Source organism: Triticum aestivum, chromosome 7A (assembly GCF_018294505.1).
Source record: "Triticum aestivum cultivar Chinese Spring chromosome 7A, IWGSC CS RefSeq v2.1, whole genome shotgun sequence".
Taxonomy (NCBI): domain Eukaryota; kingdom Viridiplantae; phylum Streptophyta; class Magnoliopsida; order Poales; family Poaceae; genus Triticum; species Triticum aestivum.
Window position 1 is genome coordinate 138,136,817 of NC_057812.1, and position 72,089 is coordinate 138,208,905.

The 72,089-nt window shown below is 46.1% G+C and overlaps 2 protein-coding genes and 1 pseudogene across 9 annotated transcripts; all 3 read left to right on the top strand.

Moving 5' to 3' along the window:
* The first annotated feature begins 13,765 nt into the window (after positions 1-13,765).
* Positions 13,766-16,722, top strand: LOC123150077 (annexin D1). The gene is made up of 5 exons (XM_044569868.1): positions 13,766-13,992; positions 14,091-14,236; positions 14,336-14,554; positions 15,070-15,282; positions 16,160-16,722. Exons 1-5 carry the CDS (start codon positions 13,917-13,919, stop codon positions 16,448-16,450), a joined length of 945 nt encoding a protein of 314 aa, XP_044425803.1. The 5' UTR covers positions 13,766-13,916; the 3' UTR covers positions 16,451-16,722.
* A 718-nt stretch (positions 16,723-17,440) lies between these two features.
* LOC123153177 (uncharacterized) lies at positions 17,441-18,633 on the top strand (annotated as a pseudogene).
* A 3,634-nt stretch (positions 18,634-22,267) lies between these two features.
* On the top strand, positions 22,268-27,803 carry LOC123154312 (E3 ubiquitin-protein ligase UPL4-like). Of its 8 annotated transcripts, XM_044573074.1 has the most exons (8): positions 22,268-22,746; positions 22,844-22,954; positions 23,035-23,303; positions 23,833-23,970; positions 25,157-25,203; positions 25,618-25,667; positions 25,845-26,025; positions 27,773-27,803. In XM_044573074.1, the coding sequence occupies exons 1-4, from the start codon at positions 22,609-22,611 to the stop codon at positions 23,864-23,866; spliced, it is 552 nt and encodes a 183-aa protein (XP_044429009.1). In that variant the 5' UTR covers positions 22,268-22,608; the 3' UTR covers positions 23,867-23,970; positions 25,157-25,203; positions 25,618-25,667; positions 25,845-26,025; positions 27,773-27,803. The 8 variants fall into 8 exon arrangements, with proteins under 8 accessions (XP_044429009.1, XP_044429005.1, XP_044429004.1 ...); XM_044573070.1 differs by having other exon boundaries at positions 23,833-25,271; positions 25,842-26,025; XM_044573069.1 differs by having other exon boundaries at positions 23,833-25,271.
* The last annotated feature ends 44,286 nt before the right edge of the window (positions 27,804-72,089 follow it).

Consider the following 72,089-nt stretch of genomic DNA (forward strand, 5'->3'; position numbering starts at 1 on the left):
CCGGAGTGGCACAAAGTGCGCGAACTTAGTCAGGCGATCGACGACGACCATGATGGAATCGTACCCTTCAGATTTGGGTAATCCCTCGACAAAGTCCATGGTGAGGTCTTGCCATGGCGCTGTAGGTATTGGAAGTGTTGGAAATATGCCCTAGAGGCAATAATAAAAGTGTTATTATTATATTTCTTTGTTCATGATAATAGTCTTTTATTCATGCTATAACTGTATTATCCGGAAATCGTAATACACCTGTGAATACATAGACCACAATATGTCCCTAGTGAGCCTCTAGTTGACTAGCTCGTTGTGATCAACAGATAGTCATGGTTTCCTGGCTATGGACATTGGATGTCATTGATAACGGGATCACATCATTAGGAGAATGATGTGATGGACAAGACCCAATCCTAAGCATAGCACAAAGGTCGGTTAGTTCGTTTGCTAGAGCTTTTCCAATGTCAAGTATCTCTTCCTTAGACCATGAGATCGTGTAACTCCCGGATACCGTAGGAGTGATTTGGGTGTACCAAACGTCACAACGTAACTGGGTGACTATAAAGGTGCATTACAAGTATCTCCGAAAGTGTCTGTTGGGTTGACACGGATCGAGACTGGGATTTGTCACTCCGTGTTACGGAGAGGTATCACTGGGCCCACTCGGTAGTGCATCATCATAATGAGCTCAAGGTGGCCAAGTGTCTGGTCATGGGATCATGCATTACGGTACGAGTAAAGTGACTTGCCGGTAACGAGACTGAACGAGGTATTGGGATACCGACGATCGAGTCTCGGGCATGTAACGTACCGATTGACAAAGGGAATTGCATACGGGGTTTGATTGAATCTTGACATCGTGGTTCATCCGATGACAACATCGAGGAGCATGTGGGAGCCAACATGGGTATCCAGATCCCGCTGTTGGTTATTGACCTGAGGTCGTCTCGGTCATGTCTGCATGTCTCCCGAACCCGTAGGGTCTACACACTTAAGGTTCGGTGACACTAGGGTTATCAGGAAGACAAGTATGTGATTACCGAATGCTGTTCGGAGTCCCGGATGAGATCCCGGACGTCACGAGGAGTTCCGGAATGGTCCGGAGGTAAAGATTTATATAAGGAAAGTGGTTAAACGGACACCGAAAAGTTTCGGTGGCATACCGGTATTGTACCGGGGCCACCGGAAGGGTTCCGGGGGTCCACCGGGTGGGGCCACCCCTCTCGGGGGCCACATGGGCTGTGTGGGAGAGGGAGCCAGCCCCTAGTGGGCTGGGCGCGCCTCCCCACCTAGGCCCATGCGGCTAGGGCAAGGGGAGGGGAAACCCTAAAGGGGGCGCCCCCTAGCTTGGGGGGCAAGCCACCCTTTTCCCTCTCCCTTTGGCCGCCGCCCCCCTCTAGGGTTTCCCCTAGAGGGCCGGCCCCCTTGCCCCTCTCCTCCTATATATAGAGGGGTGAGGGGAGGGCAGCACAACACACAAGCCAAGGCGCAGCCCCTCCCCTCCCCAACACCTCTCCTCCTCCGTACGTGCTTGGCGAAGCCCTGTCGGAGTACTGCTGCACCAACTACACCATGCCGTCGTGCTGCCGTTGGAGCTGTCCTTCCTCAACCTCTCCTTCCTCCTTGCTGGATCAAGACGGAGGAGACGTCGTCCGTCCCGTACGTGTGTTGAACGCGGAGGTGCTGTCCGTTCAGCACTTGGTCATCGGTGATCCGAATCACGACGAGTACGACTCCATCATCACCATCCCCTTGAACGCTTCCGCACTCGATCTACAAGTGGTATGTAGATGCAAACTCTCTCCCTTGACTCGTTGCTTAGATGAACTCATAGATGGATCTTGGTGAAACCGTAGGAAAATTTTTAATTTTCTGCAACGTTCCCCAACAGTGGCATCATGAGCTAGGTCTATGCGTAGTTCTCTATTGCACGAGTAGAACACAATTTTGTTGTGGGCGTGGATCTTTTCAACTTGCTTGCCGCTACTAGTCTTATCTTGCTTCAGCGGTATTGTGGGATGAAGCGGCCCGGACCAACCTTACACGTACGCTTACGTGAGACCGGTTCCACCGACTGACATGCACTAGTTGCATAAGGTGGCTGGCGGGTGTCTGTCTCTCCCACTTTAGTTGGAGCGGATTCGATGAAAAGGGTCCTTATGAAGGGTAAATAGAAGTTGACAAAATCACGTTGTGGTTATTCGTAGGTAAGAAAACGTTCTTGCTAGAACCCAATTGCAGCCACGTAAAAGATGCAACAACAATTAGAGGACGTCTAACTTGTTTTTGCAGCAATTGTCATGTGATGTGATATGGCCAGAAGTTGTGATGAATGAATGATATTGTGATGTATGAGATCATGTTCTTGTAATAGGAATCACGACTTGCATGTCGATGAGTATGACAACCGGCAGGAGCCATAGGAGTTGTCTTTATTTTTGTATGACCTGCGTGTCATTGAAGAACGCCATGTAAACTACTTTACTTTATTGCTAAACGCGTTAGTCATAGAAGTAGAAGTAGTCGTTGGCGTGACAACTTCATGAAGACACGATGATGGAGATCATGATGATGGAGATCATGGTGTCATGCCGGTGACAAGATGATCATGGAGCCCCGAAGATGAAGATCAAAGGAGCTATATGATATTGGCCATATCATGTCACTACTATATAATTGCATGTGATGTTTATTATGTTTATGCATCTTGTTTACTTAGAACGGCGGTAGTAAATAAGATGATCCCTCATAACAATTTCAAGAAAGTGTTCCCCCTAACTGTGCACCGTTGCTAAAGTTCGTCGTTTCGAAGCACCACGTGATGATCGGGTGTGATAGATCCTTACGTTCACATACAACGGGTGTAAGACAGTTTTACACATGCAAAACACTTAGGGTTAACTTGACGAGCCTAGCATGTACAGACATGGCCTCGGAACACGGAGACCGAAAGGTCGAACACGAGTCGTATGGAAGATACGATCAACATGAGAATGTTCACCGACGATGACTAGTCCGTCTCACGTGATGATCGGACACGGCCTAGTCGACTCGGATCGTGTAACACTTAGATGACCAGAGGGATGTCTAATCTGAGTGGGAGTTTCAATAATTTGATTAGATGAACTTAATTATCATGAACTTAGTCTAAAACCTTTTGCAAATATGTCTTGTAGATCAAATGGCCAACGCTCATGTCAACTTGAACTTCAACGCGTTCCTAGAGAAAACCAAGCTGAAAGATGATGGCAGCAACTATACGGACTGGGTCCGGAACCTGAGGATCATCCTCATAGCTGCCAGGAAACAATATGTCCTAGAAGGACCGCTAGGTGACGCTCCCGTCCCAGAGAACCAAGACATTATGAATGCTTGGCAGTCTCGTGCTGATGATTACTCCCTCGTTCAGTGCGGCATGCTTTACAGCTTAGAACCGGGGCTTCCAAAAGCGTTTTGAGCATCACGGAGCATATGAGATGTTCGAAGAGCTGAAACTAGTTTTCCAAGCTCACGCCCGGGTCGAGAGATATGACATCTCTGACAAGTTCTATAGTTGTAAGATGGAGGAAAATAGTTCTGTCAGTGAGCACATACTCAAGATGTCTGGGTTGCACAACCGTATGACCCAGCTGAATATTAACCTCCCTGATGAGGCAGTCATTGACAGAATCCTTCAGTCGCTCCCACCAAGCTACAAGAGCTTTGTGATGAACTACAATATGCAGGGGATGGTAAAGACCATTCCTGAAGTATTTTCTATGCTGAAGTCAGCAGAGGTTGAAATCAAGAAAGAACATCAAGTGTTGATGGTCAATAAGACCACTAAGTTCAAGAAGGGCAAGGGTAAGAAGAACTTCAAGAAGGACGGCAAGGAGGTTGCCGCGCCCGGTAAGCCAGTTGCCGGGAAGAAGTCAAAGAATGGACCCAAGCCTGAGACTGAGTGCTTTTATTGCAAAGGGAAGGGTCACTGGAAGCGGAACTGCCCCAAATACTTAGCGGATAAGAAGGCCGGCAACACTAAAGGTATATTTGATATACATGTAATTGATGTGTACCTTACCAGTACTCGTAGTAACTCCTGGGTATTTGATACCGGTGCCGTTGCTCATATTTGTAACTCACAGCAGGAGCTGCGGAATAAGCGGAGACTGGCGAAGGACGAGGTGACGATGCGCGTCGGGAATGGTTCCAGAGTCGATGTGATCGCCGTCGGCACGCTACCTCTACATTTACCCACGGGATTAGTTTTGAACCTTAATAATTGTTATTTAGTGCCAAGTTTGAGCATGAACATTGTATCTGGATCTCGTTTAATACGAGATGGCTACTCATTTAAGTCTGAGAATAATGGTTGTTCGATTTATATGAGAGATATGTTTTATGGTCATGCTCCGATGGTCAATGGTTTATTCTTAATGAATCTCGAGCGTAATACTACACATATTCATAGCGTGAATACCAAAAGATGTAAAGTTGATAACGATAGTCCCACATACTTGTGGCACTGCCGCCTTGGTCACATTGGTGTCAAGCGCATGAAGAAGCTCCATGCTGATGGACTTTTAGAGTCTCTCGATTATGAATCATTTGACACATGCGAACCATGCCTCATGGGCAAGATGACCAAGACTCCGTTCTCCGGAACAATGGAGCGAGCAACCAACTTATTGGAAATCATACATACCGATGTGTGCGGTCCAATGAGTGTTGAGGCTCGCGGAGGATATCGTTATGTTCTCACTCTCACTGATGACTTGAGTAGATATGGGTATGTCTACTTAATGAAACACAAGTCTGAGACCTTTGAAAAGTTCAAGGAATTTCAGAATGAGGTAGAGAATCAACGTGACCGAAAGATAAAATTCCTACGATCAGATCGTGGAGGAGAATACTTAAGTCACGAATTTGGTACACACTTAAGGAAATGTGGAATCGTTTCACAACTCACGCCGCCTGGAACACCTCAGCGTAACGGTGTGTCCGAACGTCGTAATCGCACTCTATTAGATATGGTGCGGTCTATGATGTCTCTTACCGATTTACCACTATCATTTTGGGGATACGCTCTAGAGACAGCTACATTCACTTTAAATAGGGCACCGTCTAAATCCGTTGAGACGACACCGTATGAATTATGGTTTGGGAAGAAACCTAAGCTGTCGTTTCTAAAAGTTTGGGGATGCGATGCTTATGTCAAGAAACTTCAACCTGAAAAGCTCGAACCCAAGTCGGAAAAATGCGTCTTCATAGGATACCCTAAGGAAACCATTGGGTATACCTTCTACTTAAGATCCGAGGGCAAGATCTTTGTTGCCAAGAATGGATCCTTTCTGGAAAAAGAGTTTCTCTCGAAAGAAGTAAGTGGGAGGAAAGTAGAACTCGATGAAGTACTACCTCTTGAACTGGAAAGTAGTGCAGCTCAGGAAAATGTTCCTGTGATGCCTACACCAACTGAAGAGGAAAATAATGATGATGATCAAGGTACTTCGGATCAAGTTGCTACTGAACTTCGTAGGTCCACAAGGACACGTTTCGCACCAGAGTGGTACGGCAACCCTGTCCTGGAAATCATGTTGTTAGACAGTGGTGAACCTTCGAACTATGAAGAAGCTATGGCGGGTCCAGATTCCAACAAATGGCTAGAAGCCATGAAATCCGAGATAGAATCCATGTATGAAAACAAAGTATGGACTTTGACTGACTTGCCCGATGATCGGCGAGCGATAGAAAACAAATGGATCTTTAAGAAGAAGACGGACGCGGATGGTAATGTTACCATCTATAAAGCTCGACTTGTCGCTAAGGGTTATCGGCAAGTTCAAGGGATTGACTACGATGAGACTTTCTCTCCTGTAGCGAAGCTTAAGTCCGTCTGAATCATGTTAGCAATTGCCGCATACTATGATTATGAGATATGGCAGATGGACGTCAAAACGGCATTCCTTAACGGGCATCTTAAGGAAGAACTGTATATGATGCAGCCGGAGGGTTTTGTCGATCCTAAGAATGCTAACAAAGTATGCAAGCTCCAGCGATCCATTTATGGGCTGGTGCAAGCATCTCGGAGTTGGAACATTCGCTTTGATGAGATGATCAAAGCGTTTGGGTTTATGCAGACTTATGGAGAAGCCTGCGTTTACAAGAAAGTGAGTGGGAGCTCTGTAGCATTTCTCATATTATATGTAGATGACATACTCCTGATGGGAAATGATATAGAATTCTTGGACAGCATTAAGGCCTACTTGAATAAGTGTTTTTCAATGAAGGACCTTGGAGAAGCTGCTTATATATTAGGCATCAAGATCTATAGAAATAGATCGAGACGCCTCATAGGTCTTTCACAAAGCACATACCTTGATAAAATTTTGAAGAAGTTCAAAATGGATCAGTCCAAGAAGGGGTTCTTGCCTGTATTGCAAGGTGTGAGATTGAGCTCGGCTCAATGCCCGACCACGGCAAAAGATATAGAAGAGATGAGTGTCATCCCCTATGCTTCAGCCATAGGATCTATTATGTATGCCATGCTGTGTACCAGACCTGATGTAAACCTTGCCGTAAGTTTGGTAGGAAGGTACCAAAGTAATCCCGGCAAGGAACACTGGACAGCGGTCAAGAATATCCTGAAGTACCTGAAAAGGACAAAGGACATGTTTCTCGTTTATGGAGGTGACGAAGAGCTCGTCGTAAAGGGTTACGTCGACGCTAGCTTCGACACAGATCTGGATGACTCTAAGTCACAAACCGGATACGTGTATATGTTGAATGGTGGAGCAGTAAGCTGGTGCAGCTGCAAGCAGAGCGTGGTGGCGGGATCTACATGTGAAGCGGAGTACATGGCAGCCTCGGAGGCACGCATGAAGCTATTTGGGTGAAGGAGTTCATCACCGACCTAGGAGTCATACCCAATGCGTCGGGGCCGATCAAACTCTTCTGTGACAATACTGGAGCTATTGCCCTTGCCAAGGAGCCCAGGTTTCACAAGAAGACCAGGCACATCAAGCGTCGTTTCAACTCCATCCGTGAGAATGTTCAAGATGGAGACATAGAAATTTGCAAAGTACATACGGATCTGAATGTCGCAGATCCGTTGACTAAACCTCTCTCGCGAGCGAAACATGATCAACACCAGAACTCTATGGGTGTTCGATTCATCACAATGTAACTAGATTATTGACTCTAGTGCAAGTGGGAGACTGTTGGAAATATGCCCTAGAGGCAATAATAAAAGTGTTATTATTATATTTCTTTGTTCATGATAATAGTCTTTTATTCATGCTATAACTGTATTATCCGGAAATCGTAATACACGTGTGAATACATAGACCACAATATGTCCCTAGTGAGCCTCTAGTTGACTAGCTCGTTGTGATCAACAGATAGTCATGGTTTCCTGGCTATGGACATTGGATGTCGTTGATAACGGGATCACATCATTAGGAGAATGATGTGATGGACAAGACCCAATCCTAAGCATAGCACAAAGGTCGGTTAGTTCGTTTGCTAGAGCTTTTCCAATGTCAAGTATCTCTTCATTAGACCATGAGATCGTGTAACTCCCGGATACCGTAGGAGTGCTTTGGGTGTACCAAATGTCACAACGTAACTGGGTGACTATAAAGGTGCATTACAAGTATCTCCGAAAGTGTCTGTTGGGTTGACACGGATCGAGACTGGGATTTGTCACTCCGTGTTACGGAGAGGTATCACTGGGCCCACTCGGTAGTGCATCATCATAATGAGCTCAAGGTGGCCAAGTGTCTGGTCACGGGATCATGCATTACGGTACGAGTAAAGTGACTTGCCGGTAACGAGACTGAACGAGGTATTGGGATACCGACGATCGAGTCTCGGGCATGTAACGTACCGATTGACAAAGGGAATTGCATACGGGGTTTGATCGAATCTTGACATCGTGGTTCATCCGATGACAACATCGAGGAGCATGTGGGAGCCAACATGGGTATCCAGATCCCGCTGTTGGTTATTGACCTGAGGTCGTCTCGGTCATGTCTGCATGTCTCCCGAACCCGTAGGGTCTACACACTTAAGGTTCGGTGACGCTAGGGTTATCAGGAAGACAAGTATGTGATTACCGAATGTTGTTCGGAGTCCCGGATGAGATCCCGGACGTCACAGGAGTTCCGGAATGGTCCGGAGGTAAAGATTTATATAAGGAAAGTGGTTAAACGGACACCGGAAAGTTTCGGTGGCATACCGGTATTGTACCGGGGCCACCGGAAGGGTTCCGGGGGTCCACCGGGTGGGGCCACCCCTCTCGGGGGCCACATGGGCTGTGTGGGAGAGGGAGCCAGCCCCTAGTGGGCTGGGCGCGCCTCCCCACCTAGGCCCATGCGGCTAGGGCAAGGGGAGGGGAAACCCTAAAGGGGGCGCCCCCCTAGCTTGGGGGCAAGCCACCCTTTTCCCTCTCCCTTTGGCCGCCGCCCCCCTCTAGGGTTTCCCCTAGAGGGCCGGCCCCCTTGCCCCTCTCCTCCTATATATAGAGGGGTGAGGGGAGGGCAGCACAAGCACACAACTCAAGGCGCAGCCCCTCCCCTCCCCAACACCTCTCCTCCTCCGTACGTGCTTGGCGAAGCCCTGTCGGAGTACTTCTGCACCAACTACACCACGCCGTCGTGCTGCCGTTGGAGCTGCCTTCCTCAACCTCTCCTTCCTCCTTGCTGGATCAAGACGGAGGAGACGTCGTCCGTCCCGTACGTGTGTTGAACGCGGGGGTGCTGTCCGTTCAGCACTTGGTCATCGGTGATCCGAATCACGACGAGTACGACTCCATCATCACCATCCCCTTGAACGCTTCCGCACTCGATCTACAAGTGGTATGTAGATGCTAACTCTTCCCCTTGACTCGTTGCTTAGATGAACTCATAGATGGATCTTGGTGAAACCGTAGGAAAAATTTTAATTTTCTGCAACGTTCCCCAACAGGAAGGGGTTGGAGCTTGCCCGCCGGGTGCGTGTTCTCATGCTTGGCATGCTGGCAGACAATGCATTGGCGAACAAAATCCTCAATGGCACGCTTCAGACCTGGCCATGCAAAAAGTTTGCGCACTCCGTGATATGTTGCTGTGGCGCCTGAGTGACCTCCCACGGCGCTATGGTGGAGAGCAGCGATGAGTTTGGTCTGAAGAGCTGAGTTGGCGCCAATCCAGAGTTGACCGCGTTGCCGGATTACGCCTTGCTGCAGGGTACGCCCTTGATCGCCAGTGTTGATGACAGCCAGCTTGGTGAGCAGCTCTTGAGAGTCGGGGTCGGTCTCGTAGGAATTGGCAACTTCTTGTAGCCATTGTGGTTGGCACATGGACAGTGCGTCGAGTTCCAGGAGATGACCGACGCGGGGCAGCGCATCGGCAGCACTGTTGTTGACGCCCTTCTTGTAACGGAAGGAGAACTACAGCCCCACCATCTTAGACATGGCTTTGCGCTGGAGATCGGTTACCAGTTGTTGATCGTCAAGTGCACAAAGACTCTTGTGGTCAGTGACGATCTCAAATGGAGCACGCTGCAGGTACGGCCGCCATTTGTCGATGGCCATCATGACGATGAGAAATTCCTTCTCATATGTGGATAGCTTCTGATTGCGTACTCCCAGAGCCTTGCTGAGGTAGGCCACTGGATGGCCATCTTGCATAAGCACCGCGCCCACGCCGGTATCGCACGCATCTGTTTTGATGGCAAACGGGCGATTGAAATTGGGCAGCGCCAACACTGGCGCGCTCACCATGGTGCGCTTGAGCATGTCAAATGCTTGCTGCGCTTTGTCGTCCCAGAGAAACCCTTTCTTCGTCAACAGTTGCGTCAGGGGCTTGGCGATGATGCCGTAATGGGGGACGAATTTACGGTAGTAGCCTGTCAGCCCCAAGAAGCCGCGCAGCTCCATAGGCGTGGTGGGCACGGGCCAGGACTGCATGGCGCTGGTCTTGCTATTGTCCATAGCAACTCCCTCTTGTGAGATCACATGCCCGAGGTATTCAATGCTTGTTTGTGCGAACGAACACTTGCTGGCCTTGGCGAATAGTTGATGCTCGCGGAGGAGTTGCAGAGTGAGGCGAAGATGTTCCTCGTGTTCCTGCAGGTCAGTGCTGAATACCAAGATCTCGTCCAAAAATATGATGATGAACTTACGCACATAACGGCCGAACACTGTATTCATCAAGCACTGGAAGGTTGCCGGCGCATTGCAAAGGCCGAATGGCATCACCCGGAAGTGGTAGTGGCCGTGGTGTGTCTTGAAGGCAGTCTTTTCCTCGTCCTCTTCCCGCATTCGAATCTGATGGTATCCAGCACGTAAATCAATCTTGGAGGAGTACTTGGCACCGGCCAATTCGTCCAGGAGCTCATCAACTACCGGGAGGGGAAATTTGTTCTTCACTATTGCAGAGTTGAGTCGTCGAAAATCGACACATAAACGCCAACTGTCGTTCTTCTTCTTGACCAGCAGGACCGGGGCAGCGTAAGGGCTCATGTTGTGCGCGATAACACCGGAGTTGAGCATGTCCTGTACTTGCCGCTCGATTTCATCTTTTTGTGCCGACGAGTAACGGTAAGGTTTGGTGTTGATAGGCGTAGTGCCTGGCTCCAAATGAATGCCATGGTCATACTGACGACGGGGTGGCAAAGTAGTGGGTTTATCAAACACGTCTTCAAATTCAGATAACACCTTCTGAATATTTGGGGGAACAGGTTCCGGTTGGGTTTTGTCCGTCCGCTCGATGGTAACCAGGGCTGTTGTCCAAATGTCATTCGCCACTTCCATGCGATGCAATTCACAGGCATCCAATTCCGCTATGCGAGGCAGGTCTGAAGATTTTACTCCCTGCAGGTGGACAGTTTTGCCATTGACGTCGAATTGGATCGTCTTCAGTTGCCAGTGACAGAGCATAGGGCTATGCGCTGAGAGCCAGTCGATGCCAAGCACTCCATCATACGCGCTCAGCGGGAGAACCCGGAGATCGGTATGGAAAGTGTGTCCTGGGACCTACCATGCCAACTGGTGAACAATTTTGTCACAATGCAATCTCTGACCATTGGCCACTCGAACTGTAACCGCGGGTAACTTCTCTGTTCGGGCAGCGATCCGGGCGGTGAACGCTTCACTGATGAAACTGTGTGAGCTTCCCGAATCCACCAGCAGCAGCATAACCTGATCACCCACTTGTGCGCGCAAGCGAATTGTAGCAGGGCCTTCCTCGCCAGATACAACATGTTCATACAGAGAGCAACATTCAGGCTCTTGCGCCCCTGGTGCGTCTAGCAGCTGCAAGGCATGCACCGTGTCATCAGACAAAATATCGCCGAAATCACCCACTTCTATCATCAAAATCTGTCCAGTGCGTTTGCACTGATGCTCGCGGGAGTATTTGTCACCACAGCGGAAACAAAGGCCATTGGCACGCCTGAATTCGTGCAGTTGACGTTCCCGGGCGTACTCGTCCCCACCCTGTCGCGGAGGTGCCGCTGCTCGTGCTGGTGCGGGAACTGGTGCTGCTGGGGGAGGAGGACGACCCACTGGCAGAATGTGATGGCGCGACAGACGTTGTTTCTCCAATTCCTCTTCTTGGATGCGCGCAAACACGGCTGCTCGTGTGATGCTGGAGGGGCTCTGCAGCCGCACCCCAAGCCGTAGCTCATCTTTAAGTCCCAGCAGAAACTGTGATATGAAGAACTGTGTGCTCGGGGTCGGGTCCAGGGACAAGAGATGATACATGCGGGTCTCGAATTGCTGCCGGTAATCCTGCACACTCCCTGTCTGGCATAACTGAACCAACTCACGCATCTGTGTTTCGAATTCTTCTGGCCCGAATTCCTCCTTGATTGCTGCTCTGAAAATCACCCAACTGACCCCGGGATGCTTCTGTCGGTATGCTTGCAGCCACATTGCCGCCAGGCCTTCCATGTACAGCGCGGCGGTGGTCACCCAATTGTGTGGCGGCACACGGTACAGCTCGAAGTAGGACACGCACCGCTCCAGCCAGATGCGCGGTGTGGTGCCGTCGAACCGAGGGAAATCATGCTTGGGCGGCTTCGTGTAGTAGTCCCCCTGGCATTCGCGCTCGGTGGGCGACGGGGCCCCGGCAATCAGCAGCGGGGGGCCATGGTTGACGAGCCGCGCGAATGGGAGCTGCGCCGCGCCGTCCGTGTAGAGGTGGGTCGGTGAGGGGCGGATCGGTGGTGGAGGTGGTGGTGGTGGTGCACGTGCTGAGGAGTCCGCGGTTGCTGACGGAGACGAGGTGCCCGCGCCGTGCGTGGTGACTGGATCGGGCGCTGGCGGGGTCTTGCGGGCCTCATCCACGTCGGCCTGGGTGAGGTCGATCTGCTTGGCGAGGTGCTTGAGTTCGTCGGAGACTTGGTTCTTGTAGGAGAGCTGTGCTTGGTGGCGCTCGTCGGCAGTTTTCTGGTTCGCGTCGAGACGGCGGATGACCGACTCGAGCAGGTTCTGCAGCTTGTCGGTCGTCTCCGACATGGCGTCGAGCACCCGACGAGTCTGGGCCGAGGGTTTGGAGGGCGGCGCCGTGGTCTCGCTCCAAATCAACCGAACCCCGGGTAGGATTTTGTGCGAACTCGCCGGAGCTCGCACCTAACCCGGTGGATGTTACCGGCGATCGAGAGGGTGTGAGACAGCGGCAGCGGCGAGGTAGTGGGCAAAAAAAATTGGCTCTGAATACCAGATTTGTCACGACCCAGAGGAGAGGGGAGATCGGGATGAGAAAGGGGATCGAGATGCAGAGGGTGAGAGGAGAGCTTGGAGAAGGGGAAAGGGGAATTGAGATCTTTTTCCATTCATACCCAGCATCTCGTCCACGGTACAATATGTAGCCGCCCACCTGGGCCCTCTCACACCCACACACGGCCTCAGGCCCAACACACACTGCCTACATTGCCTCTGGCCCAACACACACACACACACACACACACACACACACACACACACACACACACTAGCTCTGTTGCAGTTCAGTTAGTTCAGTTAATTGAACTGCACTTTCAGTCCGCTGCTGATGTATCATCAGCAGGCGTGACAGGCACGGTGCTGACTAGGACGTGAGCGCGTTCACCACGGTCAGCTTCCCAGCGAACGGGCCAGTCCTTCCGACATGGCAACCTGAGATGCTTTAAGATTTGCGGTTTCCATCCAATGGTTAAGAAGGCGTCCACTGGGAAACCCATCGCAGCGAACGTTCGCCAAATAGCACTCCCCTTGTGTCTTGAATCACTGCCACTTGCCACTCGCAGTAGCCTTTAGCCCAGAGCAGTACCGATGGCTACCACTTCACCAGGAGCGACAAAAATGGTCGTGACAATTCACACATGGTGCACGGGCGATCCACCAACCTCCAATCCAAGCGAGTGCAGTCCAAAGTCCAAAAGACGCAAGCACACATGGCTCCCCCTCAGACCATCGACCATCGACGACACATCCGGCCTCCCACTCCCACCATCAAAACGAGCTGTCATCTTTATTCACACCATCATTTTCTTATCCACCATGAGCTGTTGCCCGTGCCAATTCACGCTAAAACTACACATTTCCAATAATTATTGGCTCATCTCTGCAGACTTAGCGCTTAAGACTTTCACGATGAGTACTAAATTAAATCACACATTTCCATTTTCAGCTCATCTCCGCAGACTTGGCGCTTAAGACTCTGGGATGCATCACGCGCCCATACACTAATCATACTGCTGTAATCCAGATCAGATAATCAGTGCTACCCCACTAATTACAGTACATGGCACCCACCCACCATCGCTTTCCTTAAACCCCTCTTCTCCCCACCCATTTTAATAGCCCCCCTCGCCCCTCCGCAGAAACGCGCAATCCATTCGTCCACTCCCCGCCCGGTCTCGAGATCCCACATCGCACGCACCGCTTCCTCCGATCCCCGGCCGGCAGGCGCCCGAGCCCGATGGCGACGCTCAAGGTCCCCTCCAACGTCCCGGCCCTCGCCGACGACTGCGACAACCTCCGCAAGGCCTTCCAAGGTACGCCCGCTCCCCTCGTCGTCTTCGCGATTCCCCCGCGCGGTCCGATCGCCTGATCTGTCGGGTCTTTTTTGGTCTGTGCGTGCGCGCGCGTGCAGGGTGGGGCACGAACGAGGCGCTCATCATCTCCATCCTCGGCCACCGCGACGCGTCGCAGCGCCGCGCCATCCGCAAGCACTACGCCGACACCTACGGCGAGGAGCTGCTCCGGAGCATCACCGACGAGATCTCCGGCGACTTCGAGGTAAAACCACCCGCTGACCAGTACGCCTTTCCCCCTCTCACATACCCTGGAGCGGTCGAGCCTATTCAGATCTCTGACTGATCGGGTTGTTGGGATCAGAGGGCCGTGATCCTGTGGACGCTGGACCCGGCGGAGCGGGACGCGGTGCTCGCCAACGAGACCGCCAGGAAGTGGCACCCCGGGAACCCCGTGCTGGTCGAGATCGCCTGCGCGCGCGGCTCCAAGCAGCTCTTCGCCGTCAGGCAGGCCTACCATGACCGCTTCAAGCGCTCGCTCGAGGAGGACGTCGCTTCCCACGTCACCGGCGACTTCCGCAAGGTACCTTGTCTTGTCCCGTTCCTATCTTCCTGCACATTCAGTCTTGGAGATGCCATACTCTGCCATATACCGGCGCGTCCCTAAATTGACTGACTTATAAGTAATTACGCGGTGATAAACAAATTCGTTCGAAGCCGTGCTGTCATTTACAATGGACTTGATCTGCGTGCACTGTGCTAAAATGCCAGTAAGGTTTATGGATCCAAATATCCACTGGTATGAAAGAAAATTACTGTTGATCCTTTTGTAGAAGACTCTGTTCTTCTCTTCTGGAAAACGATATGAAAGTGCTTCTTCTATTTTGCATGCTGTTGGTGTTAACTCATGAACCATGAATTTGAAATTTCAAAATGCAGTATCTTATCCCTTTGGGCTACATTCAGAACAAATTCAAACTGCGATGGTGACTTTTGTTACCTTGTTCCTGGCCATTTTCTGATTTTAGAGGTGGAAATTTGTGCGGATATAGATGATTTTGGCAAAGTAGGGCCTGAATTTTCTTTGTTCCTTTTCAGCTGTTGGTGCCACTTGTAAGCTCACACCGCTACGAGGGACCAGAGGTCAACACAAGGTTGGCTCATTCAGAAGCCAAATTACTACACGAGAAGATTGAGCATAAGGCTTATGCTGATGATGAGGTCATCAGAATTCTCACCACCAGGAGCAAAGCTCAGCTGCTTGCAACATTCAATAATTACAATGATACATTTGGTCACCCGATCACTAAGGTGCAGAAATATCTTATGCTCTGTTTTTCCCCCTTCTGCTTTTGAAAATCTGACAGGATGTAACCAGCTCATTCTGTTCTATTTGTTGTGCCTTTGCTCTGTTTTGCATTACCAAATGTCCAATAAGTAAGATGCATCTCTGTTTCAGAAAATCTGTAATATGCAGTAACATATTTTATCTCAGTTTCACATGACTAATGATCTTTGGTAGTGCTACTCCACTATTCAAATTCTGAAGGGAAGTAATCACAAGTAGTCTTTACCTGCTCTGCCTGGTGGAGCTATATATTCAATTTCAAGCTCAACTTTATTCTGCCTTTTGTACCCAGCTGGATTTTAGATAAATTTCCATATGCATATTGTCTGGATCTGTTGCCTTGGTGCTTTTTTTCAGAAAGATGCATATTGTTAAATTTGAATGCATTGCTAGTTATTCTAAGAGTTCCTATTATATTACTAAGAGTTATTCTGCTATCCTGTATAGTTGATTTTTTTTTGTCGCTAAGATGTGTGTGTGCATCTGAACGCTCCATTCCTCTTGTAAAACCCTTTTAACTGCTTACTTGCAACTTAGAAGCAAGAACTTAATAGTATCCGCCTACCTGATTTGTTTTTAGGACATACCAGAATTAGTTATTCTTATAAATCTTCACTGCTCTGCAAACTAAAAAATTCCCTTCAATAGTCGGTTTGAATCATTTGTAATACATATATCCTTTGTGTTATTTGCCTTCCTCACTTTTGTTATTACAGTTCATGATATTTAGCAGAATTTTACATCTGAGTTTCGGGACAATCTTGCTTGACCAATTCAATTCGTTCTAGATTTGTTTTATCCATTTAAGACATGCTTACTAACAATCTCTGCTATTTACAGGATCTGAAGGCTGACCCCAAGGATGAGTTCCTCAAGACCCTGCGGGCGGTCATCCGGTGCTTCACCTGCCCTGATAGGTACTTTGAGAAGGTGGCCAGGGTGGCCATTGCAGGGAATGGAACCGATGAGAACTCCCTCACTAGGGTCATCACCACCCGCGCCGAGGTGGACCTGAAGCTGATCAAAGAGGCGTACCAGAAGAGGAACAGTGTTCCCCTGGAGAAGGCCGTCGCAGGCGACACCTCCGGCGACTACGAGAGCATGCTCCTTGCCCTCCTGGGGAAGGAGTGAGCCTTGCCCCTGTATCCAATTCCACCCCCTGTTATCCTTTTATATATCTCGATCGGAGAATAAACCCTGGTGTGCAAGGCCGTAGTCACTCTGGTTATGACCTTGCATAACAGTGAGAATAAAATAGAGATGTGCTTTACGATGAGTCATATAGTAGTACCTTTTGTACTTAGATGCTGGCGTGTGAAATACCGAGGGCATATTGAAAAGTTGAGTTTTCTGTAAGCCTGAAAAATATATACTCCTATCTTGCATCTGTTTTTCTTCCGTTACCGATTTGCCCCTTCCGATGAAACGAGATCCTCTAACATCACGAAGGGATGTGCGGATAGCTACAGTACTCTAACATCCCTTCTTCATATTTATATGATTAAGACAAATGACTTGAATTAATTTGCAAATTACAAAACTACTGTATACATTTACAAAAGTTACGTACAAACAAAATTATGGAGAAAAAAAATGATTTCAGATTTATTTTCTATGAACAGTAAAAATGTACAGTACCTATTGCTACCGTACTCGCCGTAGTACCGTGACATTCCTTCTCTGTTTTGCATTGGATTGTACTGTGGTTTTGTAACATCCCTTCGTGATGTTAGAGGATCCGTTCCCCCTTCCAATTCCATCGCGTCTTGGTTGCCACGTGCCGATGCCGACTTGAAATTGATTACGACTTCGATTCTTCACCCCGCAAGCTCCCTCACCTCTATAAATCAATCTCTCACCAGCAGAGAGACCACCTACTTCCTCCGTCTGCGAATAAGTATACATCTAGATTTTGTTTAAGTCAAAGTTTTAAAACTTTGACCAACGTTATAGGAAAAAATAGCAACATTTATGACATTAAATTAGTATCATTGGATTCCTTTTGAAATGTAGTTTCATAATGTACCAATTTGATGTCATATATGCGGACGGAGGGAGTATTCTACACCCCTTCATAATCAACTGAGCCATCGACCCCAGATCAGGTTTTTGGTAGCCGCGATGGACGGCTGGTTAGACGAGGGGTCCTCCTCCTCCTCGTCGTCTAAACGGCGGCGGCGGGATTGCGACTGCGACTAAGCCGAGAGCCGCAGGCCACGTCGGAAGCAGCACCTCTATCTGGCGCCGAAAGTACTATGCAGCCGATGGAGGAGTGCGCAAGCTTCCCGAGCCCGCCGCCATCCTGGACGACGATTTTGGAGGAGTGCGCAAGCTTCCCGAGCCCGCCGCCATCCGGATAAGGTGGCCGGTGCGCGGCCCCATGCACTTGGCCGCTCTGGGCACCGACATCTTCTTCGCCGCCGGCCCGCGTTTCCACGGTGACGACGCCCCACCCGCAACCTTCGTCTACGAAACGCAGGCCGCCGCCCTCGCCGCGGGCCCGCCCCTTCCGACCGGGCTCCACAGCCTGGGGGCCGCCATGGCCGCCGGTCGCAAGCTCTACGCCCTAACAAGCCCCTGCCACCCCGAGGCGCCCTGCCTGCAGGCCCTGTCGTGGGACACTGGGACCTCACCGCCAGAGGAGACCGGGCGGACTGGTTCTGGAACGCCGCACCGTCATCATCGCCGCCGCCGCCGTGCTGCGGGATGGACGTCGTCGCCCACGCGCTGCACCCGGACGGGCGGGCTCTTCGTGTCCACCGCCTACGCCACCCACTCCCTGGACACCAGCGACGGCGCGTGGAGGGAGCTCGGGGACTGGGTGCTGCCCTTCAAGGGCCAGGCCCACTTCGACGCCGGCCTGGACGCGTGGGTCGGGATCCACCGCGAGGGGGACGGGCGCGTCTGCTGCTGCCCCGTCGCCTCCCGCAGCGCCGCCGCCGGACGGCCGCCGGGCTGCAGGGTGCTGAGGGAGAAGCTGTTCCTCCGTAACGGCGAGAAGGCGTACCAGAACGGCGGCCGGCACCTCAAGGCCACCCTCACCTGCATGGGCCGCGGCAGGTTCTGCCTCGTCGAGAACGTCCTGCGTCGCAAGGGTGGTCGGGACAGCGTGCTCCGTGTCACCTTGTTTAGCCTCAAGTATGATCACATGGGAGAGCTCCGGACCAAGGTTCACCCCCGCATTAGGTCCTATGCAGTGTCCAAGAATAACCACACGTTTTCTCATGCAGCGTTTTGGATGTAATTTTTTCAAAAAGTGGCGCTTTATATTACTTAAAATATTTAAACATTACAGCCGGCATCTGCATAATTAAGATGCACACAGCCAAATAAAATTCTCACATAGAAACGAAAAATAAAAAGACGAAATACAAAAAAACATGTATGTTGGATAAAAGTACCCCTCACCGTAGCCTCTAATCGTGTACACACCTTCGTAAATAGGTCTCGATTCTCCATACGCTGTAGAGAGGACCATAAACAAAGAGTTCCGATACTTTTATGGATGTACTAATTAGAGCCTGCTCCCTTTAATCTCAAAATAAAGGACCGCGATGTCTTGAGTTCCCGCGAACGCCTCACTTGCCTGTCAAACCAATCAAGTCATTAATCACCCATTCATTTTAACTTGTACTCCCTCCGTTTTTATTTAGTCATATTAGCTTTTGTCAAAGTCAAGCTTTGTAAACTTTGATAAAGTTTATAGGCAAAGCTATTAACATATACAATAAAAATCAGTACCATTAGATTCATTATTGAATATACTTTCACATCATATAGATTGCTATTGTAAATACTTATATTTTTCTATAAACTTTATCAAACTTTATGGATATTGACTTCAATCAAATCTAATATGCAGAGTACATAAAAATGGAGGGAGTAATTGGTCCAAATTACCATATGCCTTATTTTTGGAGAAAAGAGGGAAAGTTATATATGCTCTGTTTTGCAAGATGGAGCGAGTACACAACATTTTACCGCCGCTTCCACCCAAGATCGCCAGAATTAGTTATAGCTAAATTTGATGGAATTGAATATTTTTTCTTGACATAGTACAGACGTAGATGTTTATACATATATGCACATGCATTCACTCATATAAACGTACATATGCACACCCTACTCCTTCTGATGAGCACCTTCAATAGACTGAGCCGGCGCATCATCTTGAGATTGACGAAATCACCACAGACATCTTTGTAGTCAACAAGAACGTCTCCTTCACTAAACACACATTGCTGGAAGGATTAAAATAAATCTAGAAAATGTGTTAAGTTAGGACTTGAACTCGGATGGGCTGAAACTAGTTTAACTTGTACTTTCTCTAGAAATGTGTAGGCTCAAGACGAGTGTAGTTTTGAATTAGCAAAGCCGATCAGAATTTGGACGAAATACCAAGGCAGACAAAGACACACTGGTTACAAAAAATCAATTCAGCTCTTGAGAGCATATGTTTCTGCCTGAGAAAAGTGGTTATTGCAAATGTCAATTTTTTAAAAGAAAATATATGTGTTCATTGTCAGACCTAAATGATACCTACAAATTTTTAGTGGAAAAGCTTAAGCTATTTGAGTTGTGCAGAAAAAAAATTCAAATGCCAAATGTTACACACCGATGAAACACTGCTATTCCATTTCACATGAAAATTGTCAAGCACGCTTGGTAGACTAACATGCCATCCACAAAAAAAATTTTAGAAGGTTTGAATCTTTTTACTATTTATTTTGAATGTACTGTTCGTCCGGAAGCATATGCTCCCAGAGCCAAAACGACCCTTCCCGCTTGTAAGATTGATTTTTGTACTGGTACCGTTGCTGCACCTATAGTCATAACTGTTGCCATCGGCCTAGGGCGACCTTCCGACGACTACTACACACCCTGTAAGAAAGATGACGAGGGATCGTGTTTTCACCATTATCATTAGGATTCCTTGAGAATCATGGTATGGAGCCAACATAAACAGATGTTTTAGGAGTGAGGATAGGAACCATCGTGGGAGCATTGGACTGTCCTTATATACCTCGGTGGACGACCCGGTCCCTACCGGTTAAGAAAGATCCTGACAGAGGCCTCATACCGGCCCAAACACCCAGGCTGACCAGTGCTCCTCATATCCAGCCCAAAATCTATGGTAGATATGACCGGGCACGTCCGCCACGTCGGACTTACCCACACGAAAACAATAGTTAACCCATCGATCCGATCGACTCTTCTCCTCCGGGATGGGTGTGGACGCATTCACGCCACCTTATGGCGCCGCTCGAGGGCCAAAGGCCGCCTATTTAAACCGGACGATGACCGCCAACCCTTGTCCCGGAGGAGAAGAGTCCATCGGACCGATGTGGTGAAGGAAATATGAGGGGTGACCGATTACTGCCTGCTCTGGGCGCATCCGCGGATGTATGGGGGTCGGATTTGTCAAGTCCGGCTGTAGATGCTCTAAGATAAAAGCACATGTGCGTGCCATTAGTTGTGCCACGAACAACAAGGGTCAGCTAAAATAAAACCCAAAAGAAACAACAAGGGTTTTGATGAGGGACGCAAGTGCCCGATCATGAGATTCTAGCACTTGGGTGACCCTAAGGACTCCATCTTTGAACTAGAAGCAACCAAGCGGTGGGACAAGGTTTTGGCTACAGTCCTTTTTTTTTCAGTTTATTTTATTTTTCAAACGAATTTGAATTCATTTTTTCTCTACTTTTTGCTTCGTATGGATGTTTAAGGGGGGGGGGGGGGGTCGAGAAACTCGATGACCGAGCGCTAACCGAATTTACCGCCTGGTAACCAAAACCCCAAAGCCATAATTCTTGTAATTGAAAAATGTATTTTCTTAAACTCCCCATAGGAAACATATTCTGACTTTTTATCTGTTGAATGTCCAACAAGACGTTCCTTAATAACTTATGCAATTTGCATTGGGTCGTGTGTTTTGGTGAGAGAGCTCCAGTTGAGTTTAACACACCCTATATGAAAGGAAAAGATTCCAGACAAATGAAATCCCCCGGGATTCCAAGGAAGCCAAATAAGTAGTATGCTCGTGTTGGCTCCATGATGGAATGACTAGCTACTTTGTCTCACGATCATCAAACAACATATCATCAAATAAGATGAAAACAGAAAGTAAAAAAAAGAAATCAAGAGTGAAGCAACCCCAACACAAGTTCCTATTCACTTAGCCAGATAGCATATTTATCGACGTCTCAGTAGCTTTCACACAGGAAGAAAAACAAAAAGATAGACTACAACCAGATGATACGAGCTTCAGCAACCTCAGGAAGATAAGCAAAACTCGGTGGCACAGAACAATCAATGATCATTCTCACTGAGTAGAAAGTAACATCACGCTAGGTCCCTCTTGGTTGCTCTGCCCTCTGGATCAGCTTCCATCGAGGAGCCAAACAGTGTTTCCAAGGCCGTAGTAGTGAGAAAATGTATCCCTGCAACCCTCAGGCAATCGCTGATCATTTTTCCTCGTCGATATGAGCGCCTGCAGGTTGGGATGATGATGATATAAGAAACAGAACCGCAGCCTAACGTAGAGTACAACAAACAAAAGGAGAAGGAGAGTCATATTGTGCAGATTTGTAGAAAGTACGTACCAGCGTGGATCGTTGTGTTTTGGTTCCAGCTGCACGGAGAGATTTTCCAGCAGCCCAACGTTTGGCGATACTAAACTGTCGTAAATTGTGTTGTTCTTTTCATGCTCGGTAATGGCAGCGTACAGCTCCTCTTTCATCTTCTTGATTTGCCCCTCGTTTTCACTGGCGAGGCCCTGCAGCGGCGCTCGCAGATTTGTTTTTGATGAGTTTGCGTTATTAAACATTGGATAATAATAATAAGATGAGTAATGCTACACCTACATAGGTTAACATGGGTTTTACAAACAGATGGGTTGTGATCGGAGAGAAAGAGAGACCTTTGTGTTGCCGCGGGAGGCGGTGGAGAAGGGAGACGCGCGAGGAGCAGAGAGAGGCGTGCCGCCGTGGACGAGCCTCCGCCGTTGGTCCTCCTCGACAGCCGCCCGCGCTCGCTGCAACGCGCAGCCTCCGACGGCCCTCCTGGCGGCGTACCAAAGCGTCGTCGTGTGAGTCGGATGGGGACTGGGGCCTGGGGGCGGAAGTTCCGTCGGATGGTGGCGGTCGTCGCCTCGGAGGGCGCAGGGGGAGGCGTGCTGCTCGCGTCGCTCACGGAGCTCTACGAAGCGCTCTCGTTCTGCACGGAGGACGCCGGGGGCTACTTTCCCGCCGAGTCCGCCACGCGAGCGCTCGTGCGGCTGGCGACCCGAGATGCTGCTCGCCGTGCGCGCCATCACCTACCTCTACGACGCCATGCCGTGCGCCGCTGACACCGTCGTCCGCCACCGCTTGCTCCCCGTGCTCTGCTCCCGGCTCCTCGCGATCGAGTACCTTGATGTGGCCGAGCAGGTAACCGAGCAGCCCTCAAAAACAAACCAGACCATCTCATTGACCTGAACGAAGCGCTTTATGTGGTCAATCACGCTTCTTCTGTTTGTATGAGCAGTGCTTGCAAGCGTTTGAGAAGATATCGCTGCGGCAGCCGGCACAGTGCTTGCAGGCAGGCATGATAACTGTTGTGCTGGTATACATGGACTTTGTCTCTGCAAGTATTCAGGTTAGAATTGCAGAAATTCAGTCTTTTGGTGCCAAGAATCTACTGCATTCGCTAATTGGGTGAGTGCTTGGATGGTTCAGAGGGTTGTTGTCTCAGCTGTTGCAAATGCCTGCAAGAAGGTCCCCGCAGATTGCTCCCAGTTTGTGATGGACTTGGTCCCAATGCTGTGTAATCTACTGCAGTCTGAGGAGAAGATGGTATTGTTACCCACTAATTTAACCGAGCTTGCTTGTATTAGGCATGTACATAGTGCTCTGCTAAAGGCAAAGGAGAGGTTGACAATGCAGACAAGGAGAAGTAGTGTCATGGATCTGCATGGAAGTGTCATCGAGGGATGTCTGGTGTCAAGGTGAGCTTCTGTCAGTCCTTCTCCCCCCTTTACTTCTAATCTGCATCACTCTCTCTCCCTTTATGCCCATATCTGCAAAGATCGCACTGTTTCATAGTGTGTGCATATTTGATATCATTCCCACTATTGTTACCATGTTGATATTTTTTAATTAATTAAGAGGACTGTATGCACTATGTAAGCGTATAAATGGTTTTTCTCCTATCATTTTTGTTTATATGATAATAGGTTCTGCAATTTTGGAGTTAACAAATGTGCTTAGGTATCTGTATATTGGTCACTCCCCAGTCATTGCTGATTGTTTTCTGTCATTAGTACCCATAGTTGTACAAACTGAGAATTAGTTCTGTAGTGCATATTTGTGTTGATATGCTGTACATATCGAGTTCATCATCCAAGCACCACTTGTGGAAAGAGAGAAAAAAGGCAGGAACTCCCAAGGATGCATGTACAGTAGTATTCTTTTGGTTGACAAGTTCATGCATGGTTAATTATTAATTCATTCATAATTTGTTAACTTGATGTATAGGTTTTCACCAATTACAGCTGGGTCTGACTGCTAATTGCATCGTCACGATACTTCACCACAGAGCACCAGGTCGAGGACTCTTTGGAAAAATACCTTTACCTCACGCTACCCAAGGACAGCTACCCGAATGCTAAGAAGGTAACACCTCTCTCCGGCATTGAATTTATTCAGAAGTGTTCGGCTGCAATAATTACCATGGTTTGCTTGCTAAACAAATATGATAATGCTCCTTTATTAGTACAAATTTTCATGCATCCATACATGCATTAGATGCAGATAGTAGTATACTAAAGTAAATTTTCATACTAACTACGAGCTTCACTGTGATAAGAGATCAAGTATTCAGGCTGTCTTTTTATTTGCTAGATGCAGACTCTTAACTATGCCACTTGATCCACTCTGGAACCACACCAAACGGTAATACTTGATGAATATATAGGTTCCTAGGTTTAATATGCCATCTGTTGCTTGACACCGCACCTATACTAATTGGCATCACACAATCCTTCAAGTTCTTATGTGATCTACAACATCCTTGTTTATACAAAACTCTGATTCACAATATAAAAGTGTAACTCTTAATTTAGGAATTACTCACCTCACCATCAGTGTTGATGAATGTCAGATGACTAGCTCTCTAGATTACTTTCCTTTATATTACAGATTCAAAGTTGTTGGTCCCAATGTCTTGTTGATTAGAAGGGACAATACAAATTACTGATACACCTCACTGGTGACATTACTTTGTGTTCAGAACTGATACATACAGTAGAATGCACAGAGCTACTCTGTTGCTTTCCATTTTGTGTGTGATAATGTAGCATGTTAATTTGGATCTCCAAGGCACCCATGCTCTCTTTTCTTCTCTCTAATATCTAATTCAAGTGTCTTTCCTTTCCTCTTCCATTGCCTAATTGGAGTGATGTTGTAGCATGTTATTGCAATGCCACTGAAGAGAGTAAAATTGCAGGGTGATACATGAGAGCATGTATATAATTGGTAAGATCAAGCTTTTTACAGCTTAAACTGAATTAAACTTGTTGATATGGCGATAGGGTGTCCAGTATACATGATTGTTGATTAATTTTTTATATAAACTTCTTCCAATTTGTTCCACTATGGATATGGATCTCTTCTCTATGAAGTCCTTTTTGTAGCTTGGTCTTTTTTGTTTGTGGTGCAACTTAAGACCATCCTGACATATTGGCTTATATTGCCATTTTTTCTGAAAGACACGTGATCAGGTCTTAGGGTATAGTGTTATCATAATTTCAGATTACCAATCCCAGTCTTGGAATTTCTAGATTGGGTGATTCATGTGCAGGTACATCAACAAGAAGTTCAGCAATAAGTACAGCGCGACGATCGTAGGTGCAAATCGATGACTGGCTCTTCACGTTACAAGTTCTTCATTCTTTCGATTTTCACTAGCTCAATTTGTAAGTAGATTCGAATTTTGTCTCGAAGAATAAAGAATAATCTTTTTTGATTGGGGATCCTGTTGTGGGAGAAATGACTATGTTTTGCACATCATTTTATCGGTTATGAAGTAGTTCTCTTGCTGTATTTACGTTGTCATTTATGGATAATGCAAGGAGCAGTTAATCTACATCAGGTAAAGAACATCCGAAGTCATTGCTTTCTAAAAAAATTGGTGACTAATAAAAAATGGAGCTTCCAAAATCATTGAGGCGGTGTTTTAGCAATCTATTCTAGGAAACTAACCTAGATTTCTATTGAGGCGGTGAATAATGACTGATTCAGTATACATGGTTGTTTTTGCAGGCTGAATTCACTCTTGACGAGCTCATGAAAAGCGACCATGAAATCAGAAGGTGAGCTAAAAAATCCTCTTCTCTGTTATTGTTCCAAATTGCCCAGTATGCGTAAATGTAGCATCTATAGCAAAGCAAGTATACCATAATAATAATGTCCTACTCATGTGCTCATTGTATATGGATGAAACGATAAACCACTTTCCAGTTTGCTCATAGATCTCTCACCCACAGCAGGCCATGGAGATTTGGAAGAGCCAAAACAGATATGTGATGGTGCTAGAAGGGTGGGAATTTGAAGATGCTACCCTCTGGAACATGAATTCTACAGAGGCAGAAATAGTAAGGTCTGGTCATGGTGATGGCTCAATCATCTCCAGTGAGCCCTGCAGGGCCATGTCAAGGACAACACAAGTAGGTACGTGTTTGAAGCCTTTTTCTGCTACAGGTGAGATTCAGTTTGCTGTTGGCTGCAATTGCTTATAGATTGGTGTATTTTGTTGTGGGTTAAATAGTGGTAGTAAGATCATAATATACTAATGGGCTCCTATAATCCCAAAGTGCATTGGCCAACAGATAGATATTTTACATGATCTTCTAGATGTGCTTCATTTTTGCCATCGGAAATGATTGCTGGCAAAGTGCAAATATGATAATTTTGCTGCTGGAACGATTTTAGAGACCTGACTATGCGGTTCAGAGCAGTAACAATGTCGTGTTATCCACTCTTTTCATGGAACGTTTTCAGAACTTTTTGAAGCCGTGAGCGATCAACCTTCATGATATTGTTGGGTGCATGAAATATATTTCTTTCTATTTGTCGAATTGAGAATTTCTTGCCAATTATCTGCGATGGTGTGCGTGGTGCTGCAACCATTTTAATAGACTGAAACTATTGCCTTTTCTTTTATTCTACCTTTTCCCTTAAAGATCTCTGATGTAGCCGCATTTGTGCATTACTGAATTAGAGGTCTGTCGGAACATGTTGTCAAGCCTTTTATTTACTGAATTACCAGTGATATGCGAAGGCACCAGACAAATGTGGATCCAAACTGATACGGCATATAGATGGAAACTCTTACTGAAATATAAGAACAGAAAGAGATGAACTGAAAATGAAGTTCAGGTTTTCTTATTTCTTGCTTCTCATCCACCCTCGCACTAGCCTCCATAATCTTCTTAGTGGCAGGTTTATTTATCACTTTGAGTAGCGGAGTTCAAATGGCAGGTAAGTTCTTGTAGATAAGATATAGGAGAAATGGTAGGTGCAGCCTGCCTAGGTATAATTGCAATAAAGGAAAAAAATAGCGCGCTATAGAAAATAGCATCGCCCTTGAAAATATGCTATTAGCGTACTATAGTGCGCTATATCATGCTATTAGCGAGGCATTGTACATTGATTTATTTAGCGAGACAATTCTCTACACGCTATAGCGTGCTATTAGCGGCGCTATAGCGCGCTATTTCTTTCGGTGCAATTGTATGATGTTAACCAGTCAATCTGTAAGCAAATTACTTACTTGAAGAACTATATTTGGTATTGTCCTTGTGCCAAATCTTGGGGTAACTATTCAAAGACTAGGTTGCAAGATTATTACTAGAAGTTGCAACAAAACAATCGTGTGTAACCTAGAAATACATTTGTACTGAAGTATTCTAACACACTGCATGATATAGGGGATGTAGTAGCCTCGTGTGGGCCATAGCAAACTATTGAAGGTGCTAGATATGCACAAAGCGATGAGCTGCTTCATAGCATAATACACTATTAGAACAATATTTGGTACGGACAAATATAGAACTATGTTGGTGAGCGTATAAACAGCCGCCTCTTCTTGTCTCTTCTGTTTAGGTCAGATCATTATGAGTTCGTATGTTTAATTAAATTCTGCCACATGCCAAATGATATGACTTTATAATCATATCACTATAAATAAAAATGGGTGGTATAAAATCTGGAGTTATATTAATGTCTATGCGCATGGGTCAGAGAAAGTATATTAATCATGCTAAGATAGTTGACTCTTTTATTAAAATTCAGTAAGACTGATGAGTGATCTGGGCTCCTTAGAGCCTGCTTGAGATGTTTTGGTTCTATAAAACAATTATAAAACATCAAACTAAATTATTGTATTGTTAAGATTTTTACTTGTGTACTGTTACAGCAAAATCTGGTCTTTCCTGATTGAAGTATGGGAAAAAAGAAGCGCTCAAATATGACGTTTATCAAATACCGAGGTCAGTCAGTTCCTGCTTTTTGTTGCCCTCTGTGTTTTAGTTATGATTTTGCATCCTGACGTGTTTGACAATATAGTTAGATTAATTATGCTCTCAGTCATGGTATATCTGACTGTAGGTGCTTTATGGTTTATGGATTAATGGCTCTAGAGATAACAAACTTGTTGATTGAATTTGGATCCGTAAATGTGAGCGACGAACAAAGACTACAAAGAAAGTAGTTTGACATTTGTAGTCTTATCGATCCATGAATGTATGTTATGAACATATAATTGTTCAGAGCTATTTTGTCGAATAAATAAACTTATATTTGGACTTTCATCATGTGTTTCTGATTTTTATTTATTCAAGCCAAAATATTGGATGAACTCTGAGATTGTTACATGAATGATTTTATCGTATTTCTCTTTTGATCCGATATCATGAATCAACATCACCCTCTTGCTCAATAATGTTTAGATAATGGGAGTGTTTAATTGCATGCAGCAGTCGTATGCATAGTTCTGTAGCAAAATCACGGATATATTTATAGCACAACCCTTGCACACACACACCCCTCAGAATATATGAGAAATGGAGATCCTCATCTTTCATGCTTTGGTTGATGGAAAACAACAGAGATGGGGAAAATTATAGCACAACCCTTGCACACACACCCCTCCAGAATATATGAGAAATGGTATGTTCTTACCCTCATACAAGTATTCGATTTTTTCTCCTCCCAATATCATCTAAGCTATCATTTACGGAATACACTTTAATGTTTTCTTTACTTGCTTTGTGGCAGCTGTTTCTTGTTTTGATTCCTTAGTCAGGAAATGTGGTACAAATAATAAAGATGTTAATCTGTGAAAACAGAGTACTGACTTTCACACTAATGGAATGCTACCACAAATTGAGACTGGAACTGTGACAATCCAGACCAGTGGTTTATATCGTTGAATTACTAAATCCTTTCATAAGCAGCTGGTATGAGTTGTCAGTGGTTGTCAACAACTATGAAGTTCCTGTTAAGGCTACTACAAACGTGTGGAGGTGACTAGACCTCACTTCAGATAATATAGTCTCACATAGCTAATATAATATGGTACCTTTCTAAAGGAAAGATAGATTATTTTAAATCTGTTATTCTGTTGTACTCATTGGTTTGAGTATGGCTTTCTGGTACAATTTACAAAGCCAGTGTTCGTATCAACCTTGTGTCAAACCATTTACATCTTCTCAGCTTTATCACTTACAAGGAGTGATCACAGATTTTTACGATCTGTCATTATTTTGTACTTCCACCTAACTGCTTGTGAAGATTGATCGTTTCCTTAGTTACTTACCTTCATGTGTTTCATCTAGGATAGCTTTCGACCTTAGCTCAACTTTTCTCCAACTTAAAGCTTTATCTCCAAAGAATAAATGATATTTAGGCCTATTCCATATGCAACTTCATTTCGTTCTCACCTAAATCGAATGCAATGCAGGAACACCTGTTGGGATCCAGTACTTTGGACAGCTTGAGGAGCATGGTTACTGGGGCAATGAGGTTAAACTGTACGAGCATCATGTCGATGCCCTGTTTGCCATGTTTTTGGCGCAACAAGCCACACATCAGGTACTATGTATGCACCAACAACAAGACAATTCCCAGGCAAGGTCCGAGGATGGTAACTCCAAAAATACATCCTTTCTTGCATATGCTCCCTCCGCTTCAAGGTCACCGCAAATCGCTGCCTTGCTCTCACCGTGTATCGCCTCTAGACGCACCATCAACAACAACAGAAACCTCTCCTTTTGGACGCTGCAATGCCCTGCTTTTGAACAGCTAGCATATGTCTCCTTGGCGGATGTTTGCATAGTCGCAAAACTTTGACCAGTTGATGGTGATGGTGGCTCTCTTGTCCATTCCTAACATCATGTGACAATCGCCATGCACCTTGCTGTTGCATGCTTGATCTTCAACGCATCATCATAGGAGTGAATGTAGTCCTCGAGGTTTTCTTTGGTGTAGAGGACCTGAAAATAATACATGAGAAAGGAAGGAATTGAGAGGGATGCACCGTGTTATGTATATATGTTGTTGCCATGCCTCTAAGATTATCACCTATCAGCTTCAACTGCACCTGTTTATATCTATACTAAGACTCTTATCTATCTTTGTTTTTGATGCTCTGCTCTGTTTCAAATATCAGTTGTTTAACAACAAACATATAAGTTAGTAGATTCAGGAAGGAGGAAGGGGCGCGCCCCCAACCTGACACCGCCCAGCTCCCGCTCAAGAGGCGCCACCCAGTGGCGCCCCAACCCCTAGTAACTATCTATCTACGCGGCAAACGGCTGGCGGGCTGGACCTGATCCAACACGAGAACGGCTTCGTTTCCTTTTCGCTTTGGACAAAGATGGAGTCGTGTTCTTCTTTGAGTTGTTGGTAGGGTTACTCTGCTCTCTCCAGCCTCTAGAAGAGAGTCTTGATGCCATAATCTGCTACATGTCCGTGCTTCGCTAAATTGAGCTGCAATTACCCGCCTCTAAACAAATCCGTCCGAAGCTGTGTGCGATTTACAATGGACCTAAACATTCACTATTTTATGAAAAAAAGATTACCGTCGACGGTGCCAAACTTGTAAAGCTTCACCGTCTCCCAATCATTTGTATAGATGTTGTTTTGTGCTATCTCATTTCTTCAGTTTTCTTCTTACAGTTAACCATTGAAGTAATGCCAGCTGATTCAGTGAGGGTGTAGAGGTAGGGTTGCTCCGGGCGAAAGCAGAGGTAGGGTTGCTCCGGGCGAAAGCAGACGGCGCGGTGTCTGCGGATGTCGCTCTCCTCCTGGGGGTCGTTGTGGAGTTCTCCGACCTCCTCCGCTCTCGGGTCACTTTCTTCGGATGAAAGCCCAGGACCTGCGGCGCAGGACCAGACGATGGCGTGAGGCCGCTTCCCCTCCTGAGGGCGTCGTCTTGAAGATCGTGATTCCATGCGTGCTTTCCCAGAGCTGGACTTGCACGACATCGCGGCAGGTGGTCGGCGATGCGCCCAGAGGTGGAGCGGTGTTTCCTCCTCCGCATCAAAGACAACAGATCTCGGCGGCGTGGCACATCGGAGACTCGGCGCCCGATGCGTGTAGATGGACTCGCGCAGGAGGAGGTGGCTGTCTGGCGTCATGGTGGCGTCGATGGCAGAGTGGCCTAACAAGGTAGAAGCCTCAATATCTGCTCTGAAGACGGACCTGTGGAAGATGGCGGCGACGACACATGTGAGTGCGTCAGATCGGTTGGTGCCCTAGACCCGGTATGTGGCTCGGCTGGGGCTTCCGGCTTTTGATGATAGGTTTAGGCGAGTGGTCTGGGTATTTGGCCTAGCTAGTATCCCTTCATTATGTGGATAGGAGTAGTGGCATATGTTGCCAAGATGTTGGATTCAGACATATTATTGTAATACTTTGTAAGGTCCTCGAGAATAATCAATAAAGTGGCCGCATGCATCTCCCAGATGCAGAGGCCGGGGGCCATCCTCCTTTTCTAAAAAAAAGCTGATTGAGAAATAGTTATTTCTCACTCACCCTTTAACCATTGAAAAGAGCACTGTAGGATCGAAAGTATGTGTAGAGGGGGAGGGGGGGGGGAAGGGGTGATTAGACTACTTGACAAAATAAAACTTATCATTTTCCCAATTTTAGTTATTGGCAGATTTTAGTAACTTCGGACAAGTCAAGCAATCTTAACATAATTCAATCAAGCATGCAAAGAGTATATAAGCAGCGACAAGTAAAGCATGCAACTTGCAAGAATGTAAAGGGAAGGGTTTGGAGGATTCAAACACAATAGGAGACACGGATGTTTTTGTCGTGGTTCCGATAGGTGGTGCTATCGTACATCCACGTTGATGGAGACTTCAACCCATGAAGGGTAACGGCTGCGCGAGTCCACGGAGGGCTCCACCCACGAAGGGTCCACGAAGAAGCAACCTTGTCTATCCCACCATGGCCGTCGCCCACGAAGGACTTGCCTCACTAGCGGTAGATCTTCACGAAGTAGGCAATCTCCTTGCCCTTACAAACTCCTTGGTTCAACTCCACAATCTTGTCGGAGGCTCCCAAGTGATACCTAGCCAATTTAGGAGACACCACTCTCCAAGAAGTAACAAATGGTGTGTTGATGATGAACACCTTACTCTTGTGCTTCAAATGATAGTCTCCCCAACACTCAACTCTCTTTCATAGGATATGGATTTGGTGGAAAGAAGATTTGAGTGGAAAGCAACTTGGGGAAGGCTAGAGATCAAGATTCATATGGTAGGAATGTAATATCTTGGCCTCAACACAAGTGTAGGTGATTATCTCTCAGAAAAAGTAAGTTGGAAGTGTCGGTTTTTTCTGATGGCTCTCTCCACGAATGAAGAGGAGGTGGAGGGGTATATATAGCATCCACACAAAATCTAACCGTTACACACAACTTGCCAATCTCGGTGGGACTGAATTGATAAACTTGGTCAGACCGATTCAGCAAAGCTAGTGACCGTTAGGATTTTCGGTGAGACCGACATGCAACTCGGTAGGACCGATATGGTTAGGGTTAGGGCATAACGTAATCTCGGTGAGACCGATTACACAAACTCGGTGAGACCGATTTTGGTAATAAGTTAACCAGAGAGTTGGTCAGGTAAACTCGGTGGGACCGATTCGCTCATTTCGGTGAGACCGAAATGTTACGAAAGGGAAACAGAGAGTTTACATTGCAACCGAAATGTTACGAAAGGGAAACAGAGAGTTTACATTGCAATCTCGGTGGGACCGATCGATCATCTCGGTGGGACCGAAACGTTACGAAGGGAAACAGAGAGATTACAATCCCATCTCGGTGAGACCGAGTTGCCTAGGGTTTATGGCAGTGGCTATGACATCTGAACTCGGTGGCGCCGGATAGAAAGAATCGGTGGGGCGGAGTTTGACTTTTGGTTTAGGTCATATGTGGATGTGAGAAAGTAGTTGAGGGCTTTGGAGCATATCACTAAGCATTTTGAGCAAGAGCCTCATTAAGCAACACCTCATCCCTCCTTAATAGTATTGGCTTTTCCTATAGACTCAATGTGATCTTGGATCACTAAAATAGAAAATATAGAGTCTTGAGCTTTGAGCTTGAGCTAATCCTTTTGTCCTTAGCATTTTGAGGGGTCCACTTTTCTCATCCATGCCATGCCAATCATTGAGCTTTCCTAAGATATTAATCTTGAAATAGTATTAGCTCAATGAGCTATATGTTGTTAGGAATTAACAAAACCACCTAAGGATAATTGCACTTTCAAGCACCAACAGGGCTGGCTAGTTCATTCCATACAGATTTCCGCTTTTTACTGATTAGAAATGACTCTTTTTAGAAAAAGATGATATACCCTCGTCTCATGCATCTGGATGATGCATGCAACCATTTCATTAATTATTCATAAAGATCTTACAAAGTAATACATCAATGAGCCTGAAACTACCAACTTGACAACACCTATCGCTTCTCATATTCCCTGATGATGAAAGGGTGACGAATGTCCGAACCGAATACCAAACAGACATCGCACGAAAGCCTAACATCTAAAGCCGAATGTCCCAGCCAGGCCACGATGCCGACACTGGGTCACACCGGACTGGCGCACCCTCAGAGGCTGCCGCCGCCATCATCCACTGATCCATCTTCAGAGCATGTGCAGACACATCGACTTTGCCAGGACTTTCATCGACTCCACCACGCCGCCAAACAACGCCACCTCCTTGCACGCGTCCATCATCACACCTCCGCCGCCAAGACCCTGCTGCACCACGCCGCTGAGATCCATCGTCTTCGATGCGGTAAATGAAACACCGCTCCACCACTTGTCTCCCCCATCCGACAGCTGCTGCAAAAACGATGCCCCAATGAGGGAGAGTGACGCCTCCCGTGCCGCCATCATCCGAACCGGGAAACCGGGTTTAGGTTCTCACACGGAGCAGCGCAAGCAAGTCGACGGTAGCTACAGCGGCGATGTCTTCAACAAGATAACGACGCGAAAACGCCGCCATCGCCCGCCATGACCGGAGTCATAACACGGTTTTCACCAGCAGTATCTGAAGGAAATATGCCCTAGAGGCAATAATAAAGTTATTATTTATTTCCTTATAATCATGATAAATGTTTATTATTCATGCTAAAATTGTATTTACCGGAAACATAATACATGTGTGAATACATAGACAAACATAGTGTCACTAGTATGCCTCTACTTGACTAGCTCGTTAATCAAAGATGGTTATGTTTCCTAACCATGAACAAAGAGTTGTTATTTGATTAACGAGGTCACATCATTAGTAGAATGATCTGATTGACATGACCCATTCCATTAGCTTAGCACCCGATCGTTTAGTATGTTGCTATTGCTTTCTTCATGACTTATACATGTTCCTATGACTATGAGATTATGCAACTCCCGTTTACCGGAGGAACACTTTGGGTACTACCAAACGTCACAACGTAACTGGGTGATTATAAAGGAGTACTACAGGTGTCTCCAATGGTCGATGTTGGGTTGGCGTATTTCGAGATTAGGATTTGTCACTCTGATTGTCGGAGAGGTATCTCTGGGCCCTCTCGGTAATACACATCACATAAGCCTTGCAAGCATTACAACTAATATGTTAGTTGTGAGATGATGTATTACGGAACGAGTAAAGAGACTTGCTGGTAACGAGATTGAACTAGGTATTGGATACCGACGATCGAATCTCGGGCAAGTAACATACCGATGACAAAGGGAACAACGTATGTTGTTATGCGGTCTGACCGATAAAGATCTTCGTAGAATATGTAGGAGCCAATATGGGCATCCAGGTCCCGCTATTGGTTATTGACCGGAGACGTGTCTCGGTCATGTCTACATTGTTCTCGAACCCGTAGGGTCCGCACGCTTAAGGTTACGATGACAGTTATATTATGAGTTTATGCATTTTGATGTACCGAAGGTTGTTCGGAGTCCCGGATGTGATCACGGACATGACGAGGAGTCTCGAAATGGTCGAGACATAAAGATTGATATATTGGAAGTCTATGTTTGGACATCGGAAGTGTTCCGGGTGAAATCGGGATTTTACCGGGTTACCGGGAGGTTACCGGAACCCCCCGGGAGCCATATGGGCCATCATGGGCCTTAGTGGAAAGGAGAAAGGGGCAGCCCAAGGGGGCTGCGCGCCTCCCCCCTTCCCCTAGTCCTATTAGGACTAGGAGAGGTGGCCGGCCACCCCTCTCCCTCTTTCCCCCTTGGGAATCCTAGTTGGAATAGGATTGGAGGGGAGTCCTACTCCCGGTAGGAGTAGGACTCCTCCTGCGCCACCTCCTCCTGGCCGGCGCCTCCTCCCCCCTTGGCTCCTTTATATACGGAGGCAGGGGCACCTCTAAACACACAAGTTGACACAAGTTGATCCACGTGATCGATTCCTTAGCCGTGTGCGGTGCCCCCTGCCACCATATTCCTCGATAATACTGGAGCGGAGTTTAGGCGAAGCCCTGCTGCTGTAGTTCATCAAGATCGTCACCACGCCGTCGTGCTGACGGAACTCTTCCCCGACACTTTGCTGGATCGGAGTCCGGGGATCGTCATCGAGCTGAACGTGTGCTCGAACTCGGAGGTGCCGTAGTTTCGGTGCTTGATCGGTTGGATCGTGAAGACGTACGACTACTTCCTCTACGTCGTGTCATCGCTTCCGCAGTCGGTCTGCGTAGGGTACGTAGACAATACTCTTCCCCTCGTTGCTATGCATCACATGATCCTGTGTGCGCGTAGGAAATTTTTTGAAATTACTACGAAACCCAACAGTGGCATCCGAGCCTAGGTTAATGATGTTGATGTTATATGCACGAGTAGAACACAAGTAAGTTGTGGACGATACAAGTCATACTGCCTACCAGCATGTCATACTTTGGTTCGGCGGTATTGTTGGACGAGACGACCCGGACCAACCTTACGCGTACGCTTACGCGAGACCGGTTCCCTCGACGTGCTTTGCACAGAGATGGCTTGCGGGCGACTGCCTCTCCAACTTTAGTTGAACCAAGTATGGCTACGCCCGGTCCTTGCGAAGGTTAAAACGGAGTCTATTTGACAAACTATCGTTGTGGTTTTGATGCGCAGGTGAGATTGGTTCTTACTTAAGCCCGTAGCAGCCACGTAAAACATGCAACAACAAAGTAGAGGACGTCTAACTTGTTTTTGCAGGGCATGTTGTGATGTGATATGGTCAAGGCATGATGCTGAATTTTATTGTATGAGATGATCTTGTTTTGTAAACAAGTTATCGGCAACTGGCAGGAGCCAAATGGTTGTCGCTTTATTGTATGCAATGCAATCGCGATGTAATGCTTTACTTTATTACTAAACGGTAGTGATAGTCGTGGAAGCATAAGATTGGCGAGACGACAACGATGCTACGATGGAGATCAAGGTGTCGCGCCGGTGACGATGGTGATCATGACGGTGCTTCGGAGATAGAGATCACAAGCACAAGATGATGATGGCCATATCATATCACTTATATTGATTGCATGTGATGTTTATCTTTTTATGCATCTTATCTTGCTTTGATTGACGGTAGCATTATAAGATGATCTCTCACTAAATTATCAAGAAGTGTTCTCCCTGAGTATGCACCGTTGCCAAAGTTTGTCGTGCCCAGACACCACGTGATGATCGGGTGTGATAAGCTCTACGTCCATCTACAACGGGTGCAAGCCAGTTTTGCACACGCAGAATACTCAGGTTAAACTTGACGAGCCTAGCATATGCAGATATGGCCTCGGAACACGGAGACCGAAAGGTCGAGCGTGAATCATATAGTAGATATGATCAACATAACGATGTTCACCATTGAAAACTACTCCATCTCACGTGATGATCGGTTATGGTTTAGTTGATTTGGATCACGTGATCACTTAGAGGATTAGAGGGATGTCTATCTAAGTGGGAGTTCTTAAATAATATGATTAATTGAACTTAAATTTATCATGAACTTAGTCCTGGTAGTATTTTGCAAATTATAGATCAATAGCTCGCGTTGTTGCTTCCCTATGTTTATTTTGATATGTTCCTAGAGAAAATTATGTTGAAAAATATTAGTAGCAATGTTGCGGATTTGATCCATGATCTGAGGTTAAATCCTCATTGCTGCACAGAAGAATTATGTCCTTGATGCACCGCTAGGTGATAGACCTATTGTAGGAGCAGATGCAAACGTTATGAACGTTTAGCTAGCTCAATATGATGACTACTTGATAGTTTAAGTGCACCATGCTTAACGGCTTAGAATCGGGACTTCAAAGACGTTTTGAACGTCATGGACCATATGAGATGTTCCAGGAGTTGAAGTTAATATTTCAAGCAAATACCCGAGTTGTGAGATATGAAGTCTACAACAAGTTCTATAGCTAAAAGATGGAGGAGAATCGCTCAACTAGTGAGCATGTGCTCAGATTGTCTGGGTACTACAATCGCTTGAATCAAGTGGGAGTTAATCTTCCAGATAAGATAGTGATTGACAGAATTCTCTAGTCACCATCACCAAGTTAGTAGAACTTCGTGATGAACTATAGTATGCAAGGGATGACGAAAATGATTCCCGAGCTCTTCGTGATGTTGAAATCGACGAAGGTAGAAATCAAGAAAGAGCATCAAGTGTTGATGGTTAACAAGACCACTAGTTTCAAGAAAAGGGCAAAGGGATAGAAGGGAACTTCAAGAAGAACGGCAAGCAAGTTGCTACTTAAGTGAAGAAGCCCAAGTCTGGTCCTAAGCCTGAGACTAAGTGCTTCTACTGCAAAGGGATTGGTCACTGGAAGCGGAATTACCCCAAGTAATTGGCGGATAAGAAGGATGGCAAAGTGAACATAAGTATATTTGATATACATGTTATTGATGTGTACTTTACTAGTGTTTATAGCAACCCCTAAGTATTTGATACTAGTTCAGTTGCTAAGATTAGTAACTTGAAACGGGAGTTGCAGAATAAACAGAGACTAGTTAAAGGTGTAGTGACGATGTGTGTTGGAAGTGGTTCCAAGATTGATATGATCATCATCGCACACTCCCCTATACTTTCGGGATTAGTGTTGAACCTGAATAAGTGTTATTTGGTGTTTGCGTTGAGCATGAATATGATTTGATCATGTTTATTGTAATACGGTTATTCATTTAAGTAAGAGAATAAATTGTTGTTCTATTTACATGAATAAAACCTTATATGGTTACACACCCAATGAAAATAGTTCATTGGATCTCGATCGTAGTGATACACATAATCATAATATTGAAACCAAAAGATGCAAAGTTAATAATGATAGTGCAGCTTATTTGTAGCACTGCCGTTTAGGTCATATTTGTGTAAAGCGCATGAAGAAACTCCATGCTGATGGGATTTTGGAATCACTTGATTATGAATCACTTGATGCTTGCGAACCATGCCTCATGGGCAAGATGAATAAGACTCCGTTCTCCGGAGCGAGCAACTGACTTATTGGAAATAATACATACTGATGTATGTGGTCCGATGAGTGTTAAGGCTCACGGCAAGTATCGTTATTTTCTGAACTTCATAGATGATTTGAGCAGATATGGGTATATCTACTTGATGAAACATAAGTCTGAAACATTTGAAAAGTTCAAAGAATTTCAGAGTGAAGTGGAAAATCATCGTGACAAGAAAATAAAGTTTCTACGATCTGATCACGGAGACAAATATTTGAGTTACGAGTTTGGTCTTCAATTAAAACAATGTGGAATAGTTTCACAAACTCACGCCACCTGGAACACCACAATGTAATGGTGTGTCCGAACGTCATAACCGTACTTTATTAGATATGGTGCGATCTATGATGTCTCTTACCGATCTACCACTATCATTTTGGGGTTATGCATTAGAGACAGCTGCATTCACGTTAAAAGGGCACCATCTAAATCCGTTGAGACGACACCGTATGAACTATGGTTTGGCAAGAAACCTAAGCTGTCGTTTCTTAAAGTTTGAGGTTGCAATGCTTATGTGAAAAAGTTTCAACCTGATAAGCTCAAACTCAAATCGGAGAAGTGCGTCTTCATAGGATACCCAAAGAAAACTGTTGGGTACACCTTCTATCACAAATCCGAAGGCAAGACTTTTGTTGCTAAATTCGGAGTTTTTCTGGAGAAGGAGTTTCTCTCGAAAGAAGTGAGTGGGAGGAAAGTAGAACTTGACGAGGTAACTGTACCTGCTCCCTTACTGGAGAGTAGTTCATCACAGAAAACTGTTTCAGTGACACCTACACCGGTTAGTGAGGAAGCCAATGATAATGATCATGAAACTTCAGATCAAGATACTACTGAACCACGTAGATCAACCAGAGTAAGATCCGCGCCAGAGTGGTACGGAAATCCTGTTCTGGAAGTCATGCTACTAGATCATGATGAACCTACGAACTATGAAGAAGCGATGGTGAGCCCAGATTCCGCAAAGTGGCTTGAAGCCATGAAATCTGAGATGGGATCCATGTATGAGAACAAAGTATGGACTTTGGTTGACTTGCCCGATGATCGGCAAGCAATTGAGAATAAATGGATCTTTAAGAAGAAGACTGACGCTGATGGTAATGTTACTGTCTACAAAGCTAAAATTGTCGCAAAAAGGTTTTCGACAAGTTCAAGGTGTTGACTACGATGAGATTTTCTCACTCGTATCTATGCTTAAGTCTGTCCGAATCATGTTAGCAATTGCCGCATTTTATGAAATCTGGCAAATGGATAAACAAAACTGCATTCCTTAATGGATTTATTAAAGAAGAGTTGTATATGATGCAACCAGAAGGTTTTGTCAATCCTAAAGGTACTAACAAAATGTGCAAGCTCCAGCGATCCATCTATGGACTGGTGCAAGCCTCTCGGAGTTGGAATATACGCTTTGATGAGTTGATCAAAGCATATGGTTTTATACAGACTTTTTGAGAAGCCTGTATTTACAATAAAGTGAGTAGGAGCACTACAGCCTTTTTGATTAGTATATGTGAGTGACATATTGTTGATCAGAAATGATGTAGAATTTTTCTGCAAAGCATAAAGGAGTGTTTTAAAGGAGTTCTTTAAAAGGAAAAGACCTCAGTAAAAGCTACTTACATATTAAGCATCAAGATCTATTGAGATAGATCAAGACGCTTGATAAGATTTTCAATGAGTACATACCTTGGCAAGATTTTGAAATAGTTCAAAATGGAACAGTCAAAGAAAGAGTTCTTGCCTGTGTTGCAAAGGTATGAAATTGAGTAAGACTCAAATCCCGACCACAGCAGAAAATAGAAAAAATGAAAAGTCATTCCCTGTGCCTCAGTCATAGGTTCTATAAAGTATGCTATGCTATGTACCAGACCTATTGTATACCTTACTCTGAATTTGGCAAGAGAGTACAATAGTGATCTAGGAGTAGATCACTGGACATTGGTCAAGAATATCCTTAGTAAGGACTAAGGAGATGTTTCTCGATTATGGAGGTGATAAAAGAGTTTGTTGTAAAAGTTACACTAAGTCTCAACCTGGATATATATTGAAAGTGGGAGCAATTAGCTAGAGTAGCTCCGTGCAGAGCATTGTTGACATAAATATTTGCAAAATACTTACGGATCTGAATGTGACAGACCCGTTGACTAAGCCTCTTCCACGAGCAAAACATGATCAGCACCAAGGCTCCATGGGTGTTAGAATCATTACAGTGTAATCTAGATTATTGACTCTAGTGCAAGTGGGAGACTGAAGGAAATATGCCCTAGAGGCAATAATAAAGTTATTATTTATTTCCTTATAATCATGATAAATGTTTATTATTCATGCTAAAATTGTATTTACCGGAAACATAATACATGTGTGAATACATAGACAAACATAGTGTCACTAGTATGCCTCTACTTGACTAGCTCGTTAATCAAAGATGGTTATGTTTCCTAACCATGAACAAAGAGTTGTTATTTGATTAACGAGGTCACATCATTAGTAGAATGATCTGATTGACATGACCCATTCCATTAGCTTAGCACCCGATCGTTTAGTATGTTGCTATTGCTTTCTTCATGACTTATACATGTTCCTATGACTATGAGATTATGCAACTCCCGTTTACCGGAGGAACACTTTGGGTACTACCAAACGTCACAACGTAACTGGGTGATTATAAAGAAGTACTACAGGTGTCTCCAATGGTCGATGTTGGGTTGGCGTATTTCGAGATTAGGATTTGTCACTCCGATTGTCGGAGAGGTATCTCTGGGCCCTCTCGGTAATACACATCACATAAGCCTTGCAAGCATTACAACTAATATGTTAGTTGTGAGATGATGTATTACGGAACGAGTAAAGAGACTTGCTGGTAACGAGATTGAACTAGGTATTGGATACCGACGATCGAATCTCGGGCAAGTAACATACCGATGACAAAGGGAACAACGTATGTTGTTATGCGGTCTGACCGATAAAGATCTTCGTAGAATATGTAGGAGCCAATATGGGCATCCAGGTCCCGCTATTGGTTATTGACCGGAGACGTGTCTCGGTCATGTCTACATTGTTCTCGAACCCGTAGGGTCCGCACGCTTAAGGTTACGATGACAGTTATATTATGAGTTTATGCATTTTGATGTACCGAAGGTTGTTCGGAGTCCCGGATGTGATCACGGACATGACGAGGAGTCTCGAAATGGTCGAGACATAAAGATTGATATATTGGAAGTCTATGTTTGGACATCGGAAGTGTTCCGGGTGAAATCGGGATTTTACCGGGTTACCGGGAGGTTACCGGAACCCCCCGGGAGCCATATGGGCCATCATGGGCCTTAGTGGAAAGGAGAAAGGGCAGCCCAAGGGGGCTGCGCGCCTCCCCCTTCCCCTAGTCCTATTAGGACTAGGAGAGGTGGCCGGCCACCCCTCTCCCTCTTTCCCCCTTGGGAATCCTAGTTGGAATAGGATTGGAGGGGAGTCCTACTCCCGGTAGGAGTAGGACTCCTCCTGCGCCACCTCCTCCTGGCCGGCGCCTCCTCCCCCCTTGGCTCCTTTATATACGGAGGCAGGGGCACCTCTAAACACACAAGTTGACACAAGTTGATCCACGTGATCGATTCCTTAGCCGTGTGCGGTGCCCCCTGCCACCATATTCCTCGATAATACTGGAGCGGAGTTTAGGCGAAGCCCTGCTGCTGTAGTTCATCAAGATCGTCACCACGCCGTCGTGCTGACGGAACTCTTCCCCGACACTTTGCTGGATCGGAGTCCGGGGATCGTCATCGAGCTGAACGTGTGCTCGAACTCGGAGGTGCCGTAGTTTCGGTGCTTGATCGGTTGGATCGTGAAGACGTACGACTACTTCCTCTATGTCGTGTCATCGCTTCCGCAGTCGGTCTGCGTAGGGTACGTAGACAATACTCTTCCCCTCGTTGCTATGCATCACATGATCCTGTGTGCGCGTAGGAAAATTTTTGAAATTACTACGAAACCCAACAGTATCGCCCCCACTCGACGTCGGGACTAGATGCGAGATACCACAACCAGCCGGCCAACCACCTCCGGCGAAGGAGACGGCCACCACCGACGTGCCAGGGCCGGAGCCCGGAGCCCCCGACGTCCTCGTGTTGCAAGTCCAACCCAGAAGCCGCTTGACGTCGCCAGATCAGCGGAGATGCATGACAACGTGTGGAGCGGCCCGTTGAAGCCCATCTGGGCCCAAATCAAACGCCCTAGCCGCCCCCACAGAGATCTCGTCGTCGCCAGCTCCAGCACGCCGACCCTGGTCTCCGCTGGCCCGCGCCACCGCCCTTGATCCGGCTGGAGTAGAACGCCGTCGCCAGCTCCAGCATGCCGACCCTGGTCTCCGCTGGCCCGTGCCACCGCCCTTGATCCGATCGGAGTAGAACGCCGCCGCCCAGATCCAGCCCGGGCCGAGGAGGATTGACGTCGCCGCCGCTGCGGCCTGCAGGCTTAGCCTGCAACACCCTCGGCGACAGCGGCGGGAGGTGGGGGTTGCTGGTGGCAACTGGAGGCGGCCGGCGGGGTTGCGCTGGTGCGGGGTTGCGCTGCCGCACGCCGGGGGGGGGGGGGGGGGGGGCTACCGATTAGAAATGTAGCTTCGACCAGAAATTTTGCCCCAAATAAATAAGATACGCTAAGCATAGCAGTAGCACCAATTCAGCAACCTAAAGCTTGAATGAACATGAGTCATACATGTCACTGACGAAACCTAGAAGCGTTACTAATAGAGAATATATATATACTGCTTGCTGTCATCGCAACCACTACATAATTAAGCTGGTCTGTGATCCATGGAGCCTAGGGAAACCTGGAAGCTTGGGCAGTTCTAACTTCTAACCAAAGGAGCGTCGAATCCCTCGAATGCAATCTCACCGAGGAGAGGACCCAGAGTTCCAAACCAAGATTAGTACTAGTTGGCTGCATTGCATGAGCAGCTAGGGCGCCGCTGCTGGCGAGGGCTTGAAGGGAGACACGAATCTTCCCCCATTGCCGCCGTTGGACGGAGACTGGTCCCAGACCTTGACGATCTCGACGCGTACGACGCTGTGAGGGCCTTCCCTTGGACAGACGCCGCCGCCGCCATTCCAACCACCGCACTTGATCCGAAGCTCGTGGGGGATGTCGCAAGGATTCTCCAGCCGGACGACCAGGCGGAGCCTGGAGAGTTCAGGCGCGGCGAAGCAGGCGGGGTCAATCTCGACGACGAGCCCGATGCTGGAGCAGTTGGAGCTGATGTCCTTCTCCGTCCACCCCTCCCTGGGGTAGTTGTGCAGGTTGATGTGCACGAGGTAGTCCAGCCGGGAGCCCGGGGCGGGCAGCAGTTCCTCTACTGCCGCCGGCTGCTTGTCCGGCACGACCTGCGGCGAGGGCTTAAACGGAGACACGTATCTCCCATTGCCGTCGTTGGACCGGGACAGGTCCCAGACCTTGACGATCTCGACTGGCATGGTGGTGCGAACGACTTCCATGGGACAGACGTGGCCGCTGCCATAGAAACCGACGTACCGGATCCGGAGCTCGCGGGCGATTTCACGAGGGTGCTCCACCTGGACGACGAGCCAGGGCGGGGAGAGGTCCGGCGCGGCGAAGCAGGCGGGGTCGATCTCGACCACGTGGCCGATGCTGGAGCAGTTGGAGTGGATGTCGTCCTCCGCGCGCTCCTCCTTGGGGTAGTTGTGCAGGTTGATGTGGACGAGGTAGTCTGCCCGGGCAGGGCGGCTGTTCTTCAGGTCTTGGCCGATTTGTACCGAGTAGCCGTCGAGCTCGAAAAGCTGCTTGGCGATGGCCGCCACCCGGTCCTCCGGCATGGCGAAGAGCAGGCACATGTCGGCCATCATCGGAGTGACAGCGAGGAGCTTGAACTGCAGGTCCGGCGCCGCGGCGTGGATGGTGGAGCGGGCGAGGGCCTTCGTGTCCGCGACCTCGAGGCCGCGGCCTCGGGGTCGGGGGTGATGAAGGCGTAGCCGGTGCACCTGGCCTCGAGGTCCATCTCGGGGGTCATCCGCGGGTACACCGTGGGGCCCCGGAGCGGGCGGCCGGAGCGAACCACCGGGTCCGGAGCCCCGTGGCGGGCCGCAGATGCAGGGACGGCGTAGTCGAGGGACTTGGGCGCGCAGACAGGGCCGGCCCTGAGGGGGGGCAGGGGGGCGGTCGCCCCGGGCCCCCCCAAGTGGAGGGGCCCCCGTATGTATATCTATACACATTAGGCTTCCAATGTATAGCACAGTAAAAATATTTATGGGGCCTAGCCCAGGTAGCTAGCATAGATGGAGCATCTGATACATCCCGCTTGCCTAAAAATAATCTGATACATCCCGTAACGCACGCATTGACTGGGCGGAATCCAGGAGCTTGGAGCGAGGCGTCACGCACGCATCACGCCGCCTTTTCGCATCCCATCTAGACGCGGCATATGAATCGGGATGCCTGGATCGCAAGAGATGCTGCGGCGCGCCGGAGCTCAGCGGCGGACCGGTGCTGCGCTCTTCTGTGGAGGTGAGTGTTGCGCCCGATCCAGTCTTCCGCTGTTTGTATTATTAACCTTCAGTTTCTGCGGTTTAATAGTGATGTTTTTCTTTGTGATGAAGGATTAATAGTGATGTCGTTGTGGTGTAGATTTGAAAGAGTTCAAGACAAAGAGCGAGGCTCTGGATGATGATCACGACATATAGTTTCCAGATGAACTGAGCAATGACAACACAAATGGGGTAATTACCTATTGAGTTACTCATTCACACAACTAGGTAAGAATAAATTTGCACTATGATGATACTGTTGATATAATTTTTGAAGATGCGAAGGGAATTATTTTACCTCACTCATAAGACCGATCTGCTCATCTATATTAATTTCTATTTGAAGTAACAAAGAACTAAAAATCGTGCATACAAACTCGGTATTTTTAATGCAATTTCAAAAAAAAAACTCAGCATTTTTAATGCCAATTTCCTGTAGGTATATTCATCGAGTCACATGTGTATGAACCTTTTCATACCTCATACATGTAATATTCTCCTATTGTTGCAGTACAAGCCTCAAATTAAACATTGCTCTGCATTTCCAAGAGTACCTTTGTGATAGCCACATGCACATTTTTCTACTTCCTTCGTAGGCCATTACTTCGCTGTTTAGGTTAAGGGCCTCGGTTTTAGTTTCGCCCCGGGCCCCCAAATTCTCAGGACCGGCCCTGCGCGCAGACGTAGGCCGGGCGGCCCTCGGGCGCCTCCGGCCGAGAGGCGGCGGTGGGGCGGCGGGAGCAGGAGCGGGAGCGGCCGCGCGGCATCTTGCTTGCAGTTGTAGTTGCCCTTCTCTCTCAACACCGACGGCAGCGCACAAGCGGAAGACAGGAGTGGAGGAAGCCGGGAAGAGAGTCTGGTGGAGGACCAAGGAAGAGGAATGGGTGTGGCACATCACAACATTCACTCCAGTCTACACGGTGGGTGGTGGCGCAGTGGCGTGCGGGTTGAGTTCGAGGCCACTTTGCCATCAACGGAGCGAGTGGTAGTAATGCCGGAACTGCCATGAACGATGGTTTGGCTCAGCTGCGCATTGCGCATTGGGGGCATTGAAGATGGCAAGTATTCCCTCCGTTTTTTTTAGTCTGCATATAAGATTTGGTCAAAGTCAAGCGATGCAAAGTTTGACCAAATATATATCAAAAGATATCAACATCTACAATACTAATCCTATATTCTATGAAAATTGATATCATGATGCATATAGTAATACTAATTTCATATTATGAATGTTGATATTTTGTTTTATAAAGTTAGTCAAAGTTTATGAAGTTTGACTTTGATCAAATCTTATACGCGGACTAAAAAGAAACGGAGGGAGTATACGGAACTGCCAATTATATATCCCTAAATTCAAAAAAGTGCATACACATTAATTAGAGGAAACGAGCGGCCGGTCTTACACACACATACATGTAGTTTTGTGGTCTAAATTTTGTCTTTATTCGTGATGTGGCATGTGTTGGGGAACGCAGTAATTTCAAAAAAATTCCTACGCACACGCAAGATCATGATGATGCATAGCAACAAGAGGGGAGAGTGTTGTCTACGTACCCTCGTAGACCGGAAGCAGAAGCGTTATAACAACGCGGTTGATGTAGTCGTACGTCTTCACGGCCCGACCGATCAAGCATCGAAACTACGGCACCTCCGAGTTCTAGCACACGTTCAGCTCGATGACGATCCCCGGTCTCCGATCCAGCAGAATGTCGGGAAAGAGTTCCGTCAGCACGACGGCGTGGTGACGATCTTGATGTTCTACCGTCGCAGGGCTTCGCCTAAGCACCGCTACAATATTATCGAGGATTATGGTGGAGGGGGGCACCACACACGGCTAAGAGATCAATGATCAATTATTGTGTCTATGGGGTGCCCCTGCCCCCGTATATAAAGGAGCAAGGGAGGGAGGCGGCCGGCCTAGGAGGAGGGCGCGCCAAGGGGGGAGTCCTACTCCCGATGGGAGTAGGACTCCTCCTTCCCTTGTTGAAGTAGGAGAGAAGGAAAGAGGGGGAGAGGAACAAGGAAAAGGGGGCTGCACCCCTTGTCCAATTCGGACCAGAGGGGGGGCGCCTCCTTCGTTTTGGCCTCTCTCCTCTATTCCCGTATGGCCCAATAAGGCCCATATACTCTCGGGCGAATTCCCGTAACTCTCCGGTACTCCGAAAAATATCTGAATCACTCGGAACCTTTCCGATGTCCGAATATAGTCGTCCAATATATCGATCTTTATGTCTCGACCATTTCGAGACTCCTTATCATGTCCCCGATCTCATCTGGGACTCCGAACTCCTTCGGTACATCAAAACTCATAAACTCATAATATAACTGTCATCGAAACCTTAAGCGTGCGGACCCTACGGGTTCGAGAATAATGTAGACATGACCGAGACATGTCTCCGGTCAATAACCAATAGCAGAACCTGGATGCTCATATTGGCTCTCACATATTCTACGAAGATCTTTATCGGTCAGACCGCATAACAACATACATTGTTCCCTTTGTCATCGGTATGTTACTTGTCCGAGATTCGATTGTCGATATCTCAATACCTAGTTCAATCTTGTTACTGGCAAGTCTCTTTACCCGTTTCGTAATACATCATCCTGCAACTAACTCATTAGTTGCAATGCTTGCAAGGCTTAAGTGATGTGCATTACCGAGAGGGCCCAGAGATACCTCTCCGACAATCGGAGTGACAAATCCTAATCTCGAAATACGCCAACCCAACAAGTACCTTCGGAGACACCTGTAGAGCACCTTTATAATCACCCAATTATATTGTGATGTTTAGTAGCACACAGTGTTCCTCCGGTAAACGGGAGTTGCATAATCTCATAGTCATAGGAACATGTATAAGTCATGAAGAAAGCAATAGCAACAAACTAAACGATCAAGTGCTATGCTAACGGAATGGGTCAAGTCAATCACATCATTCTCTAATGATGTGACCCCGTTAATCAAATGACAACTCATGTCTATGGCTAGGAAACTTAACCATCTTTGATTCAACGAGCTAGTCAAGTAGAGGCATACTAGTGACACTCTGTTTATCTATGTATTCACACATGTATTATGTTTCCGGTTAATACAATTATAGCATGAATAATAAAATAAATAATAATTTTATTATTGCCTCTAGGGCATATTTCCTTTAGTCTCCCACTTGCACTAGAGTCAATAATCTAGTTCACATCGCCATGTGATTTAACATCAATAGTTCACATCACCATGTGATTAACACCCATAGTTCACATCGTCATGTGATCAACACCCAAAGGGTTTACTAGATTCAATAATCTAGTTCACATCGCTATGTGATTAACACCCAAAGAGTACTAAGGTGTGATCATGTTTTGCTTGTGAGGGAAGTTTAGTCAACGGGTCTGCCACATTCAGATCCGTATGTATTTTGCAAATTTCTATGTCAACAATGCTCTGCACGGAGCTACTCTAGCTAATTGCTCCCACTTTCAATATGTATCCAGATTGAGACTTAGAGTCATCTGGATCAGTGTCAAAACTTGCATCGACGTAACCCTTTACGGCGAACCTTTTGTCACCTCCATAATCGAGAAACATATCCTTATTCCACTAAGGATAATTTTGACCAATGTCCAGTGATCTACTCCTAGATCACTATTGTACTCCCTTGACAAACTTAGGGCAGGGTATACAATAGGTCTGGTACACAGCATGGCATACTTTATAGAACCTATGGCTGAGGCATAGGGAATGACTTCATTCTCTCTCTATCTTCTGCCGTGGTCGGGTTTTGAGTCTTACTCAACTTCACACCTTTGTAACATAGGCAAGAACTCCTTCTTTGATTGTTCCATTTTGAACTACTTCAAAATCTTGTCAAGGTATGTACTCATTGAAAAACTTATCAAGCGTCTTGATCTATCTCTATAGATCTTGATGCTCAATATGTAAGCAGCTTCACCGAGGTCTTTTTTTGAAAAACTCCTTTCAAACATTCCTTTATGCTTTGCAGAATAAATCTACATTATCTCCGGTCAACAATATGTCATACACATATACTTATCAGAAATGTTGTAGTGCTCCCACTCACTTTCTTGTAAATACAGGCTTCACCGTAAGTCTGTATAAAACTATATGCTTTGATCAACTTATCAAAGCGTATATTCCAACTCCGAGATGCTTGCACCAGTTCATAGATGGATCGCTGGAGCTTGCATATTTTGTTAGCACCTTTAGGATTGACAAAACCTTCTGGTTGCATCATATACAACTCTTCTTTAATAAATCCATTAAGAAATGCAGTTTTGTTTATCCATTTGCCAGATTTCATAAAATGTGGCAATTGCTAAAATAATTCGGACATGCTTAAGCATAGATACGAGTGAGAAATTCTCATCGTGGTCAACACCTTGAACTTGTCGAAAACCTTTTGCGACAATTCTAGCTTTGCAGATAGTAACACTACTATCAACGTCCGTCTTCCTCTTGAAGATCCATTTAATCTCAATGGCTCGCCGATCTTTGGGCAAGTCAATCAAAGTCCATACTTTGTTCTTATACATGGATCTCATCTCAGATTTCATGGCCTCAAGCCATTTCGTGGAATCTGGACTCATCATCGCTTCCTCATAGTTCGTAGGTTCGTCATGGTCAAGTAACATGACCTCCAGAACATGATTACCATACCACTCTGGTGCGGATCTCACTCTGGTTTACCTACGAGGTTCGGTAGTAACTTGATCTGAAGTTACATGATCATCATCATTAGCTTCCTCACTAATTGGTGTAGGAGTCACAAAAACAGATTTCTGTGATTAACTACTTTCCAATAGGGAGCAGGTACAGTTACCTCATCAAGTTCTACTTTCCTCCCACTCACTTCTTTCAAGAGAAACTCCTTCTCTAGAAAGGATCCATTCTCAGCAATGAATAACTTGCCTTTAGATCTGTGATAGAAGGTGTACCCAACATTTTCTTTTGGGTATCCTATGAAAACGCACTTCTCCAATTTGGGTTTGAGCTTATCAGGTTGAAACTTTTCCACATAAGCATTGCAACCTCAAACTTTAAAAAACGACATCTTTGGTTTCTTGCCAAACCATAGTTCGTACGGTGTTGCCTCAACGGATTTAGATGGTGCCCGTTTTAACGTGAATGCAGCTGTCTCTAATGCATAACCCCAAAACTATAGTGATTAATCAGTAAGAAACATCATAGATTGCACTATATCCAATAATAGTACGGTTATGACATTCGGACACACCATTATGCTGTGGTGTTCCAGGTGGCATGATTTTGTGAAACTATTCCACATTGTTTTAATTGAAGACCAAACTCGTAACTCAAATATTTGTCTCTGCGATCAGATCGTAGAAACTTTATTTTCTTGTCACGATGATTTTCCACTTCACTCTGAAGTTCTTTGAACTTTTCAAATATTTCAGACTTATGTTTCATCAAGTAGATATACCTATATCTGCTCAAATCATCTGTGAAGGTCAGAAAATAACGATACCCTCCGCGAGCCTCAACACTCATCGGACTGCATACATTAGTATGTATTATTTCCAATATGTCAGTTGCTCGCTCCATTGTTCCGGAGAACGGAGTCTTAGTCATCTTGCCCATGAGGCATGGTTCGCAAGCATCAAAATGATTCATAATCAAGTGATTCCAAAAGCCCATCAGCATGGATTTTCTTCATGCGCTTTACACCAATATGACCTAAACGGCAGTGCCACAAATAAGTTACACTATCATTATTAACTTTGCATCTTTTGGCTTCAATATTATGAGAATGTGTATCACCACAATCGAGATCCAACAAACCATTTTCATTGGGTGTATGACCATAGAAGGTTTTATTCATGTAAACAGAACAATAATTTATTCGCTTACTTAAATGAATAACCGTATTGCAATAAACATGATCAAATCATATTCATGTTCAACGCAAACACCAAATAACACTTATTTAGGTTCAACACTAATCCCAAAAGTATAGGGAGTGTGCGATGATGATCATATCAATCTTGGAACCACTTCCAACACACATCGTCACTTCGCCCTTAACTAGTCTCTGTTCATTCTGCAACTCCCGTTTCAAGTTACTACTCTTAGCAACTGAACCAGTATCGAATACCGAGGGGTTGCTACAAACAATAGTAAAATACACATCAATAATATGTATATCAAATATACCTTTGTTCACTTTGCCATCCTTTCTTATCCGCCAAATACTTGGGGTAGTTCCGCTTGCAGTGACCAGCCCCTTTGCAGTAGAAGCACTTAGTCTCAGGCTTAGGTACAGACTTGGGTTTTTCACTTGAGCAGCAACTTGCTTGCCGTTCTTCTTGAAGTTCCCCTTTCTTCCCTTTGTCCCTTTACTTGAAACTAGTGGTTTTGTTTACCATCAACACTTGATGCTTTTCTTGATTTCTACCTTCATCGATTTCAGCATCACGTAGAGCTTGGGAATCGTTTCCGTTATCCCTTGCATATTATAGTTCATCACGAAGTTCTATTAACTTGGTGATGGTGACTAGAGAATTCTGTCAATCACTATTTTATCTGGAAGATTAACTCCCACTTGATTCAAGCGATTGTAGTACCCAGACAATCTGAGCACATGCTCACTGCTTGAGCTATTCTCCTCCATCTTTTAGCTATAGAACTTGTTGGAGACTTCATATCTCTCAAAACGGGTATTTGCTTAAAATATTAACTTCAACTCCTGGAACATCCATATGATCCATGACGTTCAAAACGTCTTTGAAGTCCTGATTCTAAGTTGTTAAGCATGGTGCACTAAACTATCAAGTAGTCATCATATTGAGCTAGCCAAACGTTCATGACGTCTGCATCTGCTCCTGCAATAGGTCTGTCACCTAGCGGTGCATTAAGGACATAATTCTTCTATGCAGCAATGAGGATAAACCTCAGATCACGGATCCAATCCGCATCATTGCTACTAACATCTTTCAACTTAGTTTTCTCTAGGAACATATCAAAAATAAAACAGGGGAGCTAAACGCGAGTTATTGATCTACAACATAGATATGCTAATACTACCTGTTGGGTTTCGTAGTAATTTCAAAAAATTTCCTACGCGCACACAGGATCATGTGATGCATAGCAACGAGGGGAAGAGTATTGTCTACGTACCCTACGCAGACCGACTGCGGAAGCGATGACACGACGTAGAGGAAGTAGTCGTACGTCTTCACGATCCAACCGATCAAGCACCGAAACTACGACACCTCCGAGTTCGAGCACACGTTCAGCTCGATGACGATCCCCGGACTCCGATCCAGCAAAGTGTCGGGGAAGAGTTCCGTCAGCACGACGGCGTGGTGACGATCTTGATGAACTACAGCAGCAGGGCTTCGCCTAAACTCCGCTACAGTATTATCGAGGAATATGGTGGCAGGGGGCACCGCACACGGCTAAGGAATCGATCACGTGGATCAACTTGTGTCAACTTGTGTGTTTAGAGGTGCCCCTGCCTCCGTATATAAAAGAGCCAAGGGGGGATGAGGCGCCGGCCAGGAGGAGGTGGCGCAGGAGGAGTCCTACTCCTACCGGGAGTAGGACTCCCCCCCCCCCAATCCTATTCCAACTAGGATTCCCAAGGGGGAAAGAGGGAGAGGGGTGGCCGGCCACCTCTCCTAGTCCTAATAGGACTAGGGGAAGGGGGGAGGCGCGCATCCCCCTTGGGCTGCCCCTTTCTCCTTTCCACTAAGGCCCATGAAGGCCCATATGGTTCCCGGGGGGTTCCGGTAACCTCCCGGTAACCCGGTAAAATCCCGATTTCACCCGGAACACTTCCGATGTCCAAACATAGGCTTCCAATATATCAATCTTTATGTCTCGACCATTTCGAGACTCCTCGTCATGTCCGTGATCACATCCGGGACTCCGAACAACCTTCGATACATCAAAATGCATAAACTCATAATATAACTGTCATCGTAACCTTAAGCGTGCGGACCCTACGGGTTCGAGAACAATGTAGACATGACCGAGACACGTCTCCGGTCAATAACCAATAGCGGGACCTGGATGCCCATATTGGCTCCTACATATTCTACGAAGATCTTTATCGGTCAGACCGCATAACAACATACGTTGTTCCCTTTGTCATCGGTATGTTACTTGCCCGAGATTCGATCGTCGGTATCCAATACCTAGTTCAATCTCGTTACCGGCAAGTCTCTTTACTCGTTCCGTAATACATCATCTCACAACTAACATATTAGTTGTAATGCTTGCAAGGCTTATGTGATGTGTATTACCGAGAGGGCCCAGAGATACCTCTCCGACAATCGGAGTGACAAATCCTAATCTCGAAATACGCCAACCCAACATCGACCATTGGAGACACCTGTAGTACTCCTTTATAATCACCCAGTTACGTTGTGACGTTTGGTAGTACCCAAAGTGTTCCTCCGGTAAACGGGAGTTGCATAATCTCATAGTCATAGGAACATGTATAAGTCATGAAGAAAGCAATAGCAACATACTAAACGATCGGGTGCTAAGCTAATGGAATGGGTCATGTCAATCAGATCATTCTACTAATGATGTGACCTCGTTAATCAAATAACAACTCTTTGTTCATGGTTAGGAAACATAACCATCTTTGATTAACGAGCTAGTCAAGTAGAGGCATACTAGTGACACTATGTTTGTCTATGTATTCACACATGTATTATGTTTCCGGTAAATACAATTTTAGCATGAATAATAAACATTTATCATGATTATAAGGAAATAAATAATAACTTTATTATTGCCTCTAGGGCATATTTCCTTCAGTCTCCCACTTGCACTAGAGTCAATAATCTAGATTACACTGTAATGATTCTAACACCCATGGAGCCTTGGTGCTGATCATGTTTTGCTCGTGGAAGAGGCTTAGTCAACGGGTCTGCAACATTCAGATCCGTATGTATCTTGCAAATCTCTATGTCTCCCACCTGGACTAGATCCCGGATGGAGTTGAAGCGTCTCTTGATGTGTTTGGTCCTTTTGTGAAATCTGGATTCCTTTGCTAAGGCAATTGCACCAGTATTGTCACAAAAGATTTTCATTGGACCCGATGCACTAGGTATGACACCTAGATCGGATATGAACTCCTTCATCCAGACTCCTTCATTTGCTGCTTCCGAAGCAGCTATGTATTCCGCTTCACATGTAGATCCCGCTACAACGCTTTGTTTAGAACTGCACCAACTGACAGCTCCACCGTTTAATGTAAACACGTATCCGGTTTGCGATTTAGAATCGTCCGGATCAGTGTCAAAGCTTGCATCAACGTAACCTTTTACGATGAGCTCTTTGTCATTTCCATATACGAGAAACATATCCTTAGTCCTTTTCAGGTATTTCAGGATGTTCTTGACCGCTGTCCAGTGATCCATTCCTGGATTACTTTGGTACCTCCCTGCTAAACTTATAGCAAGGCACACATCAGGTCTGGTACACAGCATTGCATACATGATAGAGCCTATGGCTGATGCATAGGGAACATCTTTCATATTCTCTCTATCTTCTGCAGTGGTCGGGCATTGAGTCTTACTCAATTTCACACCTTGTAACACAGGCAAGAACCCTTTCTTTGCTTGATCCATTTTGAACTTCTTCAAAATTTTGTCAAGGTATGTGCTTTGTGAAAGTCCAATTAAGCGTCTTGATCTATCTCTATAGATCTTAATGCCTAATATGTAAGCAGCTTCACCGAGGTCTTTCATTGAAAAACTTTTATTCAAGTATCCCTTTATGCTATCCAGAAATTCTATATCATTTCCAATTAGTAATATGTCATCCACATATAATATCAGAAATGCTACAGAGCTCCCACTCACTTTCTTGTAAATACAGGCTTCTCCGAAAGTCTGTATAAAACCAAATGCTTTGATCACACTATCAAAACGTTTATTCCAACTCCGAGAGGCTTGCACCAGTCCATAAATGGATCGCTGGAGCTTGCACACTTTGTTAGCTCCCTTTGGATCGACAAAACCTTCTGGTTGCATCATATACAACTCTTCTTCCAGGAATCCATTCAGGAATGCAGTTTTGACATCCATTTGCCAAATTTCATAATCATAAAATGCGGCAATTGCTAACATGATTCGGACGGACTTAAGCATCGCTACGGGTGAGAAGGTCTCATCGTAGTCAATTCCTTGAACTTGTCGAAAACCTTTTGCGACAAGTCGTGCTTTGTAGACAGTAACATTACCATCATCGTCAGTCTTCTTCTTAAAGATCCATTTATTCTCAATTGCTTGCCGATCATCGGGCAAGTCAACCAAAGTCCATACTTTGTTCTCATACATGGATCCCATCTCAGATTTCATGGCTTCAAGCCACTTTGCGGAATCTGGGCTCACCATCGCTTCTTCATAGTTCGTAGGTTCATCATGATCTAGTAGCATGACTTCCAGAACAGGATTTCCGTACCACTCTGGCGCGGATCTTACTCTGGTTGATCTACGTGGTTCAGTAGTATCTTGATCTGAAGTTTCATGATCATTATCATTGGCTTCCTCACTAACCGGTGTAGGTGTCACTGAAACAGTTTTCTGTGATGAACTACTCTCCAGTAAGGGAGCAGGTACAGTTACCTCGTCAAGTTCTACTTTCCTCCCACTCACTTCTTTCGAGAGAAACTCCTTCTCTAGAAATGATCCATTCTTAGCAACGAATGTTTTGCCTTCGGATCTGTGATAGAAGGTGTACCCAACAGTTTCCTTTGGGTATCCTATGAATACACATTTCTCCGATTTGGGTTCGAGCTTATCAGGTTGAAGCTTTTTCACATAAGCATCGCAGCCCCAAACTTTAAGAAACGACAACTTTGGTTTCTTGCCAAACCATAGTTCATAAGGCGTCGTCTCAACGGATTTTGATGGTGCCCTATTTAACGTGAATGCGGCCGTCTCTAAAGCATAACCCCAAAATGATAGCGGTAAATCTGTAAGAGACATCATAGATCGCACCATATCTAGTAAAGTACGATTACGACGTTCGGACACACCATTACGCTGTGGTGTTCCGGGTGGCGTGAGTTGCGAAACTATTCCACAGTTTTTCAAATGTACACCAAACTCGTAACTCAAATATTCTCCTCCACGATCAGATCGTAGAAACTTTATTTTCTTGTTACGATGATTTTCAACTTCACTCTGAAATTCTTTGAACTTTTCAAATGTTTCAGACTTTATGCTTCATTAAGTAGATATATCCATATCTGCTCAAATCATCTGTGAAGGTGAGAAAATAACGATATCCGCCACGAGCCTCAATATTCATCGGACCACATACATCGGTATGTATGATTTCCAACAAATCTGTTGCTCTCTCCATAGTACCGGAGAACGGTGTTTTAGTCATCTTGCCCATGAGGCACGGTTCGCAAGTACCAAGTGATTCATAATCAAGTGGTTCCAAAAGTCCATTAGTATGGAGTTTCTTCATGCATTTTACACCGATATGACCTAAACGACAGTGCCACAAATAAGTTGCACTTTCATTATCAACTCTGCATCTTTTGGTTTCAACATTATGAATATGTGTATTACTACTATCGAGATTTAGTAAGAATAGACCACTCTTCAAGGGTGCATGACCATAAAAGATATTACTCATATAAATAGAACAACCATTATTCTCTGATTTAAATGAATAACCGTCTCGCATTAAACAAGATCCAGATATAATGTTCATGCTCAACGCTGGCACCAAATAACAATTATTTAGGTCTAATATTAATCCCGGAGGTAGATGTAGAGGTAGCGTGCCGACCGCGATCACATCGACTTTGGAACCGTTTCCCACGCGCATCGTCACCTCGTCCTTTGCCAGTGCCCGCTTATTCTGTAGTCCCTGTTTCGAGTTGCAAATATTAGCAACAGAACCAGTATCAAATACCCAGGTGCTACTGCGAGCTCTAGTAAGGTACACATCAATAACATGTATATCATATATACCTTTGTTCACCTTGCCATCCTTCTTATCCGCCAAATACTTGGGGCAGTTCCGCTTCCAGTGACCAGTCTGCTTGCAGTAGAAGCACTCAGTTTCAGGCTTAGGTCCAGACTTGGGTTTCTTATCTTGAGCAGCAACTGGCTTGCTGTTCTTCTTGAAGTTCCCTTTTTTCTTTCCTTTGCCCTTTTTCTTGAAACTAGTGGTTTTGTTAACCATCAACACTTGATGCTCCTTTTTGATTTCTACCTCCGCAGCTTTCAGCATTGCGAAGAGCTCGGGAATAGTCTTGTTCATCCCTTGCATATTATAGTTCATCACGAAGCTCTTGTAGCTTGGTGGCAGTGATTGGAGAATTCTGTCGATGACGCAATCATCCGGAAGATTAACTCCCAATTGAATCAAGTGATTATTATACCCAGACATTTTGAGTATATGCTCACTGACAGAACTGTTCTCCTCCATCTTGCAGCTATAGAACTCATTGGAGACTTCATATCTCTCAATCCGGGCATTGGCTTGAAATATTAACTTCAACTCCTGGAACATCTCATATGCTCCATGACGTTCAAAACGTCGTTGAAGTCCCGATTCTAAGCCGTAAAGCATGGCACACTGAACTATTGAGTAGTCATCAGCTTTGCTCTGCCAGACGTTCATAACATCTGGCGTTGCTCCAGCAGCAGGCCTGGCACCCAGCGGTGCTTCCAGGACGTAATTCTTCTGTGCAGCAATGAGGATAATCCTCAAGTTACGGACCCAGTCCGTGTAATTGCTACCATCATCTTTCAACTTTGCTTTCTCAAGGAACGCATTAAAATTTAACGGAACAACAGCACGAGCCATCTATCTACAATCAACATAAACAAGCAAGATACTATCAGGGACTAAGTTCATGATAAATTTTAAGTTCAATTAATCATATTACTAAAGAACTCCCACTTAGATAGACATCCCTCTAATCCTCTAAGTGATCACGTGATCCAAATCAACTAAACCATAACCGATCATCACGTGAGATGGAGTAGTTTTCAATGGTGAACATCGTTATGTTGATCATATCTACTATATGATTCACGCTCGACCTTTCGGTCTCCGTGTTCCGAGGCCATATCTGCATATGCTAGGCTCGTCAAGTTTAACCTGAGTATTCTGCGTGTGCAAAACTGGCTTGCACCCGTTGTAGATGGACGTAGAGCTTATCACACCCGATCATCACGTGGTGTCTGGGCACGACGAACTTTGGCAACGGTGCATACTCAGGGAGAACACTTCTTGATAATTTAGTGAGAGATCATCTTATAATGCTACCGTCAATCAAAGCAAGATAAGATGCATAAAAAGATAAACATCACATGCAATCAATATAAGTGATATGATATGGCCATCATCATCTTGTGCTTGTGATCTCTATCTCCGAAGCACCGTCATGATCACCATCGTCACCGGCGCGACACCTTGATCTCCATCGTAGCATCGTTGTCGTCTCGCCAATCTTATGCTTCCACGACTATCACTACCGTTTAGTAATAAAGTAAAGCATTACATCGCGATTGCATTGCATACAATAAAGCGACAACCATATGGCTCCTGCCAGTTGCCGATAACTTGTTTACAAAACATGATCATCTCATACAATAAAATTCAGCATCATGCCTTGACCATATCACATCCCAACATGCCCTGCAAAAACAAGTTAGACGTCCTCTACTTTGTTGTTGCATGTTTTACGTGGCTGCTACGGGCTTAAGTAAGAACCAATCTCACCTACGCATCAAAACCACAACGATAGTTTGTCAAATAGACTCCGTTTTAACCTTCGCAAGGACCGGGCGTAGCCATACTTGGTTCAACTAAAGTTGGAGAGGCAGTCGCCCGCAAGCCATCTCTGTGCAAAGCACGTCGAGGGAACCGGTCTCGCGTAAGCGTACGCGTAAGGTTGGTCCGGGTCGTCTCGTCCAACAATACCGCCGAACCAAAGTATGACATGCTGGTAGGCAGTATGACTTGTATCGTCCACAACTTACTTGTGTTCTACTCGTGCATATAACATCAACATCATTAACCTAGGCTCGGATGCCACTGTTGGGTTTCGTAGTAATTTCAAAAATTTTCCTACGCGCACACAGGATCATGTGATGCATAGCAACGAGGGGAAGAGTATTGTCTACGTACCCTACGCAGACCGACTGCGGAAGCGATGACACGACGTAGAGGAAGTAGTCGTACGTCTTCACGATCCAACCGATCAAGCACCGAAACTACGGCACCTCCGAGTTCGAGCACACGTTCAGCTCGATGACGATCCCCGGACTCCGATCCAGCAAAGTGTCGGGGAAGAGTTCCGTCAGCACGACGGCGTGGTGACGATCTTGATGAACTACAGCAGCAGGGCTTCGCCTAAACTCCGCTACAGTATTATCGAGGAATATGGTGGCAGGGGGCACCGCACACGGCTAAGGAATCGATCACGTGGATCAACTTGTGTCAACTTGTGTGTTTAGAGGTGCCCCTGCCTCCGTATATAAAGGAGCCAAGGGGGGAGGAGGCGCCGGCCAGGAGGAGGTGGCGCAGGAAGAGTCCTACTCCTACCGGGAGTAGGACTCCCCCCCCCCAATCCTATTCCAACTAGGATTCCCAAGGGGGAAAGAGGGAGAGGGGTGGCCGGCCACCTCTCCTAGTCCTAATAGGACTAGGAGAAGGGGGGAGGCGCGCAGCCCCCTTGGGCTGCCCCTTTCTCCTTTCCACTAAGGCCCATGAAGGCCCATATGGTTCCCGGGGGGTTCCGGTAACCTCCCGGTAACCCGGTAAAATCCCGATTTCACCCGGAACACTTCCGATGTCCAAACATAGGCTTCCAATATATCAATCTTTATGTCTCGACCATTTCGAGACTCCTCGTCATGTCCGTGATCACATCCGGGACTCCGAACAACCTTCGGTACATCAAAATGCATAAACTCATAATATAACTGTCATCGTAACCTTAAGCGTGCGGACCCTACGGGTTCGAGAACAATGTAGACATGACCGAGACACGTCTCCGGTCAATAACCAATAGCGGGACCTGGATGCCCATATTGGCTCCTACATATTCTACGAAGATCTTTATCGGTCAGACCGCATAACAACATACGTTGTTCCCTTTGTCATCGGTATGTTACTTGCCCGAGATTCGATCGTCGGTATCCAATACCTAGTTCAATCTCGTTACCAGCAAGTCTCTTTACTCGTTCCGTAATACATCATCTCACAACTAACATATTAGTTGTAATGCTTGCAAGGCTTATGTGATGTGTATTACCGAGAGGGCCCAGAGATACCTCTCCGACAATCGGAGTGACAAATCCTAATCTCGAAATACGCCAACCCAACATCGACCATTGGAGACACCTGTAGTACTCCTTTATAATCACCCAGTTACGTTGTGACGTTTGGTAGTACCCAAAGTGTTCCTCCGGTAAACGGGAGTTGCATAATCTCATAGTCATAGGAACATGTATAAGTCATGAAGAAAGCAATAGCAACATACTAAACGATCGGGTGCTAAGCTAATGGAATGGGTCATGTCAATCAGATCATTCTACTAATGATGTGACCTCGTTAATCAAATAACAACTCTTTGTTCATGGTTAGGAAACATAACCATCTTTGATTAACGAGCTAGTCAAGTAGAGGCATACTAGTGACACTATGTTTGTCTATGTATTCACACATGTATTATGTTTCCGGTAAATACAATTTTAGCATGAATAATAAACATTTATCATGATTATAAGGAAATAAATAATAACTTTATTATTGCCTCTAGGGCATATTTCCTTCACTACCAGGACTAAGGTCATGATAAATTTAAGTTCAATTTAATCATATTACTTAAGAACTCCCACTTAGATCGACATCCCCCTAATCCTCTAAGTGATCACGTGATCCAAATCAACTAAACCATGTCCGATCATCACGTGAGATGGAGTAGTATCAATGGTGAACATCAATATGTTGATCATATCTACTATATGATTCACGCTCGACCTTTCGGTCTCCGTGTTCCGAGGCCATATCTGTTATATGCTAGGCTCGTCAAGTTTAACCTGAGTATTCCGCGTGTGCAACTATTTTGCACCCGTTGTATTTGAACATAGAGCCTATCACACCCGATCATCATGTGGTGTCTCAGCACGAAGAACTTTTGCAATGGTGCGTACTCAGGGAGAACACTTGTACTTTGATAATTTAGTGAGGGATCATATTATAATGTTATCGTCAATCAAAGCAAGATAAGATGCATAAACGATAAACATCACATGCAATCAATATAAGTGATATGATATGGCCATCATCATCTTGTACTTGTGATCTCCATCTCCGAAGTACCGTCATGATCACCATTGTCACCGGCGCGACACCTTGATCTCCATCGTAGCATCGTTGTCGTCTCGCCAATCTTATGCTTCCATGCCTATCGCTACCGCTTAGTGATAAAGTAAAGCATTACAGCGCGGTTGCATTGCATACAATAAAGCGACAACCATATGGCTCCTGCCAGTTGTCGATAACTCGGTTACAAAACATGATCATCTCATACAATAAAATTTAGCATCATGTCTTGACCATATCACATCACAACATGCCCTGCAAAAATAAGTTAGACATCCTCTACTTTGTTGTTGCAAGTTTTACGTGGTTGCTACGGGCTTAGCAAGAACCGTTCTTACCTACGCATCAAAAACTACAACGATAGTTTGTCAAGTTGGTGTTGTTTTAACCTTCGCAAGGACCGGGCGTAGCCACACTTGGTTCAACTAAAGTTGGAGAAACTGACACCCGCCAGCCACCTGTGTGCAAAGCACGTCGGTAGAACCAGTCTCGCGTAAGCGTACGCGTAATGTCGGTCCGGGCCGCTTCATCCAACAATACCGCCGAACCAAAGTATGACATGCTGGTAAGCAGTATGACTTATATCGCCCACAACTCACCTGTGTTCTACTCATGCACAACCTCAACGCATAAAACCTAGGCTCGGATGCCACTGTTGGGGAACGTAGTAATTTCAAAAAAATTCCTACGCACACGCAAGATCATGGTGATGCATAGCAACGAGAGGGGAGAGTGTTGTCTACGTACCCTCGTAGACCGGAAGCGAAAGCGTTATAACAACGCGGTTGATGTAGTCGTACGTCTTCACGGCCCAACCGATCAAGCACCGAAACTACGACACCTCCGAGTTCTAGCACACGTTCAACTCGATGGCGATCCCCGGTCTCCGATCCAGCAGAATGTCGGGAAAGAGTTCCGTCAGCACGACGGCGTGGTGACGATCTTGATGTTCTACCATCACAGGGCTTCGCCTAAGCACCGCTACAATATTATCGAGGATTATGGTGGAGGGGGGCACCGCACACGGCTAAGAGATCAATAATCAATTGTTGTGTCTATGGGGTGCCCCTTGCCCCCGTATATAAAGGAGCAAGGGAGGGAGGCGGCCGACCTAGGAGGAGGGCACGCCAAGGGGGAGTCCTACTCCCATCGGGAGTAGGACTCCTCCTTCCCTTGTTGGAGTAGGAGAGAAGGAAAGAGGGAGAGAGGAACAAGGAAAAGGGGGTTGCACCCCTTGTCCAATTCGGACCAGAGGGGGGGCGCGCGCCTCCTTCCTTTTGGCCTCTCTCCTCTATTCCCGTATGGCCCAATAAGGCCCATATACTCCCCGGCGAATTCCGTAACTCTCCGGTACTCCGAAAAATACCCGAATCACTCGGAAGCTTTCCGATGTCCGAATATAGTCGTCCAATATATCGATCTTTACATCTCAACCATTTCGAGACTCCTCGTCATGTCCCCGATCTCATCTGGGACTCCGAACTCCTTCGGTACATCAAAACTCATAAACTCATAATATAACTGTCATCGAAACCTTAAGCGTGCGGACCCTACGGGTTCGAGAACAATGTAGACATGACCGAGACACGTCTTCGGTCAATAACCAATAGCAGAACCTGGATGCTCATATTGGCTCCCACATATTCTACGAAGATCTTTATCGGTCAGACAGCATAACAACATACGTTGTTCCCTTTGTCATCGGTATGTTACTTGCCCGAGATTCGATTGTCAGTATCTCAATACCTAGTTCAATCTCGTTACCGGCAAGTCTCTTTACTCGTTTCGTAATGCATCATCCTGCAACTAACTCATTAGTTGCAATGCTTGCAAAGCTTAAGTGATGTGCATTACCGAGAGGGCCCAGAGATACCTCTCCGACAATCGGAGTGACAAATCCTAATCTCGAAATACGCCAACCCAACAAGTACCTTCGGAGACACCTATAGAGCACCTTTATAATCACCCAGTTATGTTGTGACGTTTGGTAGCACACAAAGTGTTCCTCCGGTAAACGGGAGTTGCATAATCTCATAGTCATAGGAACATGTATAAGTCATGAAGAAAGCAATAACAACAAACTAAACGATCAAGTGTTATGCTAACGGAATGGGTCAAGTCAATCACATCATTCTCTAATGATGTGACCCCGTTAATCAAATGACAACTCATGTCTATGGCTAGGAAACTTAACCATCTTTGATTCAACGAGCTAGTCAAGTAGAGGCATACTAGTGATACTTTGTTTGTCTATGTATTCACACATGTATTATGTTTCCGGTTAATACAATTCTAGCATGAATAATAAACATTTATAATGACATAAGGAAATAAATAATAACTTTATTATTGCCTCTAGGGCATATTTCCTTCAGCATGTACTACTAGGATGGTCACATAGGCAAGACACCGCATTATTCCATGGATGTGCATGTCCATTTATTCGGGTTTTCAAATTTTTAAAAAGCCATATCTTTTAAACCGTGATTCGGAATTTAGATTCGTTTTCACTATTGGAATTCTCGCGACGAGATCTTTGAAACTAGATCCCGCATGGGTATGTTTTGACGAATTTTGTTTGATGTCAACTTTGATGCTATGTTGTGCAACTCTATTACTGATTGTGCAACTTTATTACTATATCGTGCAACTTTTTTTTCCAAAACTAATGTTTTGAGCTGCATCTTCGTATGAGGTTACAACCTAGCAACCACGACAACTTTGATGTGCAACTAGTCTATTGTATTGACGAAAGTCGATGTACAACATCCTCTTGTAATGTAGTCTAATTGCACACACATTGATATTTAGTTGACAGGAAGACTAGTTGCACACACATATGCTCAGTTGGCTTGTAATTTAGTCTAGTTGCACACACATTGATGTTTAGTTGACAGGACACTAGTTGCACACACATATGCTCAGTTGGCGCGGCAATCTAGTCTAGTTGCACACACGTTGATGTTTAGTTGGCAGGACTTTTTTGACACACACACATATGCTCAGTTGGCGCGGCAATCTAGTCTAATTGCACACACATTGATGTTTAGTTGACAGGACACTAGTTCCACACACATATGCTCAGTTGGCGCGACAATCTAGTCTAGTTGCACATACATTGATGTTTAGTTGGCAGAAAGACTAGTTCGTCGAAACATCCCCATGCAGGATCTAGTTTCGAAGAGCACGTCGCGATGATTTCAGCAGTGAAAACAGATCTTAATTCCGACATGCGGATTAAAAATTATGTTTTTTTAGTTTTTGAAACCACGAATTAAATACATCAAAAAATAAAACGCATGCACTGAAGGGATGGTTGTGCAGACATTTAAGGACCAGGTGAAAAGCTTTCTTAATTAGGATGGTTAATTAGGAAGGGGACACAAAATTTCTAGTTTAAGCCAGCCGCTCGCGTAGGCTAAGCGAGCAGCCGACCGCTCGCTAGACTTGGCCTTATATATCATTAGAAACTTCTTTTCACGTACGAATTTGATGGTGCTATATGTAATATGCATGTCAGTATTATTGTGCTTACCCGTTGACAAAGATAACCTTGGAAAACGTATGAAGGGAGTGCTTTTCTTTTTTGTTGCAATGACCAGAATTATGTGGGAAAAGAACGGCTTCAATTGAAGCAATTGCTCCAAGATAATTGTTGTTTTTCCTTAAATTTGTTCCCTGTCACCTAAGAGCAAGTACAATAGTGAGGTCTTCTGAAATACGCATATACGCTACATATCACTATCCAAACATTCGTTTATACTCCAACTAGCACATCCAGCTGTCCGAATCACGATGGCACGCGCGCTGTCGATGCCCTGCGTGCAGCTGCCGCTGCGTGCAGGGATGCACTTCTCGCGGACGCCCTGGACGCAGCGGCAGCTGATCGCATCTATCTAGCCGATTGTCCTGGCGAGGTGATCCATGCGCTAAAGTTTGTAGAAACGAGAAAAGGCGAGATACATTGGTCCATAACTGCGAATACCATTGACCGTGTGGGTCTGGTGGGCTCGTGGGGGTACACGTCTGACGCAAAAGGACCTTTTGCGTAGAGCATGCGTGTGTCAGCCCTTTCATTACTCGGCGGGCCCGGTACTATCGTACCCAAATTACTGTCCTGCGTCTCGCACCACCGTACTGAGCTGGAAGAAATTGGGGCGTTGGAGGTCCGTCTGGATCTGGCCATGGCGATTCCCAGAGCGATGACGCTGGCGTTGGCCTTTGGGTGAGTTAAACTCTAGCGCCATCCTTGCTCTTCATCGTCTTTAGGACTTACGAGTTTTCTCCGGGGCGCCACTACTGTAGATGGATGGGGGCGGCAACCGATTCAGCTGTGCGCGAGGGGGCGTCTGTTTGGGGGCGCCGCCGGTCTCGCCGTGGCCGATCAAGTCAGGATGGAGCGCGGCCCGGTTGGCGACTTGTCTGATGCCGAGTTGCCCGGCGCATCCTGCACGAGTTCAGTTCTGGTGGCGGAAAGTGTGGCATCGGCAGGCGGAGTTGTGGGGTCGGCAGGCGCAGGCGACGTGGCATGCGCTGTCAGACTCGTGCAGCACGATTCAGTCCTTCAGCCCCGGTGCTCCGACGGTGGCAAACACCAGGACAAAATTACTGTTCTGACCTAAAAGGCTAACAAAATCCCTATTTGACCTCATTTCAAAAAAAAATCGATTTTGACCTCTTTGGGTGACGCCAACATCCCTGGCGTCTGGGTTGCGAACCAGACGCCAGGAACCCTGGCGTCTGGCCCCTGGCCCGCACTGCCCGCCTGCCCGTTGACCTGCTGACGTGGCAAAGGGGCCAGACGCCAAGGACCCTGGCGTCTGGCCCTGGTAAGTGGATAACCCACGGGAAAGTGTGTGGGACCCACCCCACACACTTTCCCCAATCCACAACCCGAGCTTGAAGAACACTTGGAGCTCCCACACTCTCTCCCACCCCTCAAGCTCCCCCTCAAATCCTCTCCAAAAGGTGCATCCCTTAGGTGGATCTTTCCATCACTTTGTTGCTCTTGGTAATCTCCCCCAAATCATCCAATTATTTTTTGTTAAATCTTGTTATTTTGGTTGCATTTTATACATGTTGGTGGAACCCTAGTTTTTGTTTTCTCCCTTATGTTAGTAGGAATATATGCTTGTTGAGTAGAAAGATTGAGGGTTAGGGTTAGTTAGTGATTAGGGTTAACTTTGCTTAGTGTGTGTTAATTAGTGATACTTTTTTGACCATGGCAATAATTTAGTGTTGATATGATTTGGATATAATGAGATGTATTTGGATAAACACCAATTCTCATTGAAGTCTTAAATACATTCATGCTATTTTTAGATGGAGAGACTTGTTAATGTTCATTACATGGACAAGGAGGCATTCTTGAGTAACAATGCCGACACGGGTGAGGAACCATTGGTTTTTGGTACAAGCCCTAGCTATGAGGATATTGTTGCAAAAGTGAGACAAGTCTTAAAGTGGATGGACACCAATGTTGATGTTAAGTTAATAGGAAGGTATGATGTTGGAGTTGGAGCCAAATCTCGCTTGAAAAGTATGCCTATCACCTCGGATTTGCATTGGGATGTATATAAGGAAAAAGTTTCCCAATCGGAAGACAAGTCACTTGAATTGTTTGCCACCAAGGTTGAATCTCCCCGGTTTACCTTTGATTTGAACCGGCATGTCTCTTCCCCAATGGATGACATGAGCAAGAGGACAATGGTGCCACTTGTTGAGCATAGGGTTGTGGTTGATGCCCCCAATGCTTATCGCCAACCACGTCCCCGTGTACCATCTATTAAAGCAAATGAGGTTGAGTTGTATGCCCCCAATGCTTCTAGCCAACCACCAACTAGCCAAGCAAATGAATTTGAGGTGATTGCTAGTGACGAAGTAATTCAAGAGGATGAAGATGCTTATGATGACGACGAAGAGCAAGAGGAAGGGTTTCATGGTAATGATGTTGGTGACTTGGATGCGTACATAGCGCAAAAGGACATGGATCGTGACTTGCCTTTTAGTCGTCAGTATGCGTATGACTCGGATGACGAGGGTCCAGTTGAACAGTTGGACGAGGATGGATTCACAAAGGAGCAAAACCAAATCCACTTTGAGCTGACGGGCTTAGAAAAAAGAACTCACTTGTTTAAAGATCTCAGCCTTGCCCATAAAGCTATTGTTGACAGTGGAATGAGAATGACGGCGATTGAGCCAACACCATGCCCGGATCCAGGAGAACCAAGGGTGGAGAATGAGGACGAGAATGCTTATTTGAAGAAAGGAGTGAAGTTTCTGAGCTTGCCTATGCTGAAGTTTTGGTTGGCTGACTATGCCATTCGAAACCATAGGCCAATTTATGTTGAGCACTCCAACATGAAGTTGCGTTACACCGTGGTGTGTGAGCAAGAAGGATGCCCATGGAAGGTTCATGCAAGAAAGCTTAAAGAAACCGAAGAATGGGTGTTAAAAAGTTGTGTTTCCACTCATATATGCAAACCACCATCGAAACGACTTAGAAAGACACACTGTCAACTCACATCTGAGTATCTCGGATACAAATGGATGAAAGACATAGGCTTTGATCCCACTGTGAAAGTGAGGTTTCTCATGCGGACGGTGAAAAAACAATTTGGTTATGAAGTCAAGTATGGGAAGGCATGGAAGGCAAAGGCAAATGCTATTAGGATGTTGTATGGTGGTTATGAAGAAGCATACAACCAGCTCCCAAGGTTGTTGGCCGCGATTGCACATAGGAACCCGGGCATGTTTCATGTGGTCGAGGATCACGAGGGAGTGTTCCACCGTGCCTTCTGGAGTTATGGACAATGCATGGAGGTGTTTCAGCATTGTCGTCCGGTCTTGTCTATAGATGGCACGTTCTTGACCGGTAGATACAAGGGCACACTAATGGTAGCAATGGCGCACTCATCAAATGACAACATGTTGCCGTGTGTATTTGCTTTGGTGCCTTCCGAGCACCAAGACAACTGGGAGTGGTTCATGGGTCATGTTAGGCACAATGTGATTGGGGCTAGGGAGGTATGCATCATATCGGACAGGCATCATGGCATACTCAAGGCAATGGACATTGTTATTCCAGGATTTCCAAAGCTTCACCACAGATGGTGCATGAGGCATTTCGTGGCCAACTTTTACCGGGCATGTAAGAGCAAGGAGCTCAGCAAAGACCTTACCCATGTATGTGTGGCCTTCACCACCCAAGGTTTTGATGCTCGGTACAACAAACTCTTTGCAGCGGTGAACGAAGGGGGAAAAGAGTTCTTAACTAGGAATTTAAGCGAGAAGCACAAGTGGGCACGCGCTCATGACGATGGTGGTAGGCGATATGGCGACATGACGAGCAATCTGGTAGAATGTTTCAACAATGTGCTGAAGGGTGCTCGTGCATTGCCGGTGACTGCAATAGTGGAGTACACATTCTTCAAGCTTAATGAGTACTTTCAGAGGCATTCTAAAGAGACTGCAAAATGGATAGGTGAAAAAAAGGATTATCCGGAAAAGGTTGATGAATGGTTGCAGTTACAAGCAAGCAAGTCTTCACGGCAACAAGTTATCATATTCGACAGAACTGAAATGATCTATCAAATTGATGAGCCAGGTGGCACAACACGAGACGGTAGACAATATAGTGGTGCTGCATTTGAGGTGCGTCTGAAGACTCGGTGGTGCCAGTGCGAGAGGCCTAGTAAGTATCATTGGCCATGCTCGCATTTGATAACAGTGGCGAAGGCGAGAAACATACATGTTTGTGATGGAAAAACCATGCGGATGCAAGAGTTCCATGTGGAAGCTACTAGGTTGACATGGGCACCAAGATTTCACCCTTTCTTGGACCAATCACAGTGGCATGAGTACCATGGCCCTCATATTAGGCCAGACCCTCTTATGAAGGTGGAGACCAAGGGTAGAAGGAGAACTAAGAGGTTCAGGGGTGATATGGATGACCTGGCCAGATACACTGGCATGAAACAATTTGGTAGCGGTCATTTCATGGAGGCTCCTGACACTATCAACTGTGGGGTGTGCGGTGAAGGGGGACACAATGAGCGGACATGCAAGAATAGGAAAACCAAAAAAAGAAAAACAAGTCGTGGAGGTGGCACCGATGGTAAACGAGGTGGAAGAGGTGACGGTGGTGGTGGTCGAGGAAGCACAAGTGCTAGAGGTGGTGGTCGAGCAGGCACAAGTGCTAGAGGTGGTGGTCGAGCAAGCACAAGTGCTAGAGGTGGTGGTCGAGCAAGCCCAAGTGCTAGAGGTGGTGGTGGTCGAAGAGGAAGCACAAGTGCTAGAGGTGGTGGTGGTCGGAGAGGAAGCACAAATGCTAGAGGTGGTGGTGGTCGGAGAGGAAGCACAAGTGCTAGAGGTGGTGGTGGTCGGAGAGGAATGGTTGATAATGGATCGGCCTTCGGTTATTTGCTTAATCCAGATGGTTGATCTAATAATAATGGTATATTATTTGTTCTTAAAATTCCTAGCATTTATTGATTTACTGTATTTACACATGTATCTCTTTGTGTCTTGTGCTAACAATTGTTCTTTTTGTAGACATGGCTTCATCCGGTTCCAGGACGAGGCCGGTGTGCGCGGACCAAGAGGACATGCCGAAGACGTGGATGGAGGCCACGTTGGACAAGGAGAAGGAGAAGGATGTGCCCACATCACCATGTTGGTGTGGTGATGTTTGCAAGCTGAAGGTGTCCATGGATCGCAAGAAGTCATGGACAGAAGGTAGAAGGTTTTTCATGTGTCCCAACTATGCACATGATCGTCGAAGGCCAACTAACGCATATGACATACCACCGGTATGTTGGGTGTACATACAAAAAACCTCATCAAGTTTGAACTCATATTATTAACAAAAACATGACTTTTATGTAGCCGCCTCCTCCACTTTGCAAGTACTTCACTTGGATAGATCACGAGGTACCAAAAGATGTACAAGAGGACCAACATCGAGATTACTTACGGAGGCAGCGCCTGTTCGAGGAGTCCTTTGCATGGGGATTGGAGCATGAGCGTCGTGAGAAGGAGAAGAATGAGCGCAAGAAGCATGATCAAGAGAGGGCACGCAAAGAGAAGGAGGCTCGTCAAGAAGAGAGGGCAAGAAAACTTGCAAGGGCTCACGATGCACGAGAGGAGGATGAGGCACGTGACAAGAAGGGAAAGTGGCCCCATACTACTCAGTAGACAAATGAAAAGGCACCGGCGTCGATGATGGAATATCGAGACTTTGTTTAATGTATGAACTTGTCATTCGAGACCGTGTGTGGTCATGAACTACTTATGTCATTTGAGACATTATGTGTGAACTTGTTATTCGAGACCTATTTAAAATTATGTGCAATGCTTTGTTCATATTTTTGTTTGATTTACAATGTTTAAAAGTGTGTGCAAACTATTTGAAATTATGTGCAAACTATCCAGAGAGCATTTTGCCCATCCGAAAAGCGACAAGAACATGACCAGAGATCATTTTGCCTATCCAGAGAGCCAGACGCCAGGAACTCTGGCGTCTGGCTCCCTATCCAGACCAGACACCAAGGTCCTGGCTCGTTTTGGTCACGCAGGAGACCAGACACCTGTCTGATCATCCAGAGAGCCAGACGCCAGGAACCCTGGCGTCTGGGTCCATATCCAGACCAGACGGCAAGGTCCCTGGCGTCTGGCTCGTTTTGGTCGCGCAGGAGACCAGACACTTGTCTGCCCGATCCAGAGAGCCAGACGCCAGGCACCATGGCGTCTGGGTCCATATCCAGACCAGACGCCAAGGTCCCTGGCGTCTGGCTCGTTTTGGTCGCGCAGGAGACCAGACACTTGTCTGATCTGTCTGATGCCCGATCCAGAGAGCCAGACACCAAGCACCCTGGCGTCTGGGTCTCCAGACCCAGATGCCAAAGTTCCTGGCGTCTGGCTCCCTATCCAGAGAGCAAGTTTCGAGTGGATAAGATTCTTTGGGCCCACCTCTAGCCCTCTCATCCATTCATCTCCACCTCTACCCCTCTCATTCCTTTCATCTCCACTCACTCTCACCTCTAGCCCTCTCATCCACTCACTCTCATCCAGTACCCTAACCCCCCCTCAAATCTCTCACGAATCGGTCCGGTTTCACCGTTGGATCTTCAGTATTTCGAAACTAGAAGGTAAATCAACTCCACCCCCATCTTTTGGTTGGTTTAATGCATCATAGTTTTGTGTAAACCCTAGTTTGTTTTCCTCGTGGTTTAATGTATCATAGGTTAGGTACTAAGAGATTTGTGTGTTGTAGATGGCTAAGGGTACTCAGTGGGTGCTTAGCCCTGTTGTTCATGTCCTAGGCTTGTCTCCATGTGTTGTGCAAGTTAGTGAAGTGGACCTCACTTTCGATTGGTTGAAGACTAAATTCATGTTGAATCAAGGGTTGAAGGAAGAGGATTTTGTGTACTATGTCAGCAGGAAGCAGTCAGATGGCCCCGGCGGAAGAAAATTGGTTGACATAACTAATGATGACAAGATTCAAGAAATGCTGCAAGAATGGGGATGGAAAAGGGTTGTTGACTTGCATTGCTACAGGAAACCGAGTTATATGTGATGTTCATGTCGTTTCAATTATCGTGGACCATCGTGGTTATGAACTACTTATGTCATTCGAGACTTTGTATGTGATGAACTTCTCATTCAAGACATTTGTGTAATTTGAGATTATGTAATAACTATGTTTGTCATTTGCTATTATGTGAACACTAATGTTTGTCATTTGCTATTATGTGATACTATAGGTGTTTGATAGAACAAAATATCTATGTGAACACTAATGATTGTCATTCGATACAACAGGTGTTTGATAGAAAAAACTACTACACC

Bases quoted from the DNA above. Each gene is read 5' to 3' on its own strand.
- LOC123150077 (XM_044569868.1), top strand. From the start codon at position 13,917: ATGGCGACGCTCAAGGTCCCCTCCAACGTCCCGGCCCTCGCCGACGAC. The intron at 14,237-14,335 runs GTAAAACCACCC...TGTTGGGATCAG, and splicing joins AGATCTCCGGCGACTTCGAG to AGGGCCGTGATCCTGTGGAC. The intron at 15,283-16,159 runs GTGCAGAAATAT...TGCTATTTACAG, and splicing joins TTGGTCACCCGATCACTAAG to GATCTGAAGGCTGACCCCAA.
- LOC123154312 (XM_044573068.1), top strand. From the start codon at position 22,609: ATGCTGCTCGCCGTGCGCGCCATCACCTACCTCTACGACGCCATGCCG. The intron at 22,747-22,843 runs GTAACCGAGCAG...TTGTATGAGCAG, and splicing joins ACCTTGATGTGGCCGAGCAG to TGCTTGCAAGCGTTTGAGAA. The intron at 23,304-23,832 runs GTGAGCTTCTGT...CTTGATGTATAG, and splicing joins GAGGGATGTCTGGTGTCAAG to GTTTTCACCAATTACAGCTG.